Source organism: Oryctolagus cuniculus, chromosome 7 (genome assembly GCF_964237555.1).
Source record: "Oryctolagus cuniculus chromosome 7, mOryCun1.1, whole genome shotgun sequence".
NCBI classification, from domain to species: Eukaryota; Metazoa; Chordata; class Mammalia; order Lagomorpha; family Leporidae; genus Oryctolagus; species Oryctolagus cuniculus.
This window is the reverse complement of record NC_091438.1, coordinates 134,364,118-134,436,206: the sequence shown is the minus strand read 5'-3', so window position 1 is coordinate 134,436,206 and position 72,089 is coordinate 134,364,118. Positions and strand designations below refer to the sequence as shown.

General features: G+C 48.1%; 1 non-coding gene and 1 pseudogene across 1 annotated transcript; one reads left to right on the top strand and one right to left on the bottom strand.

Annotated features, from left to right (window-relative positions):
• The first annotated feature begins 10,507 nt into the window (after positions 1 to 10,507).
• LOC127487245 (U6 spliceosomal RNA) lies at positions 10,508 to 10,614 on the top strand. The gene has a single exon (XR_007913883.1). It is a non-coding gene; the product is annotated as a U6 spliceosomal RNA (small nuclear RNA).
• Positions 10,615 to 33,157: 22,543 nt separating this feature from the next.
• Positions 33,158 to 33,749, bottom strand: LOC127487235 (mannose-P-dolichol utilization defect 1 protein pseudogene; annotated as a pseudogene).
• Between the last annotated feature and the right edge of the window lie 38,340 nt (positions 33,750 to 72,089).

Here is a 72,089-nt window from a genome sequence, read left to right as displayed (position 1 = left end):
CTCTTGGGCTGTGCTTCAGCAGAGAGGGGCAGAGGGAGGGCGAACCGGAAATGCCTACATTAAGATGGCTTCTTTCACCTTCACAGAGAGGGGACATCTGACTAAGGCATTAAAGTCCCTGACGAAGGGTGCACACATCCCAGAAAAATTCATCTCATTTAGAGAATGAGGCCAGAGGAAGACCTAAGAGGCATTGCCTACCCCTCCTTCAACTCCCAGTGTTGCCTTTAGACCAACTCACAGGGCTTGGAGGGTTGCCCACCATCTCCCGGAGCAGAGAATGGAGTCTTAATGAAAGGAGCCCCAAAGCTGACACTTCACCAGTGCCAAGCCCTCTTGGCTTCTGTCCATTGCTGCATGGGAAGCCCCCATAATTCCTGGGGTGTATGAAATAGGTGGAGCCAGACTGAGATTCTTAATAGGGGATTGATTACTCAGGATCCTGATGCTGGAGAAAGAATTCAGATGCAGGACAGAGAAGAGTGGTCAAGGAGGAACTGGAAGTTTAATGAGGAGAGATAATGCAGAGAGCACACTTGATAGACCAGGCAGGTGTCTCAGCAAAGAGCTGAGGGCTCTGAGTGTGTGCAGACCAGTTTTCATGGATGTTGGGTGTGGGTCTCTGTCTCCTCCCCTACACCCTTCTGGAATAGTGCTGGGTGGAAGGCTTTCTGGGCGTGGAATCCCTCCCAGAACTTCAAAACAGCCCCTTGGTGGAGGGCAGATGAGATTCCCCTAAGCTGCTCCCCTGGAGAGGGCTGGGGGCTGGGACCAACCCAACCAGGTTATTGAACAACAGCAAGACCTTTGATCTGTGAGCGCTGGTTTGCTTCCAAGGCTTGTGTCCTTGTTCCGTCACACAGAAATTCCCATTTCTCCTCTGCCCCTTGCACATACAAGGGCTTATGTCTACCTGACTACCTGAACGCGACAATGACTATTCCTGTTTTCTGGGTTTGGAAACTGGGGCTCAGCTTCCTGGGATGATCTGGTTAGCGATTGTCAGGGTCAGGACCAGAACCGAGTGCCTGCTTCCTTGCACCCAGGCTGCCTGCCCGGGATCTGTTAATGTTCTCAGATTTTTCTTGATGCACGATCGCTGGCCTGACCTCATCTTAAACAATGAGCTCCTACTGGAAGGAAGCCTTCCCCAGAGGCCAAGCAGCACATGGGGTCATTCAGATTGAAACTCCGCTGAAAGTGATCAAGTGCTACCCCATGTCCACGTGCAAGGCGTTTCACAGACGCTCAGTACTCGGGATCACTCTGTGACGTGGGCACTGACAGCACCACTGGACAAATGGGGCTTGGAGAGGCTCGGAGACCTCATGCAAAGCTATCTGAAAGTGCCAACTCCTGGATTTGGAGCCACTGTACATTTCCTCTCACATCACCCAGGACACCTCCCCCGTGGAAGCCAGACATTAGCCTAAGACAGATGCATTTGCCTAGTAAAAGGGCTCAGAGGTTTTGCACATGCAGTACAATTGAAAGCCTTGCCAGGGCCCACTCAGTTTCTGCCAGACCTGGGTCCCATCTACCTTTCCCATGCATCTGATAGCCTGTGTCCTCATTTAAGATACTCCAGGGCCACCAAGTTTCTTCCTCAAAGCAGGTGGCACTTGCCAGGCCTTACCCTGGGATACTTTTCCCCTGAAATATCCCAACGATAACACCTTCTTGTCAACTTGCTGTCAACTCCCATGTTACCTGTTGAAAGGGACATTGGGAGGGCCGGCACCACAGCTCACTAGGCTAATCCTCCGCCTGTGGCGCCGGCACCCCGGGTTCTAGTCCCAGCTGGGGCTCCAGACTCTGTCCCGGTTGCTCCTCTTCCAGTCCAATTCTCTGCTGTGGCCCAGGAAGGCAGTGGAAGATGGCCCAAGTGCTTGGGCCCTGCACCCACATGGGAGACCAGGAGGAAGCACCTGGCTCCTGGCTTCAGATCAGCGCAGCATACCAGCTGTGGCAACCATTTGGGGGGTGAACCAATGGATGGAAGACCTTTCTCTCTGTCTCTCTCTCTCTCTCACTGTCTAACTTTGCCTGTCCAAAAAAAAAAAAAAAAAAAAAAAAGACACTGGGGGCCAGCATACAGGTTCGAGTCCCTGCTGCTCCACTTCCGATCCAGCTCTCTGCTATGTCCTGGGAAAGCAGTGGAAGATGTCACAAGTCCTTGGGCCCCTGCACCTGCATGAGAGATCCAGAAGCTCCTGGCTCCTGGCTTTGGATTGGTGCAGCTCTGGTGGTGCAACTTTGGTGGTACAGCCATTTGGGGAGTGAACCAGTGGATGGAAGACCTCTCTCTCTCTCTCTCTCTCTCTGCCTCTCTCTAACTTTGCCTTTCAAATAAATAAATACATCTTTAAAAAGGGACATTGACCACTCCAGCTGTGTTGATGCTCCCATCCCAAATCATCACCTATCCCATTATCCAATCTCAGTTTTCCATACCTTCTGTGTGCCATCATCTGAAGTTATCTTCCTACGTTTTCTCTTGTTCACTGTGTGTCATTCTTACTACCAAACTGCAGATCACTTGCCTACCTTGGTACCTGCTTTATCGCAGTGTCTACAACAGCAGCCGCCCTGCAGTAGGTGCGCTGGAAGGAAACCTGCGGGACTACAGCTGGGAGGATGAAGTCTGTCTCAGAGCAAGGGGATTCTGCTCTCCACCCTGCCCGTGGCTGTTCTTAGCCATGAAAGATGTTTGTCTTTCTTTTTCTTAACAAATCTCATTAAAATCAGTCTTGCTTCTAAAGCAGGTGTCGCTTTAAGCAGGTGGCTTAATCCAAGCGGTGATGTGTGAAGGTGGATTACCCATCCTGTCTTCTCACGCTGGCCTGGACGCGGACGGAGTGTGCACATAGGCGTGGGGCTTTCTGCAGTAAGGTACAAAGAAAACTTTCAGATCCCACCATTTGCAAATGAAGACCTTTAAAATAATGGGACAGCGGTTCTGGCGCGGGATGATTAGGCTAATGCGTTGTGTAAGTGGGCGCTCTTCCTCTCCAGGACCTGCTGAATTCTGCTGAGCTCACTCCACAAGGGACCTCAGAGAGATCAGTTATGACTTTTATTAAAGTCAAACCAATACCTGTATTCGCAGCCGCCTGGAGGAAATTTCTTTCTGTAACTCTGATTGAAGTTTAATGGGAAGTACACAAAGAAAATTTACTTAACCTCCTCACCCCTCTCTTGCGCGGTGGAAGTCTGCTCATCACGTGCCGGGCTCCCAGGAGACCCTGCCCAAGATAGCGCTGCTCAATTTCATCCTATTTTGCAGAGTAAAAGAGGGGCGACCGCTGCAGACCCCGACTGCTGCGGGAGAGCACGCAGCCGACGTCCAGCTCCCCTTCCGGGAACAACGCCGGCGACGTCTTTCTCCAGCGCGTGCACGTGAGTGTTCTGCAGATTACAAAGTGAAAAGCCTGTGAACTACGAAGCAATTATCTGCCGTGCGTGTGTGAAAGCGCCTGGACGCATGGCCCTCACCGAGACACCTCGGACTCGTTCTTATTGCTGGTCAACCTGAGCTCCCGGCAGCCAGGGCCACACAGAGCCCTGCTCTGACCCCGAGGACCAGGCCCACGGAGGCGCGTTTCAGTTCAGAAAGACGCGGCTGTCGTGGTAACAGCTGTTGTGCGTAGCACTTTATGCACAGAATTACCAAAATGCAATCTCACGTTTTCCTCATGAAATGCACACAAATACAAAAGCTATATTTACAAACCTGAGTGTACAATTTTTGGAAAACGTTGAATTGTGACTACCCATGCGGCCATCGCCTGCGGGCTAGGACGTCACCAGCACCAGAGCCGCTTCCACGAGCCTGTTCCCGAGCTCCCTTGATTCTCGCCTTCACTTGGATCGCACTTGCTTGTTTGCTTTTTAGACCATTTTACTACTTACACATGCATTCCTGGACAATCTACCTTCGTTTTTACCAAGTCAAGTGTCATATAGAATGGATCTGGCCACTTTGGCTCAATGTTTTGCTTCTGCTTAATTCATTAATCTTTTTTTTTTTTTAAAGATTTTATTTAATTATTTGAGAGGTAGAGTTACAGACAATGAGAGGGAGAGACAGAGAGAAAGGTCTTCCATCAGCTGGTTCACTCCCCAGATGGCCTCAATGGCTGGAGCTGCGCCAATCCGAAGACAGGAGCCAGGAGCTTCTTCCTGTTCTCCCATGTGGGTGCAGGGGCCCAAGCACTTGGGCCATCTTCTACCGCTTTCCCAGGCCAGAGCAGAGAGCCGGATTGGAAGAGGAGCAGCCGGAACTAGAACCAGCACCCATATGGGATGCTGGCGCCATAGGTGGAAGATTAACCTAGTGTGCCATGGCACCGGCCCTAATTCATTAATCTTAAAAGAATGCTGTCGTAGATACTAGGGTGATCATTTGACTTGCCGTTTGACCGTCCCTGGATTTGTGTACTGTGGTTTGGGGTCTGGATTGCTTCCAGGTTTGCAGTCACATGAGGAGTCTTCAAGTGAAAATGTGCATTATAAAATAACTGTATAGATTAAAAATGTTTGCACCAATGTAAAATTATCTGCCAATTCCATTTTTCATGAACTTTTTGCAGGCCTCCAGTGTACTTGTACCTGTATTTTGGCACACATTTGCATGAGGGTCTCGAGCCCAAGTTGGCTAAGACTGGCCCACCGCTTGTATTTGTAACTAAGTTTGGGGACAGGAGGACTGGCAATATGGCACAGCAGGTTAAACTGCCACTTGCCATGCCAGCATCTCTTGTCAGAACACTGGTTCAAGTCTCTGATACACTATTTCCAATCCAGCTCCCTGCTAACACACTTGGGAAAGCAGTGGAGAATGGCCCAAGTGCTTGGGCCCCTGTACCCATGCAGGAGACCCAGATGGGCCTCCTGGCTCCCATCTTTGGCCTGGCCTAGCCCCTGCTATTGCAGTCATATGGGGGCATGAACTAACAGATGGAAGGCCTTTCTGTCCGTTTCTCCCTCTCTGTATGTCTCTCCCCCTCTGTTTCTCCTTCTCACTTCATCTCTCTCCCTCTGTCTGTCAATCTGCCTTTCAAATAAATAAATAATAAAAATTTGGGGGCCGGCACTGTGGCACAGAGTGTCAACATTCTGGCCTGAAGCGCCAGCATCCCATATGGGCACTGGTTCTAGTCCCGGCTGCTCCACTTCTGAGCCAGCTCTCTGCTATGGCCTGGGAAAGCAGTAGAAGATGGCCCAAGTGCTTGGGCCCCTCACCCATGTGGGAGACCAGGAAGAAGCTCCTGGTTCCTGGCTTTCGATGGGCGCAGCTCTGGCCATTGCAGCCTATTGGGGAGTGAACCAGTGGATGGAAGGCCTCTCTCTCTCTCTCTGCCTCTCCTTCTGTCTCTGTGTAACTCTTTCAAATAAATAATTAAATCTTTAAAAAATAATAAAAATTTTTAAAATACAAAAGTGAATAAATTTTGCTGGAGTATGGCCATGCTCCTTTGTTTGCATATTGTCCACAGGTGCTTTTGTGGATGAATATAGAACTGAGGCGATGAGAGATTCGTGACCAGCAAAACCAACAATCTCAAAAGAACATGTCTCTTTGCAGAACAATTCTGCCCACCTTTTCTGTAGGATGTATATTTACAGGGGAATTGTGGGGTTACAGGGCTTGCACTTCTTCAACCCTACAAGACATCACCACTCTTTTTCCAGAAAATTTGTTACTTTTAAAATTTTTAAGAGTTGTATTGCAGATTGTTTCAAAGTTCAGCATTGCATATCCAAGCTCTGGTATTACTGCATAACCCAGGAGTCCATTAAGAAGGATGAAAAACTACACTTATTTTAAATACCCTTCATGTCTCATCTCAGTTAAAACAGAAAATTCAAAAGCTGGGCACACAACATGGGAAGCTGGATACAAAGCAGACTCATAGAATGGCAAATGCCCTAAACAGCACTCTGGCCTAAGAATCAGCCCTTAAGGCATTCAGATCTGGCTAAAAAGCCCATGAGAATTTCTCATGACTGGAAAGCCAAGACACTGTGGCAAAAAATGACCTAAATGAAAGATCTCTGTGAGTGAGATCCCAGTGGAAAAAAGGGGCCATCAAAGAAGGAGGTACCTATCTCTGAAGGGAGGAGAGAACTTCCACTTTGATTATGGCCCTGTCGAAATAAGGTCAGAGTTTGTGAACTCAAGAGGCTTCCATAGCCTTGGCAGCTCATGACAAGAGCTTCGGGTGATTACTGACATCATAAATAAGAGTGTCAATTGTTAAATCAACAATAGGAGTCACTGTGCACTTACTCCCCATGTAGGACCACTGTCCTTAATGTATTGTACTATGAGAATTAATGGTAAAACTAGTCTTCAAGCAGTACTTTATACTTTGTGTGTCTGTGTGGTTGCAATCTGTTGAAATCTTTACTTAATATATACTAAGTTGATATTCTGTATATAAACATAATTAAAAATGAATCTTAATGAAAAATGGGATGGGAGAAAGAGTAGGAGATGGGATGGTTTGCAGGTGGGAGGGAGGTTATTGGGTAAAATCCTCTATAATCCAAAAGTTGCACTTTGGAAATTTCTATTTATTAAATAAAAGTTTTCTAAAAAAAAGTACAAAGTATACTGAGAGCATCATAATAAAATGTTGAACAAAATCAAGTCCATAAAAAAAATAAGCTGGGCATAGAAGCTGACTGGACAAAAATGCAGGGCGAGTTGGAGAACTGGAAGAGAGGACCCGAGAGGCTGAATGTAGCAGAAATGGCAGACAGAGGATATCAGACAAAGAGCTAGAATATAGGAACAAACATTTAGAGGCAATGAACATATTCCTGGAAAACAGTACTTCTCAAGATGCCGTCAGAAGCCTGAATACTCCTATAATCATTAAAGAAGGTCTTTCCACCAAAAAAAATCAGGTCTAGAAGGTTCCATCATGGGTCCTACCAAAGGTTCAAGGGAGCAAACGCTCGTGAGCTGACAGAAGCTTTATGAAGTTAACATAACCATGAGACAAAACCTGACCAAGGCAGTGTGAGAAAGGGGAATCCCGGGCTCGTCTCACCCATGAACCACAGGCAAAAACCCTGAAGCATCATCAAGTGGCATTCTGCGATGGACAGAAATGATAGTGTATAGTCACCAGCATGGGTTAATTCCAGGAATTCAAGGTTGGTTTACAGTAAGGAAAAATATTTCCACATCATTCACAGCACTGTCATAAAAAGGGCCTTGCTGGTTCAGAAAACTCCATTTGTCCTGCTGGTTTCTCTCCAGCTGTCTTATGCACATACGATTGTACCTCCGCCACTGTCTTACACCACAGGAGACCTTGGAGGAGAGTCAGGCTCTGAGGCTGGCAAAGCAGAAAAACAGGAGCCTGAGTCCCTTAGGGCACCAAGGAGCAGCTCGGAATCCTGACCCCTGGCTTCAGTGTGAAAGAGAAAATAAAGGGTTGTCTTGTTTAGGGTAGCCATGCTTTTACAAAGGTAAATTAACAGAACCAACTCCTAATTGATTCTGACACCTGCGGCAGATTGGTAGAACTGAGAAGTACCAGGAAAAGCTTTATGGAGCACAAGATAATTTGAATTTTAAGACTTGGAAGAACGAGTTTAAAAGAAAATTCTATCAAATAGAGAAAGACCAGACAGGCGGAAGGCATCTTAGAAACAACAGGAGCGGTGTGGAAAGGTGGAAGGCATAAAAAAATCACCCTGTGTAGAAAATAATACGAGGAGTGTTACATGTGTATTTCGTGACTATTCTGTCTGGGAATGGGCTAGCTGAACTGGAGCAGAAGAGGGTCACTTTGTAGTCTATTAAATGCAAAGCAGCAGCTCTGGAGGCAGGCCGTGGCCTCTGCAGGGGCTGTGAGAGTAAACAGGTATTAGCCAGGCAGGACACAACTCAATGAGGGTAGTGAGTCCTTGATGTGCAAGGTGATCCGAGCTCAAGTCTTTGTGTTCATAGCTGAGAATGTGCCCCAGACGAACAAGTGCCCACCCCTGTGCTTGTCCCTGCTGGCTCGGCGCAGATGAACCTGTGGAAGACCCTGCACCCATGGGTCAAGTCCTTGGGCAGTAAAGTTCCTAAGAAAGGAAGATTCTAGAGAGAAATGGAGAAAAGAGTTGTTCCTCTGTGTATCTGATGATTTGGTTGTCTAAACAGTTTTTAAAGATTTATTCATGGGGCTGGCACCTTGGCGCACTAGGTTAATCATCTGCCTGTGGCGCTGGCATCCCATATGGGCACCAGTTCTAGTCTCGGCTGCTCCTCTTCCAATCCAGCTCTCTGCTATGGCCTGGGATAGCAGTAGAGGAAGGCCCAAGTGCTTGGGCCCCCACACCCACATGGGAGACTAGGAAGAAGCAAATGGCTCCTGGCTTTGGATCAGTGCAGCTCCAGCCATTGCGGCCATTTGGAGCCAGGAAGTCCATCTGGGTCTTCCATGTGGGTGGCAGGGGCCCAAATACTTGGGCCATCTTCTGTTGCTTTCCCAGGCTCACTAGCAGGGAGCTGGAACAGAAGTAGAGCAGCTGGGATTCAAATTGGTGCTCTGATATGGGATGTTGGCTTCACAGGTGTCTGCTTAACCCTCTGTGCCACAACCCCAGCCCTTTGCCTGAACTTTCTCCTGCAAAAATCAGGAAACTTTGTAGCAAGGCTGACCCTAGGTAACCCATGGCACAATGCCACGTGCATTCCAGCTTTCCCGAGACAGTCGTAGCTTAACTGTTAACAGGTTTCTCCTTTCATTCTCAGAAGTACACTGTTTTGTATGAGAGATTTTGTGATCACCCAACTCACTGCATAGGGAGCATATAAAGGAATTGGTACATCTTTGCTGCTGCTTTCCTTTGTAGCATAAACGAATCACTACCAGTTCCCTCACTCCCAAAGAAACATGGAGATGAAAGACAAACCTTTGGGGATGCATTGTTTGATCCCAGTATTTCAGACAACGACACTCCTAAGGAACAAAAATGTTTCCATAGAATAATAAAGACCAGGGTGTTTTGCAAAGAATTGGGTCAAAATTGTAATAACAGAAAGAATATGGATTTCGCAGATGAGGCTGTGTAAACTTGGGAAGAAGAGTGAAACTTGCAACAGGGATATGTGACTGCTCTCAGTAATCCAGAAGAAAACCAGCCACTGGCTTGCTGTTGAGAGAGACTGAATTACATTTATAATAGCGCTTTCAGGGCCAGCGTTGTGACACAGCAGGTTAACCACTGCTTGAGATGTGGGCATCCCATATCAGGGTGCTTGTTCAAGTTCCGGCTGCTTTCCTCCCAGTCCATTTCCCGGTTAATCCACCTGGGAAAACAGCAGATGATGACTCACATACTTGGGCCCCTGCGACCCATGTGGGAGACCTGGACAGAGCTCCTGACACCTGGCTTTGTGGCCCAGAACTGGCTGATGTGGCCATTTGGGGAGTGGACCAGTGGAAGGATGAGTCTCTGTCTTTCTCCATCTTCCTGCCTTTCAAATCAATCAATCCATCTTTGTATCGAGCCCTTTCTCCATCATTTGCCCCTCTACCAGGACAACCTGAAGAAGGGAACCTGTGTTCATCCATGTTCTGTTGCTATAAAATATCTCAGGTTAGTGCTTTATGAAGAAAGGAGATTCATTGAGTTCCTGGTTTTTGAGACAGAAAGTCTGAACAGCCTGCCACCAGCTCTGACAGGGCCCTTAGCTAAGTCACATCAGAGTTGCTGGCATTAGTGGCAGCAGGTGCAGTGAGAAGCACACGATGAGACAAGAAGCCAGGGGCCAGGAGAGGGTCAGGTGTGCTCTTTTGTGCCCACCCTCTCATGAGAACTAGTCAGTTCCATTCAAAGTCAGTGCCCTCAGTGTCCTGCTTCCCAGAAGCACCCCCCCCCCAAAAGATTCCACCCCATCTCCCAATCCTGACACAAGGAGGACCAAGCTCCCAACACATGAGCCTTTGGAGGACATCCAACCTCCAGCAGAGCTGCGGTGCCTCCATCAGGACCAGCAGGAGCCTTGGAGGTGGGGACCACACCTCATCCTCCCCCACCACCATCAGCTTAAGTTTCATAGATCTGAGTTATCAAGACACAGCCCGGACAGGAATCATAATGCCAAAAAAGAAATTTGAAGAAATATTGGTAAGATGCTTTTCACATTTGACCAAAAGAAAAGAAACTCACATGTCCAGAAAGTCTGGCACACTGCCAGCAAGAAATAGATGCCATGTAGGCACATTAATAAATGAATCCCATGTAGGCACATTAATGTTACACTGCTGGGAAGCACAAACAGAAAACATGGGGAGCAGGGACACACGACATCTCTCCAGAAGCAACAAGACCAGAAGACAACGTCATTCAAATGCTGAAAGAAAAAAAGAGAGACCTGCGACTCTACAACTCTGCATCAAGTGAAATTATTTTGCAAAAATGAAGATAAAGATATCCTGACACAAATGGAAGACTCTAAGGTAATATGTCCTTAGGTCACCCAACCACAAGATATGCTCATGCTCACTTTGGTATATGCTAACATTGGAATGCTACAGAGATGGTTAGCATGGCCCCTACACAATGATGATGTGAGATTCATGAAGGAGGTGATACATTCAAAGTACTTAAAGAACAACAACTCTCAACCAAGATACAATACCCAGCAAGACGCTCCTTCAGAAATGAAGAAGGGATACCGACCATGCCACACAAACAAGCTAAGGAAGTTCATTACCACTGCTAGTTTATTCAAGTTCATTGCCTTATAAGAAATGCTAAAAGGGGTTCTTCAAGCTGAAAGAAAAGGAGATAATTAATGAAAATCTATGTGAAAACCATATGAAAGTATAAAACTCACCAATACAACTAAGTAGTTGGTCAAATTCAAAGTACTCTACTACTGTAGCGGTGGTGTGTGAATCACGTGCACCTGCCACGGCCCTCCTCAGAAGCCAGACCAGGGGGACTACCGGATGTTGGACTGTGAAGCGCCAAAACTGTGAGCCGAAGTAAGCCTTCCTTTCTTCCGTGTAGCCTCATCGGGTGCTTAGTGGCAGTGACAAAAACTGACAGATATTGTAGGAGACTTCACTGCTCCACGTTCAGCAATGCACCGACAGTCCAGACACACAATCAACAAAGAAACACTGGACTTAACTACGCTCTAGACCAAATGAACTTATCAGATACATTCAGAACATGTGAACTCTGCATTCTGCCCCACAACACGTGGGATAATCTCCAGGATAGCTTTGTAATTTGCCAGAAACTAGTAAACAAATTTAAGATGATTAAAATAATGTCAAATATCTTTTTAAACCTCAATAGACTGAAACTACAAGTCAAGGAAAGAAGATATTTGAGGAAATTCACAAATATAAGGAAATTAAACAACAATGCTCCTGAATAACCAGTGTGAAGAAATTAAATAGCAAATTAAAGACTAATGGGGCCAGAGTTGTGGGGCAGCAGCTTAGGCAGCCACTTACCCCATATTGCAGTGCCAGCCTGGATCCCCCCAATGCTGCTTCTGCTCCAGCTTCCTGAGAGTGAGGCTGGGAAATCAGTGGAGGACAGCACAAGCAGTTGGGCCCCTGCCACCCATGTGGGAGACCAGGGATGCGTACTTGGCTCCTGGTTTCAGCCTGGCCCGGACCTGGTTGTTAAGGCCATTCAGGGAGTAAATTGGCAGATGGAAGATCTCTTTCTCTCTCTCTCTCTCTCTCTCTCTCTCTCTGTCTCCCCTTACATACTTGTTTCTCTGCCTTTCAAATAAATAAGCAAATAAAATTTAAAACCATAAAATTAAATTGTAAAAGATCTTGAGACAAATGAAAATGAAAATCAATAAGCTAAAACTTATGGGATTTAAAAAATATTTATTTGTTTCTTTGAAAGAGTTGCAGAGAGAGAGAGAAAGACAGAGAGAGAGAGAGATCCTGGTTCACTCCCCAAATGGCCACAATGGCCAGGGCTGGGTCAGGTCAAAGCCAGGAGGCAGGAGCTTCTTCCAGGTCTCTCACATGGGTGCAGGGCCCAAGCTCTTGGGCCGTCTTCCACTGTTCTTCCCATGCTATTAGCAGAGAACTGGATTGAAAGTGGAGCAGCTGGGACATGAGACAGTGCCCATATGGGATCCCAGTGTTGCAGGTGGTGGCTTTACCTGCTACAGCACAGCACTGGCTCCAGCCAGGATGCATTATTATGTTTCAACTAAAAATTTAAAATATATAAGAAACTCCCCCCTCACCCTGACTGTTGATGAACAGCTTAATATGTTATCCCTCTTAGTATTTTTTTTACTTGTTCTACTTAATACTTTTGGTTGAATACTGTAATCAATACACAATTCTTCTTAAGTGCTGAAACTTAACTGAAAAGTGATCACTGTTAAATATAAGAGTGGGAATAAGAGAGGGAAGAGATGTGCAATTCGGGACATGCTCAAGCTGACTTACCTCAAACGGTAGAGTTAGAAACATACCAGGGGATTCCAATTCAATCCCATCAAGGTGGCATGTACCAATGCCATCTCACTAGTCCCAGTGATCAATTTCTGTTCACAATTGATCATAATGATAGGACTAAAAACCAAAGGGATCACATAAACAAGAATAGTGTCTGCAAATACTAGCTGATAGAATAAAAAAGGGAGAGAACGATCCAACATGGGAAGTGAGATACACAGCAGATCCATAGAATGGCAGATGTCCTAAACAGCACTCTGGCCTCAGAATCAGCCCTTAAAGCACGCGGATCCGGCTGAAATGCCCATGAGACTATTTCAGGCATGGAAAGACAAGACACTCTGAGGGAAAAAAAAAAAAAAAACCTAAATGAAAGATCTCTGCGAGTGAGATCCCAGTGGAAAGAACGGGTCATCAAAGAAGGAGGTACCTTTCTCTGAAGAGAGGAGAGAACTTCCACTTTGACTATGACCTTGTCTAAATATGATCAGAGTCGGTGAACTCAGGGGGCTTCCATAGCCTTGGCAGCTCATGGCAAGAGCCTAGGGTGATTACTGATGCCATAAACAGGAGTGTCAATTTGTTAAGTCAACAACAGGAGTCACTCCTCATGTAGGATCTTTGTCCTTAGTGTGCTGTACATTGAGATTTAATGCTATAACTAGTACTCAAACAGTATTTTTCACTTTATGTTTCTGTGTGGGAGCAAACTGTTGAAATCTTTACTTAACGTATGCTAAACTGATCTTCTGTATATAAAGAGAATCGAAAATGAATCATGATGTGAATGGAAGGGGAGAGGGAGTGGGAAAGGGGAGGGTTGCGGGTGGGAGGGACATTATGGGGGGAATCCATTGTAATCCTTAAGCTGTACTTTGGAAGTTTATATTCATTAAATTAAAGTAAAAAAATCTAAAAAAAATAAAGTACTTCAAAATATTTTCAAAAAAATATATATAAGAAACTCAAAACATCATGTGGTACATGATAAATAAGTAAATAAATATATATATATATAATTTTGTGTCAGTTAAAAATAAAATAATTTTTAAAAATAGAAAGCAATGCCCAATTATATGTGTGTGTGTGTATAATACATTGTAGATTAAAATAAAAGGAAAATAAAAGAAAACCATGCTCATGATATTACTAATAACAGAAAACTGAAGTGGCTTTATTAGTACCAAATTTAGCACACAACACTTGATCTTAGCCAAAAGGCTGGAAGCAATAGCACACAAAAACAGAAGGGAGGCCGGCGCTGCAGCTCATTAGGCTAATCCTTTGCCTGTGGCGCTGGTACCCTGGGTTCTAGTCCCAGTTGGGGTGCTGGATTCTGTCCCAGTTGCCCCTCTTCCAGGCCAGCTCTTTGCTGTGGCCAGGGAGTGCAGTGGAGGATGGCCCAAGTGCTTGGGCCCTGCACCCCATGGGAGACCAGGAGAAGCACCTGGCTCCTGGCTTCAGATCCACACAGTGCACCGGCTATAGCAGCCATTTGGGGGGCAAACCAATGGAAGGAAGACCTTTCTCTCTGTCTCTCTCTCTCAGTGTCTAACTCTGCCTGTCAAAAAAAAAAAAAAAAAAAAAAAAAACACAGAAGGATAAATGCAGTTACTTCATTATGCCAAGGAGTCAGTTCATGAGGAGGAGATGCACTATGAAATGTTCGTGCACCTTCTAACACATCTCCCAAACAGGTGAAGTCAAAACTAATAGAACTACAAGAGTAACAGACAAATTCACAATTAGAGTTGATTATTTCAATTCTTCTCTCTTGCTGATTGTTAGGACAAGCAACAGAAAATTAATAAAGATAAAAGAGGACTTCAATAACTATCAACTAATCTGACCTATCTGACATTTCTAGAATGTACTATCCAACAAAAGCAAAATTTACATTTTGAAAAATGGACACAAACACATTAACTAAGATAAAATATAAAATATGCCTAGACCATAAAACATGTCTCAATAAATTCTAAATGATTCAATTAATACAAAATATATTCTGTGGCCATGATGGAATTACATTAAAATCAATAACAGAAAGCTATTTATAAAATTCCCAAACATTTAAAAACTGGGTAACAAACTTCTAAAGAATGCTTGGGCCATAAAGAAAATCAGAAGGTGAATTAGAAAGTATTGGCTTGAGGGGCCGGTGCCGCGGCTCACTAGGCTAATCCTCTGCCTTGCGGCACTGGTACACCGGGTTCTAGTCCTGGTCAGGGCACCGGATTCTGTCCCTGTTTCCCCTCTTCCAGGCCAGCTCTCTGCTGTAGCCCGGGAGTGCAGTGGAGGATGGCCCAAGTGTTTGGGCCCTGCACCCCATGGGAGACCAGGAGAAGCACCTGGCTCCTGCCATTGGATCAGCGCGGTGTGCCGGCCGCAGTGCGCCAGCTGTGGTGGCCATTGGAGGGTGAACCAACGGCAAAGGAAGACCTTTCTCTCTGTCTCTTTTTCACTGTCCACTCGCCTGTCAAAAAAATAATAATAAAAAAAGAACGTATTGGCTTGAAGGAAAATGAAGGCACACTATTTTGAAATATGTGGATGTAGCTAAAGCAGTACGTAGAGAGAAATTCATACCCTTATATTAGAAAAAGATTTCTCCTTTTCTAACCAAATCAGTGGCTTCCAATCAATAATTTCATCTTTCACTCTAAGAAACTGAAGAAAAAAAAACCAGAGCAAATAAAAGCCAGAGTAACCAGGAAAAAAGGAGATAATGAAATGAGGGCATAAGAAAACAGAAAAACAGAGAAAATCAGCGTATCCAGGAGCAAATGCTTAGTGATCGCTGGAGCTGTTAAACTCTGTGGTCTCTCCACAGGCTGATCAGGAGGGAGCAGGGAGAGAGAGTCCGGAGTCAGAGTTGACACATGCGGTCTAAATGGGTATTCAGGGACTGTCACGTGCAAGCTCACGCCAGTAAGTTCTAAAACTTAAAGGAAATGGAAAAATATCTTTACAAGCTACCAAACCTCACTCAAGAAGAAACTCATAGTGGGCCAGCTCTGTGCTGTAGTAGGTTAAGCCTCCGCCTTTGGCACCAGCATCCCATACAGGCACCAGATTGTGTCCTGTCTACTCTATTTCCGATCCATCTCTCTGCTATGGTTTAGAAAAGCAGTAGAAGATGGCCCAAGTCCTTGGGCCCTTGCATGAGAGACCTGGAAGAAATTCCTGGCTCCTGGCTTCGGCTCGGCCCAGCTCTGACAGATGTGGCCATCTGGGGGAGTGAACCAGTGGATGAAAGACCTCTCTCTCTCTCTTTCTCTCTCTAATTCTGCCTCTCAAATTAATAAATCTTTTTTAAAAGAAGAAACTAATAATGCAGATAGTCTCATAATGATAAAAGAAATTGAGTTTGTAGCTGAAAATCTCATTGCAAAGAAAACTCCAGGCCCAGATGGCTTCAACATTTCAGGAAGAAAGAGCATCAACTTTGCATACACTCTTCCAGAAAGGTAAAATGAGGGGATTACTTCCTAGCTCATTCTATGAGGTCCATTTTATTCCAATATCAAAACCAGGCAGACATTAAGAAAAGAATATTAAAGATCCATTTCGGTTATGAGTACAGATGCAAAAATTCTTAACAAGATTTTAGCAAATCAAATGGAACTATATATACCGGATAATATGTCATAAATAATCCTTGGAATATAAAGTTTGGTTTGACATTATCAAATTAGATACAATTACCATCATAAGACTAACAATAAAAAATTTTCAATATATGCAGAAAGAGCATTTGATAACGTTCGACATCCATTTCTGATAAAAACTCTCACAAACTTAGAACAAGAGAGAATTTTCTCCACCTGATAAAAGGCATGTAAGAATATCCTATGGTTGACATCACAATTCATGATTGAAGACCAAGTATTTGTCCCTGGGATCCTGACATAAAGTCAGGGGGAGTCAGGGCCAGGCTTGTTCTTTTCCCCTGGAGCTGAGGTTCTGTGAGAGCTCCACCCATCTCCAAGGGTGCCACCTCCGGTGACCTAATCACCTTCCACTAGGCCTGGTCTTTTAAAGGTTCCCCCACCTCAACACCGCCACAAAGGGGACCAAACTCCCGGATGTGAGCCTTGGGGGCCACTCAGACCATGTCCAGATCACAGCAGAAAGAAAGTAAAACTGTCTTTGTTCCCAGATGACTTGACAGCTTATGCACAAAGTCCCATGGGATATAAAAAGAAAACAAAATCAAAACCCCACTTACAACCAGTGTTTGTGGATTGAAACCCTCGGTATTTTTGTCATTGATTTCCCCCAAATGTATATATAGATTTAATGCTAATTAAATCCAAATCAAAGCAGGCATTTTTGTAGAAATTGACAAGCTGATTCTAAAATGTATTTGGAAATTTAAAGGGCCTAAAATTGCTATAACCATCTCAAAAAGAACAAAATTGGAAAATTTATTCTACCTAATTTGAGTTCATTAAGCACACAGAAAGATGCTTAGTCCCGTAGGTTGTCAGGAAAATGCAAACCAAAACCACAATGAGCTGACCCACAAGGACCGACGATGCTAAGTGCTGGGGATGATACAAAACAATTCCAACTGCCATCCACTGCTGGTGACAACACGACTGTGACCACACTTCGGCACAGACAGTATTTCTGATAAGGTTGAGCATCATTTTCTATGATCCAGAGATTCTACTCCCAAGCCTCTAAACATATGTTTATAAAAATATTTGTGTGAGGATATTCATAGTAGCTTTATTCGCAAGAGCCCCAAACTGGAAGCAACCCAATTGTCCATTAATTGGTGAATGAGTAAACAGATTGTAATATGATAATAAAAACTACTACTCAGTAGTAGATAGAAGAAACTACCAACATGTGTGACAGCATGGAGACATCTAATAAATGCTGCTCTGGGAGAAAGTAGCTTGATAAAAATGTAGAAAAATCTAGACTGTGCTTTGATGGTGAGATTGTGTATGTAACACCTAAAGTATGTTCCGTGCAATCAAAAACAGAAGGTCAGCTTTCAGGAAAACTAAAAGCTTCTCTGTGAAATACTCTGTTAGAGAATGCAAATGACTGCAAGAAAATATTTGAAAACCACATATCTGATAAAGGGTCAGTAGCCCAAATGAGAGGACGGGACATCTCTGTCTCTCAAATCAACAGAAGAATTTTTCAAAACTCTGTTGAGTCCATACTGACATAAATAAGTGATTTAGCAAATTAACACACGGGGGAGAAGTGCAAACCTCCCATGTAGGAGAATTCCAAACAACGTGTATAGATGCACACGGTCTTCAGGGTGTAACTCTCCATTCCCCACAAAGAGCCCTGGGGAGCCGGCTTTGGCAATGAATACCCACGAATGGGAGGCTCACCTCTAACTTGTTAGCTGTGTGACCCCAGGAAAGCTACCCTTTCCAAACCTTGGGCTTCTCATCTGCCAGGGAGGGATAGTATAGCCGTTAACCCTGGCGTGACTGCTGAGACAAACGTCTGAGATGTTCTCAGAACAGTGCTTAGGACGAGGTATTCCGTATACTGGAGCGTCAGTCACAAAGTACCACACACTGGATAGCTCACACAGTCACCTGTTTTCTCACAGTTCTGGAGGCTGACAGGTCCAAGAGCAAGGTCCAGCAGGGTTCAGGCTCTGGTGAGGGCTCCTCCCACCCCCGGCTGGCGGACGGCCGCCTTGTCCTCATGAGGTCTTTCCTCAATGCCTTGTGCAGAGGGATGCTGTCTGGTCTCTCGCTCCACCTAAGGCCAGCCATCCTATCACGTTAGAGCCCACCCTTCTGAGTACATTCCACCCTAATCACTTCCTAAAGCCCTGTCTCCAAATACGTCCCCTTGTGGCTTTGGGGGCCCAACCTAGGAGTTCCGGAAGAATACAGTTCCGTCCATAGCAGGTAGCAGGAGATACAGAATCAGACACCTTGAATTCTCATTCTAGCTTCCCCACTTACTAGCTAAGCTGGGGAAATCTCTCAAGTTCCTAAACATTTTTTTTTCATTTAAAAAATTAAAGTATTATTTTTATCCAATAACATTCACACATTTTAAAATACTGTTAAGTGGGATTTTTTTAAAAAAAATAATCTTTTTATTTTAGAACAGCTTTAGATTTACAGAAAAATTGCAAAAATAGTACAGAGAGTTCCCATGTACCCGGTACCCAGTTTCCCTTACTGGTAGCATCTGAAATTAGTGCAGTACATTTGAGTAATTATTACTGACACATCAGCATTAACTAAAGCCTACACTTTGTGTGGACGTCCTTGGTTTTTACGTAACGCATCTTCTGTACCAGAATCTGATGGAGAACACCAGGTGACATTTAGCACTCACATCTCTGACTTTCCTTGCATTGGGTGACCTTGACAGTTTTAAGGAATATGGGACAAGTGTTCCATAGAATGTTCCTCATTGGGATCCCTGTGGGTTTTCTCCTGATGAGCCTGTGGTTTGGGGTGTGGGGAAGAAGGCTTCAGAGGTGAAGTGCCATTGCTGTCACATTGTAGCAAGGGTGCATACACCCCACATGGCTAATCACCCCTGCTGTTGACCTTGATCACCGGGTGAGTCAAGGCTTGTCAGGCTCCTCCCTCCCAGCCTTTTGCACGCTGTGCTCTTGGCAGTGGAGTCATTAGGCACGGTCTATGCTTCAGGAGTGGGAAGCTGCGCTCCGCCTCCTTGAGGGAAAAAGCTGCACATAACTGATTTGCAATTATCCATGTGAAAATTGATCTCTTCTCTATTTATTCAATATTTATTTATAGCTGTATAGATTAACAGAGATTTATTCTATTTTGGGGGTGATAATCCAATATTATTGTAACTGGCTTCCTCCCTTTTGACAATTTCCCATTCCCAACCTCTCTCCCCCCTCCCCTCTTTCCTTCTTCACTTTCTGTTTCTACAAGCTATCACAGGCTCATTTTGTCTTTTCTTGCCCTAGAATCAGTCATTTTTCCAGGGAGTCCTACCTAGGTCTTTTTATTGGAATGACAATGGTATTTGAAGCCAAGCTCTGGGGGCGGGCATTTGGCCTGCCAGTTAAGATGCAGGTAGAGGCGCCTGCATCCCACATCAGGGTGCCAGGGCTTGTGCCCTGGCTCGATTCCGGCTTCCTGCTAATGCGCACCTTGGAAGGCAGTAGTGAGGAGTCAGTAGTTGGGTTCCTGCTACCCACATGGGCAACATGGACTGAGTCTCAGCTCACAGCTCCGACCCTCAGCCATCTGGGGAATAAACCAGTGCACGGGAGCGCTCTCTCTCTCTCTCTCTCTCTTTCTCTCTCTCTCTTTCTCTTTCTCTCTCTGCCTCTCAAATTAACAAAAGAGAAAAAATCTGAGCACTAGATGTGCTTTTTACTACTGAAACATCACTGTCTAGCCCCCTCAGGGAATAGCTATGAAATATATTTGTGTACAGTAACCCATCGACACTCACGCATGTACATTCCTTCACCTAAATACACATGACTTCATGCTGAACTTAATCCAACACCAAAGGGTTCACTCTACCTTCCTGCCTTGTTGACTTGTGATTTCTTTATCTAACAATGAGCAGCCTGGTTCTCTTTAGCAACTCTTCTTTTATTGCTCTCATAAATTTTCCTTTTGCGTAAGATTTCATTTGAAAACCAAAACAACTTACACAGCTAACCAACATTGGACCAGACTAGGCATAACCATGTGCCCCTTGTCTCCATGGTCTCTGAGGCAGCAAGGATGGGGGGATGTAGAGCAGAGTTTCTCCACCTTGTTATCTTTGATCAATGGAGTGGAATTGGTTGGACTGGTTTGTAATTTACCCAACATTCAATAAATATGATTGAGCCCCCTCTTAAATTCCAGAAACTGGGGCCAGCGCTGTGGCATAGTAGGTAAAGCTGTTGCTTGCAGCACCAGCATCCCATATGGGCACCGATTTGAGTCCCAGCTGCTCCACTTCCAATCCAGCTCCCTGCTATGGCCTGAGAAAACAGCCAAAGATGGCCCAAATCCTTAGGCCCTGGCACCCAAGTGGGAGACCTGGAAGAAGCTCCTGGCTCCTGGCTTTAGCAGCTGTTGAGGCCATTTGGGGAGTGAACCAGCAGATGGAAGACATCTCTATTTCTGTCTCTACCTCTCTCTGTAACTCTGTCTTTCAGATAAATAAAATAAATCTTTTTTAAAAATTCCAGAAATTTTTCCAAATGCTGAGGGTGCAGTGATGAGCACCCTTCCAGTTGGGGAGTGATGGGTCACAAACATGTCAACAAGTACAGATGGAGATGAGCAGTAAAAATAAAATATAATAATAGAAGAAGACTTGCCCTGAAATATATAAAATTACTATGTGTGAGTCGTACTTTTTTTTTTTTTTCAGAAAAAAAGTAGAGTGTGATGTGGGGGAAGATAAGATAAGATATGATGGTAAGGAAAAGTGGTAAACTTTGTGTTGAGGCTTGGAGGGTGAGATGGAGCAGCTGTTTGATACCCGGGGGTGTTCCAGGGAGAGGAATTGTTAGTAGAGGGGTAGAGATCAGGGCCACTCGTGGCTCATTTGATGGGCAAAGGGAAAGCCAGAGACCTGGAGTGGTGTGAAACATGAGGCGGTTCTTGGGGAGGTCAGGGAGAGGCTGGAACAATTAGGGACCTATAGATCAAAGAGGCACCTGGATTTTAGTCGCAGAGAAATGGGAAGTTGTAGGAGGGCTTTAAATGGGTCAGGTTGATATCAGTAAAATGATAGCACTTAGCAGGATATAGACTGACCTCCCTCCAAAGAATCCAGGTGGGAAATGGAGGTGATCTTGGGGCTCTGCCTGCCTCAGCTGATACCAGCAGACAGACGGATCCACGGGGTCCAGGTTTCAGGGTGGGTCATGGCATGCATTAGTTCAAGTCCATTTTCCATTACAAAAAAAGAACTCCAGAAAGTGGGTAGCTCATAAAGAAAAGTTTATTTTGGTTCATGGTTCTGGAGGCTAGAAAGCCCAAGATTGGTTGGCCCTATCTGGTGAGCTTCTGGTGAGGGCCTCTATGGCAGAGGGGCAAGCAGATGCATGTGGAAGAGAAAAAAAGGTGGCTTTTCCTGTGAGAAAAGCATTATCCATTCAAGAGAGCACTACCCTGTGACCCAAACACTTCCCACTGGGTACCACCTCCCAACACTGCTGCAGTGAGGAAACCTCAATGTTGGTTCTGATGCAGACGAATTCAAACCATAGCCACTAGCTTACAAATGAAGACAATTCTCTGCTCCAAAAGCTCTGATTAAAACAAACCCAAATCTCTGCTTCACATGTGGGAACCAGAGAGTCCTTATGTATTCGGCGTCACTCAATCTGCCGCTGTCCAAATGCTGAATGATGTTCCTTGGTGTGGTTCCGCAGCCCATCAATGTTGTGCAGCCTAATCTACCAGCCATTCTCCAATAAAACACAAGTGTTGTGGCCCAGAATGTCCTTCCCCATGCACACACTTTTCCCGATTCCTTCCTCTCAACCCATGCACATCCATGGGTCTGTTGCATCTTGCAAGACCTGACTTCAGACTCATCTCCAATAGGACTTTCCTGCTTGACCAAGCTTGCTGAATGGTCCAAGTCCAGGGAGGATGATCTCTGCCCCACAGGTGGGAACTTGAGGCTTCCATTCTACATCAGTATTAAAGATAGGCATGCTTCAGGTGTGTTAACAGCATCCTCCCCACCTTTACCCCTTGTGAACACCATAGTCAGGAACATTATGCAGGAAATCAAGACTGATATTGGTTGATTTGGTTGATATTAAAGTTGATGTAGGATGATATAGATTAGACCCAACTGACTAGTATGAGGAGTCAAAGCTATTGTCCAAGAAAAAATATGCTATTTTTTACAATATAGTAGAATATTTGAAATAGAGGTTCCATTTCTCCCTGCTTTTTGCACCCATTACTGTTTCCTTCACTGTTAATACAGCTGCCTGCAGAGGGGGATTGCTCAGAACAACAAATCTGCTTCTTAGCTTGTCAGTAAATTTTTGTAAAACTGCAATGAAAGAAAGTGTTGAAAACTGAAAATTTCAATTGAAAAGCTGAGCTTTAAAGAAAGGTTTGTTTGTTTTGTTTTTGATCTGAAGATTTGGTTTTGAACATTAAAAGACAGATTTTAAACCCCAAACCATAGAGGAGGGAAGCATTCATGATAATGTAAGTATGTTTTCCTTCCCCCAGATAGATGGTTCAGAGGGGAAGAGAAGAGGGGTCTGAAGCTTAGATGCTGGTCCCTGAGAAAGAACAGACCCCTTCCTTCTAAGGAGCTGAGCCCTTGGCAGGAGCAGGTGTACAGCTGGGATGACAGGGTCCTGGCAATAATGACAGGTTCACGGGGGAGAGAAAATGGGTTGGGGTCCCAGAGAAGAGGAGGATGAAGATGATAACCTAGCTTCTAAAGGGAAAAGAGAACTCCTTCACAATGGGGGCCAACAAAACAGAGTTCAGATACTCTTGGACTCTGCTCTTATCACCTCCCCCCCAGCCAAGATCAACAGGCAAAGGGAAAGCATCTTAAATAGACTGTTGAAATCTGGAAGTACAGGGTTTACCTTACACTGGAGTGATGAGGCTTTCTACCACTCAGAGAAAAGGGGGATTATAAGCTAAGTAACAAGTTGTAATAACAACAACAATAGTAAACGCAAATAGGATGCACACTACACACCATGCACTGTCCTAGACACACGGCGAGTTTTAGCTCATTTGATCTTAATAATATATTATGAGATGGGTATGTGTGAGCATGCTTGAGTTTCATGACTATCATTTGCAGTGCTTAAATGTCTACCAAGCACTTTACATGCACTGTTGCATATATTCTGCCTCTTTTGACACTTGATGAAGTAAAGTTTTGCTCAACCACTGGCTGTAGGCCATACATTTGGTAGGTCAATTACCTAGGCTTGAACCCAGGGCTTCCACCACTTGTCTGAGTTCTTTCCACTGTGTCATAGGTGTTCAATAAATACATATTATTTTAATAATTCAGTTTATCATTCTGTTTTAGAGGACAGGCCATAAGACTGAAATTGGGGTGATTAAATATTTACAAATTGATTGCAGAAGGCCAAGAGCAGAGGAGTTGGTGAGGGCTTGTTGAAATCAGAGAGAAAACTGGTGAGTGTGATGTCACCATCTTCCAGAGAAGAAAGTGTTCTTAGGATGAGCACAACCAGCACCCAGATCATGGTTTCTAAATGTTAGTCCCCACTAGCAGGACATAGGCTCCTTAGAGAAAAGACTAATGCCAGACTGGGGCAGGGAGAGTCCCACATGAGCTGCTTGTGCCAAAGAGTAAAGAAGTGCTCAAAATCACCATTATAGGAGCACCATTGAAATAAACAAGGTTCTTTATTTATTCTGGGCTCAGTAGGACAAGGGTTCAGCTACCGCCACCTGTGTTTGGGCAGAGACTCAAAGAAGCGCAGGGGAATGGAGAAGCCTCACCACAGAGGAAAGGGGGAGTGTCAGGAAGGCTCCACTGGAGGCTGTTGGCAGGGGGAGCTGCAGGAGCTGCCGGATTGGTTAGAGGAATACACTCGGCTTTCTCTGGTTGACCATTAATTAGAAGCAAGGACAAATATTAGGGGAATTGTCAGTTATTGATTGAGTTCTGGTCATTTTGGGCAGATTATTAAACAGATCATTATTGGCTTCTCATATTAATTGCCGGAGATAGTGATCTGATTTCACATGAGTCTGACTCACAGGTACTGGCTTCCTGGGATGGGTACTGGAGCCAATGGGTTCACTTCCAGGGCTGGTTGCTTCTAACTGTGGATGAGAGTTTCTCTCTCTCTCTCTCAATCTCTCTCTCTCTCTATATATATATATGTATGTATACATATATAAAATTTATAATAATTATATAATCATTATCCACTGATATATTCAATCCCAAAAGGGACTTGGGAGTTAACTTTAAAGAGCTCCCATTGGACAAGCTGGGACTGATTTAAACATTAAAATGAGTAGTAACAGTAACAGATTGTGACTCACTGAGTTAAAAAATAATCCGCGAGTCCATTCTGATCCAAAATAAACAAATGATGAAAACAGAAGAGAAGGGAATAAAAGTCTTCCTTACAGTAGAATGCCAAATAAAAATATATCAAAGTCATCACAGAGTGAGAAATTCAATGTTTTGCTATAACTGACTTAGATAAAAGTCATTAATGGATGCGAAACTTTCAGGGTAAAAATGTCATTAGCGATCTACATCAATGTCTTCCACCAATCACTTACAAACACAAGGGGAGAAATTCCTTTATAGTAAGACACCTTAATCAAGTGGTCAAAGCAAACACAATCAGCAATGGATAAAGAAACATCAGGGCCTCCCGAAGTGGTGTACTGGGAAGAACACAGTATTCCTGCCAAAAATGAGTAATCTGAATCTCATCATGAAAAACCATCAGACATTCTACAAAACTGTTCTGTCCTCTTCAGAATGTCAATATTGTGAAAGACTGAAGGACAGCTCCAGATGAGAGGAAATAGAATTAACATGACAACTAAACATAATGTATAATAGCGCATAGGATTGTGGATTGGAAATTTTGTTGTTGTTGACTTGGTCCATTATTGAGACAACAGGTGAAATTAGAACATGATCTATCTTTTAGATAATGGTATTGTATCAATGATGTATTTTCTTATTCTTAGGAGACACATGTATAAGTATTTAGGGGTGAAAGTCCATGATGTTTGCAAATTATCCTTGGAGGGTCAGCAAAACTACAATAATACTAGGTCTATTTGGAGAGAGAGCTACCTAACTCAAAAATGGCAAATTATTAGATGGTAAGTCAGTGCAGATGTAGGAAATGCAGGTGTTCATTGTTTTTAAAATAAAGGTTTAAGAGTCAACATTGTGGTGTAACTGATAAAGCCACCATCTTCCATGCTGGAATCCCATATGGGCACCAGTTCATGTCCCGGCTGTCCCACTTCCCATCCAGCTCCCTGCTAGTGGCCCTGGGAAAAACAGTGTTTGGGCCCCTGCACCCATGTAGGAGACCTGGATGAAGCTCCTGGCTCCTGGCTTTGGCTGGGTTCAGCCTTGGCTGTTGCAGCCATCCGGGGAATGAACCAGCAGGTAGAAGATCTCTCCTCCTCTCCCCACCCCCACCCAAACTCTGACTTTCAAATAAATAAATGAATCTTTAAAAATAAAATAAGTCAGAGGTATAATTTTTTCAAAATAAAAAATATGCAAAAACTGAGATGGTGGTTGTTTGGCAGGTTAAACAAGATGACTGAAGCAGTGGCACTGGAGGTAGCAGCGTGGCAATCACTGGTGATCTTAACAAGCAGTCTTGGGGAGATGGGACAGAGATCCCTTATTTGGGAGGGATGGAGAGGAGAATGTAAATTGAGAGAGTGGAGAGAACAATTTGAAACAAGTCTTTCAAAAGAATTGTTAGCACATTTAGAGTAGGATTGAGAGAACTTCCATTCTGTTCTTTTGTAGCTAATTATTAACCAGTATCTGTGACTATTTAAGCCAGCTTGGCTTGGATTTATTCCCAGAACTGAGTAAAATATTTTCATTGATCCTAAATCCTTAACTCACTCCCTGAACTCTGGATTCAAAGTCAGTTTTGTATCAGAAGCCTTTGCAGTCCACTCTGCTGCCAGCTGAGCACCCCTTTTGGGGAATCCTCTGATGTTCTCTGGCTGCCGCCTGCTGCCCAGTGTTTGCTCTCTTGCTCTCTCCGTTCACAAGTGGGACGCTGCAAAGAGCAGAGTAGCAGAGCTCTCCTCCTACCGCTTTCCCTGTGGTTGATCACTTCATCTTTTTCGAAGTAGTTTTTCTTATGTACTTAAAAGGTGGTGGGAGAGAGAGAAGGGGACAGAGAGACAGTTCACCTGCTGGTTCACTGCCCAATACCTGCAACAGCCAGGGCTGGGCCACATTGCAGCTAGGAGCCAGGAACTCCATCCTGGTCTCCCGTGTGGGTGGCCAGAATGCAGGCATTTGGGTCATAACCTGCTGCTTCCCAGGCACAGAGCAAGAAGCTGTTCAGAAGTGGGGTAACTGGGACTTGAGTTGATATGGGATGTAGGTATCCCCAGCAGTGGCCTCTCCCACTGCACCACAGTGCCCACCTCTCTTCACGTTTTCCATTTTATCCTTATGGATTAATTGCCATTTTTTGTTTACCTATTCATTGTTTTATTTTGCCTTCTCTGATGTATCATTGGATACTACTTCTTTTTGATGCAGAGAACTTAAGCTATTGTCTCTAAGGAACACAGAAGTTCTTCCAAATTAATCGTTTAACGTACACCTGCCAACCACAATGCTACCAATCCCAGTGTCTTACAGCTGCTTCCTCATACGTAGCTTCCCTTCAAGCCATTCCGGAAGATGGAAGGCAGTTCTCCTGATGGGACTGGTTGCCAAGAACCAGGGACTTCCTAAACCCATCATCCTCACACTTCATGATTTTATGAAATGTGATCAGAAAATCCAAGAAATACCCTAGAGACACTTGTTCCTCAACTCTCAACCAGAACAGCCTCCAAGGTCTTGAGTTACAAATGCTGGCCCCTGTATCCCTCACCACAGACCTGCCAGATGGTCTTATTGTTCCCATTTAATGAATGAGAAAACAGAGGCTTAGAGAGGCTAAACCTTCCTAGACCCACTTGATGAACCAGTCCCCGAAATCGGCTTTTTCTGCTATCTGCCTTAAAAGAAGGACTCTGCTCCCCCACAGTTGCCCAAAGGAACAAGAATCCAGTTAGACTTTTAAACAATTTTTTATTAAAGATTCAGATAGAGGCTCACTATGCATAAGAAGGGTGTTACTGGGAGGTTGCATGTGAAGCTAATCTTTGTAAATTGAATTGCATTGTACATGCACTAGCTCTTTAAATAATTCCTGAAGCAAATCATTTTGTATTTGGGAGTCTAGATTTTCCTCTTTGCATCCTGTTTGCCTGCTGCAGAAATTACCTGTGCTCAGCTCTCCCCAAATGGATGCAGAGCCCATTGGCCAAGAAGCAGGGAAGAGAATGTGATCTCAAGGCAGGGTCAGCCACCCGCAGAAGGCACACAGGACAACAGATAAATGAAGCCCAACGCACAGCACACTTTGCTTGAACACGGTGGTGTAGATGATAGATTCTTGCTGCACCTGTCATAGGCAGGGGACGAGGTGCAAGAAATGGTGGTGGAGGCAGGAAGGGCAGGAGGAAAGGAGAGCAACACAGGAAGAGAAAGAAGGACTAGGAAGGGTAGAGAATAGGATGGGCCAGAAGGCAGAGACGAGAGATGGTTAGGGATGGCGCCACCCATCAAAAATGCTGCTTAGGGAGGAAAGAGTGTGCATCCAGAGCTGACAGAGGCTGGGAGAATTAATTAGCGCCAGGTGAACACAGCGATTCTTGTTCTTGGCGGTTAGCTGCAAGAACCCTCTGCTTCGGAGCCCTCACCGCCAGCACCTCATGCTCCTCCCAACCTCCCAGCCTTCCCTGGCCTGCCCTGAGGCTTCCACGCCAGGACTCGGCAGCTGCTGTCTGCACCCAGGAGACCAGCCCCACAGCCTGCCCCCGGTCTCAGCTCCTGCAGACTGCCTCCTGCATAACCACACCGGACCTGGAGAGTCCATCTGTGGCTAGCCCATGGCAACCTTGTGGCCCACTCTGTGCAGCTCCCAAGGCCACATGATGATGAGTGACCAGGGGCCACACAGAGAAGCTGGCGTAAAAGATCGTTCTAACCTCTCTGCTGCAGGGTGAACTCTGCTGTCTCAGGAAGGGGGTGAGCTCCCCGTCGCAGGATGTATGCAATCGTGCAAGCAGAGGCTGGAAACCAGGCCTGTCTCTGCCTGAGCTGAATGATTCCAGATCTCTTCCCTGCCTCTGACTTCGCCAAAAGCCTTGGAAAATAGCTTTTTTTTTAAGATTTATTTATTTATTTGAAAGTCAGAGTTACACAGAGAGAGGAGAGGCAGAGAGAGAGAGAGAGAGAGAGAGAGAGAGGTCTTCCATCCACTGGTTCACTCCCCAATTGGCTGCAATGGCTGGAGCTGCGAAGCCGGGAGCCAGAAGCTTCTTCCGGATCTCCCCCGTGGGTGCAGGGACCCAAGGACTTGGGCCATCTTCTACTGCCCTCCCAGCCATAGGCAGAGAGCAGGATTGGAAGTGGAGCAGCCGGGTCTCAAACCAACGCCCATATGGGATGCCAGCGCTTCAGGCCAGGATGTTATCCTTCTGCGCCACAGTGCCGGCCCAAAAAATAGCTTTTAATTCCACTGTTACTCATGAAATCTTACTGTGCTTGTGTGATTGGAAAAATCCTTCGTGCAGACATGGTTCAAGGAGAATGCCAACATCCCTATCCAAATGCGCACAGACTCAGCAGCAGTGGGGTTTTGAATGCGTAGGAACTCCCAAGGGAATTCAAATGCTCCACCCAGGAGCCCCAAAGGGCAAGGTTTGCACCTTCCCTGGGAACCTAAGAAGAAAAGGAGATGGCAGGCAGGTGGCCTCCCAGGCATCCCAGTAGGCTGCTGCTTCTGGGAATCCCAGCATTCCAGCCCCAAACAGTTGGTAGAGGTGGAATTTCAGGGAAGAAGCGAAGGCAGAGCTGGCAGCCAGCCAAGCATCTGGTGCTGGGTGGCTGGTTTCTCCAGGGCTCGTGCCAAGTCCAGGGTCCTGATCCTCCCTGGAGGCCTGTGTCAAATATCACCCTTCCAGGGCCTGCTCTGCCCGCTCCTCCTCTCCCTGCGACAGCACCCTGGGCTTCTCGCTCATTCAGCATTTGACCCTGGCTGGTGATTGGCTCCCCACTCCACTGGGACAGAAGCTGAGCAAGGGGGTGCTTAACATCTGGGGTGGAAACACTGCATGTAGTTACAGGGTTGAAAGGCAGAGAGAGACAGGGAGGGGGGAGGGAGGGAGAGAGAAAGAGAGAGAGAGATCCTCTGTCTTTTCATTCATTCCCCAAAGGCCAGCAATGGCCAGGACAAGCCAGAGCAGAGCCAGGTTGAAGCTGGGAGTCTGGAATTCCATCCAGGTCTCCCACATAGATGGCAGGGGTCCAGCACTTGAGCCATCACCTGCAGCCTCCCAGGGTGCACATCAACAGTGGAGCCAGGACTTGAACCTGGGACCCCAAGATGGAATGCCAGTGTCCCGGGTGATGTCTTAACAGGTATACTAGACACCTGCACTCGCAGGGGCCTCTTGCTCCTGGGATGCTCTGGGTGCTTTGTGATCCGACCAGTGAGGGGTTGCTTTTGGGTCTTTGCTGTCTCCTCACTTCTCCCCACACAACAGCCTCATGGAACCCATTTCTGCTCGCCGGCCTCTTCCTCGAGAGCTGCTGCGTGTCCCACCCCCGCCTGCTGGCTTGGAGAACATTTCCCTCAAGTTCCAGCCTCCTTGGGATTTTCCCAGCCCCTGATCTGCTTTAAAGGGGTGCTCTCTGCCTGTCCCTGATTCCCAGCCCAGCCGCGTGCCCTGTGTCCTCTGGCTGTCCTGACCCCCTACAGTGTGTCTCTCCATGGAGACAGAGACTTGGCTCATCCTTCTCTGCATCTCCAACCCCTACAACAGTTGCCTTCCCTGAGGGGAAACTCAGTTTCAAACCAGTCAAATTAAAATTGAACTTAAAAACCCGGAAAAGTCTGTGCTTTCTTCCATAATGGAGGAGGGTGTCAGATACTTAAAGATGTATGGGTCCCACCTTCTCTCTCCCTCTCCTAAGCAATCCTGCATGAGATCTTATCATTCCTTCTTTTTATTTTTATTTTATTTTATTTTTTTGACAAGCAGAGTAAACAGTGAGAGAGAGAGAGACAGAGAGAAAGGTCTTCCTTTTTGCCGTTGATTCACCCTCCAATGGCCGCCATGGCCAGCGAGCCGCGGCCGGTGCACCGTGCTGATCGATGGCAGGAGCCAGGTACTTATCCTGGTCTCCCATGGGGTGCAGGGCCCAAGGACTTGGGCCATCCTCCACTGCACTCCCGGGCCACAGCAGAGAGCTGGCCTGGAAGAGGGGCAACCGGGACAGAATCCGGTGCCCTGACCGGGACTAGAACCCGGTGTGCCGGCGCCGCAAGGTGGAGGATTAGCCTAGTGAGCCGCGGCGCCGGCTTACCATTCCTTCTTAAAGGGGCCCTAGGAAGTGGCCCAGCAGCGGCCAACGCCCTGGGCTAGCTCAGTGCATGGGCTGCTACGCAGGGCAGTCTCCCCATCCTCATGTGTCTGCCTCTGTCTCCTTCTCTGGGATTGTCCAGAATTTTCCCTCTTGGCTGTGAGCATCATTGCGTGGCCACCATCCTGCCTGGCGGGCCTCTCACTGTGTCTGGTCTTAGGGAAAGGAGCCCGATGCTCTGTTATTTGTCCCGCAAACATGATTTCGCCGGAAATCCGATTTCCATTTGCTGAGTGCCCCCACGAACAGGCCAGAGATTGCTATGTGGCTGCACGTCACACTGCATTTGGCCAACCTCAGAAAGTGGCCACAGAAGAGGCTCCTTGTTAAATCACCAGGTCTTTTGTCATTATAAGCCATCCAATCAGCACCTCCGGGCTTGTTCTATTCCCTAGTCCTCTCGCTTCCCCATATGGAGCAAAATCCATACAGTCCCTGTGGAAGTGGTCTTGGGTGCAGTTTTAATAGCCTTTCATCACTGACATCCAGGCCCTCTTCTCAATGCACAGGTCTAAGTTAGGACAGAATAAGATATTGCAGCTGAGTCCAGCTCAAGGCACATTTGTTGAGAGCCTACCATGAGCCGGGTTCCATGGAGAGAGCAGGGAGGCCGAGGGTGACTGTTCTTCCCGTGTCGTGCAGAGTCTGGAGCTGTATTCAAGCCGTGTGGAGTGAAGAGCAGCCCCGAGTGCTCTCTGTGCAGGACTCGGAATTAGGGCCATCGCTCTAGCATGTCCACTCAATAAAAACACTTATATTAGGGCTTGTGCTAGGTGCTAGCAAATGAGGGTGAATAAGACAATTCTGGGGCCCAAGGAGCTTACAGTTGGGGGATGGGGAAGGTGAATGGGTTAAGAGAGAGTTATAGCACCGTGTGATGTGTGTGAGAGAGGAAAATGTGGGGTTCTGGGGACCCCTCCTTGCACAGTCTATGAAGCGTGACAAGCACATGAGAGGCTTCTTAGTGTCTGCAATACCTGCAGCTTGAGAAACGGAGAAGAGAGTGCCAAGGGGTACAGGAGTCACACACAGGCTGCACAAGCAGTCACAGAGCTGTGCGGAGGCCTGGCTGGTGCAGGAGCACTGATTACTTGAATGTCTAGGAGGAGGAGAAAGACTATGTTTGGAGAAGAACCAGGGTGAAACTACAAGGAGTTCTTTTTTTTTTTTTAAGATTTATTTACTTACTTGAAAGTCAGAGTTACACACAGAGAGAAGGAGAGACAGAGAGATACAGAGAGAGAGAGAGAGAGAGAGAGAGAGAGGTCTTCCATCCAATGGTTCACTCCCCAAATGGCTGCAATGGCCAGAGCTATGCAGACCCGAAGCCAGGAGCCAGGAGCTTCTTCTGGGTCTCCCACGTGGGGTGCAAGGACTTGGGCCATCTTCTACTGCTTTCTCAGGCCATAGCAGAGAGAAGATCGGAAGTGGAGCAGCCGCAGCTTGAACCAGCACCCATAAGGGATGCGCACACTGCAGGCGGTGGCTTTACCTGCTACACCACAGTGCCGACCCCTATAAGGAATTCTTTAGATTAGCTAAGGGATCCAACCACCATCCTCCAAAGCTGGAATCCAGGAAATCAGGAAGATTTTATAATAATCCTGAAGATAAGTGATAGAGGTGCAAAGAAAGGGAGAAGCCGAGAGAGTAGAGAAGAGGGGGTCCCGAGACATCTTTGGAGATCTGAGCTGTAGGGCTTGAAAGTGCATGGGAGAAGGGAGGGGAAACAGACAAGGGTGAACATCAAAGCTTAAGCCCTGTTTCTGGCTGGAGTGAAGAGTAACTTACAAAGACTTGTAGAACAGAACAGTTAAGGTAATAACAGCAGTAACAATCATATTTTAAAAGAATCGGTAATGCAGAGTTTAAAAATTCCGGAGTAAAGTTAACAATCAAGGATACAGCAATGAGGAAAAAAGATATTGGTGGAGGGAGGAAGAATAGGAAATCCTGGCCGGCGCCGCGACTCACTAGGCTAATCCTCCACCTTGCGGCGCCGGCACACCGGGTTCTAGTCCCGGTCGGGGCACCGGATTCTGTCCCGGTTGCCCCTCTTCCAGGCCAGCTCTCTGCTGTGGCCCGGGAGTGCAGTGGAGGATGGCCCAAGTCCTTGGGCCCTGCACCCCATGGGAGACCAGGATAAGTACCTGGCTCCTGCCATCGGATCAGCGCGGTGCGCCGGCCGCAGCGCGCCAGCCATGGCGGCCATTGGAGGGTGAATCAACGGCAAAAAGGAAGACCTTTCTCTCTGTCTCTCTCTCTCTCACTGTCCACTCTGCCTGTCAAAAAACAAAAACAAAAACAAGTCAACTTGAAAGACTGTTCTGTCCTCCTCAGAATCCCCAACATCCAGGGCCACGAACACCCGGGCTCAAGAGTCTGCGATTGCAGAGGAGTGGAGAGGAATTAAGGGATTAGAGGTCACCCCAGCACCCCGGCTGGGGCGGGGCGCACCTGGAGGCGGGGCGGATGAATGGAAGCAGGCTGTGCCTCCGACAGCTGGCTCAGCCCTGCCGCTCCTCTTCCTGCTCGTGGGACGCCTTTGCAGTTCAGTAGACAAGGACCCGTGCAGCCATGAGGCCATTGCCGAGGGAGGAGACCACAAACACTCCGGTCATGAGGTCATCTCCAGTTTCCTGAACGGAAGTGAAGATTCGGGGGAGAGGGTCCCCAGACAAACAGGAAGACTGTGACCACTGAGAGCTGGCCCATGGTGGCTTCTCACCATGACAGCAGGCACGCTGGAGGCCCAGGGCACGGCGCTTAGCAGGAGGAGGCCATAGCAGGTGAGGAAAGCCACGCCTTTCACAGTCTGTCCTCTCTCTGTGGCACAGGACCAGGAAGCAGAGGGCGACAACGGGAAGCGTCAGGACCAGGGCCCCGCCCTCAGAGCCGAATGGGAAGTGGTTGGTGCTGCTGCGGACATGGGCCCAGCCAGTGCCAGGAGGTCCAGCACCACTGACCGGACACACAGCCCTTTGCTTTAAACCCCAGGGGCGGCTCTGCGAGAAGTGACCCAGCCATAGTGCCCAGCCCCAGACCTGAGCTGAGGAGAGCTGTGAACAAGTCCCACTGATGGGAAGTTGGCTGTAGCATTTCTCAGGTCAAACAGTCAGCTCCAGCAAGGGCGACCCCTGTACCTTGGGCGCCATATTGCCAGAGACACAATTTAAAACAAAAGAGCTGACGTCAAAGCTGAATATATAGACAGAAAGACTCCTCGAGTTATAAAAAAATAGAAATTTATCAGAGGAGGATTACTGAAATACCTCACCGTGTTGTATTTCTGATTATTTATTCTTATATCTCTAATAGATTTTGCTGTATATATTTGGATCCAAAATTCTAGAAATTATATTTTCATCGTAAGGTAAATTAGCTGATAGGGCTGTGTAGGTCTTTCATTTGCTCTCTTATCTCCTAACTACTTGCTCTGGGTGCTGAAAGAAGAAATTTGGAATCTCCAAATGCATTTGTGGGTTTGGTTCTGTTTCCTTTCCGTTTTGTCATTTTGTTTTGGTTCATACTTTGAAGCTGTATTGTTAGGTACATTTAGGATTGCTATGTCTTCTTGAGTAATTGATCCTTTCACCTTCATGAATATCACTAGTAATATTCTCGGAAATCGACTTCATCTGATATTAATATGGCCATGCTTTCTTTTGTTAAGTGTTTGCCTGACATATCTTTTTGCATTCTTTCAGTTTATTGCCTATGCTAATATTTAAAGTTTTTTTTTGCTTATGTTTAAAGTGGATTTCCTGTGGACATCATGTAGTTGAGTTTTACTTTTTTAACTGCATGACAATCTTTGCCTTTAAATTAGGATATTTAAATTATTCATACTTTAATGTAATTATTCATATGATTCCATTTAAGTCTACAATTTTGCCACTTGTCTTTTTTTTCTTGTTTTAAAGTTCTATTTTTTTAAAGATTTATTTTATTTATTTGAAAAGCAGAGTTACAGAGAGAGAAACAGACAGACAGAGAGCTCTTCAATTCATTGGTTCACTCCCCAGTTGGCCGCACAGGCCAGGGCTGGCCTGGACCAGGCTGAAGCCAGGAGCTAGGAGCTTCCTCCCAGTCTCTCACTTGGGTACAGGGGCCCACACCCTTGGACCATCTTCTTCTGCTTTCCCAGACACATTAACAGGGAGCTGTACTGGAAGTGGAACAGCTGGGACATGAACCATCACTCATATGGGATGTTAGCATTGTAGTTGGTGGCTTGACCTGTTACAGTACAATGCTGTGCCCTTGTCATGTATTTTCTATTTGTCCTGCCTATACTTTGTTCTTTCTTTTTTCCTTACCTTCCTTTGGACTACTATTTTTATTAATTTATTTTAAGAATATTTATTTACTATTTTATTTTATTTTATTTTACTTGAATGACAGAGAGATGGAGGAGGGAGATGGAGTCAGAGATATTATATCTACTGGTTCACCCTCCCAAATGTCTGTAATGCCCATGGCTGGCCCAGACTGAAGCTAGGAGCTGAAAACTCAATCCAGGTCTCCTACAGGGGTGGTAGGAACCCAACTATTTGAGCCATCAGCTGCTACCTTCCTAGGTGCAGGCAGCTAAGATCAGAAGTGGAGCTGAGATTCAAACTCCGGCACTCTCACATGGAATGCTGGCGTCCCAAGTGGCATTTTAACCCCTATACCAAATACCCACCTCAAAACTGGTATTTCTGAATGTTCCGATGGTACTGTTGACTTTCTAGTTGTCACTGTTTTGTAATGGTTTCTCTAACACTTGTAGGACGCAACAGGGGGAGCAGTTAAGGCACCACTTAGGACACCTGCTTGCTTTTCTCTCTCTTTAGATTTATTTATTAATTTATTTGAAATGCAAAGTTCAGAGAGGCAGAGGCAGAGAGAGAGAAAGAGAGGTCTTCTAGCTGTCTGCTGTGGCCCGGGAGTGCAGTGGGGGATGGCCCAAGTGCTTGGGCTCCTGCACCCACATGGGAGACCGGGAGGAAGCACCTGGCTCCTGGCTTCGGATCAGTGCAGCTCCAGCTGTAGCAGCTATTTGAGGGGTGAACCAATGGAAGGAAGACCTTTCTCTTTGTTTCTTTCTCTCTCACTGCTATAACTCTACCTGTCAAATAAATAATAGAGAGAGAGAGAGAGAGAGAGAGAGAGAGGTCTTCCATCCACTGATTCACTCCCAAATGTCTGTAACAGCCAGAGCTGGGCTGATCTGAAGCCGGGAGCCAGGAGCTTCCTCCAGTTCTCCCATGTGGGTGCAGGGGCCCAAGGACTTGGTCCATCTTCTGCTGCTTTCCCAGGCCACAGCAGAGAGCTGGATGGGAAGTGGAGCAGCCAAGACTTGAACCAGTGCCCATATGGGATGCCAGCACTACTCGCTATTCCACAGATTTGGCCCCAGCTTCACTCTCAATTTCAACTTTTTGCTAATACACATCCTAAGAGGTAACCGCTGATGGCTCAAGTAGTTGAGTCCCTGTCACCCATGTAGGAGACCTGGACTGAGTTCCCAGCTCTTGGTTTTAGCCTGGCCTAGTCCCAGCTGTCACAGGCATTTGGGAAGTGAAACAGCAGATAGAAGATCTATTTCTGTTTCTCTGCTTTTCAAATAATAAATAAATAAAATATGCAACAGTCTGACTCCCTATAATACTATATCACTTTATGTGTGATAGAGATTTTTTATAGCAGTATGTTTTTATTTTCTCTCACTTTTTGCTGTCATTGCAATACATGAAATTTCCATGTATGTTATAACTCCTATAACACATTGTGTTATTTTTCCTTTAAGAAAATAATTATCTTTTAAAGAAATTTAACAGAGATAGAAAAAGTACTTTATCTTTTTAAAAAAGATTTATTGATTTGAGAGGCAGAGTGATGGGGTAGAGGAACAGAGAAAGAGAGATAAAGAGAGATAGAGAGAGAGAGAGAGATCTTCCATCCACTGGTTTACAGTCCTGGGCCCAGCTGAAGCCAGAAGCCAAGAACTCCATCCAGGTCTCTCACATGGGTGGCAGGGGCCCAAGTACATGGGCCATCTTCCATTGCCTTCTCAAGTGCATCAGTACATTCCCATTCATTTACATTTGGTCTCATTTTACTTTAACCTAACGAACTTTCTTTAATATTTATGCTGTTAGCAAATTGTTTTTGCTTGTCCAAGAAAACTCAGTTTCACTTATATTTTTGAAAGCTGTATTCACTGGATATAAGATTCTAAGCTGAGAACATTGATTGGCAGGTTGGTTGGTTGATCATTTAGAGTTGTCACTCCTTTGTCATATAGAAATTTGTGGATATTCTTTTTAAAATTGTTTTTAAAGATTTATTTATTATTTATTTGAAAGGTGAGCTTCAGAGGGAGACAGGAAGAGGCAGAGAGAGGAGAGAAAGTCTTTCATTTGCTGGTTCACTCCCCAAATGGTCGCAATAGCCAGGGCTGAGTTAGGCCAAAACCAGGAGCCAGGAGCTTCTTCCAGGTCTCCACTGTGGGTGCAGGGGCCCAAACACTCAGGCCATCTTCCGCTGCTTTCCCAGGTTCATTAGAAAAGAGCTGGATCAGAAGAGGAGCAACTGGGACACGATCTGGGGCCCATCTGGGATGCCGATGCTGCAGGCCAGGGCTTAATCCGCTATGCCACAGTGCCGGCCCCTGTGGATACTCTTATGGAAGTTCATTAGTATGAAATGTGCTTTTATAATCTGACTGCTTTTAAGATTTTCTTTTTTTACTGGCCATTAACAATTTGGTTGTGTCTTGGTTTTTTTATTATTATTATTATTTATTTAAGACCTACTGAATTTCTTAGATCTATGACATCATCATATTTGGAAAGTTTTTGACAATTTTTTTTCTGCAAATATTTTCCTGTGTGCCTTCCATCATCTCTGAGTTTCCTGTTACATGAATATTAAATTTTGTGGTGTCTCACCTACCTCTAATCCTCTGTTTAATTTTTTAGCTTTTATTTTTCTATGATTCAGTTCCATTTCTATTGCTATGGCTTCAAGTTCATCAGTGCTTTTCTTTGTAGTGTTTAACATTAACCTCATTCAATGCAGATTTCTTTTTATTTATTTATTTATTATTTATTTGAAAGACAGAGTTACAGAGAGAGATAGAGACAAAGAGAGAGGTCTTCCATCCATTGGTTCACTCCCCAGAAGGCTGCAACAGCTGGAGCTATGCCAATCCGAAGCCAGGAGCCAGGAGCCAGGAACTTCTTCCAGGTCTCCTACATGGGTGCAGGGGCCCAAGGACTTGGACCATCTTCCACTGCTATCCCAGGCCATAACAGAGAGCTGGACTGGAAGAGGAGTAGCCAGGACTAGAACAGGTGTCCATATGGGATGCTGGTGCAGCAGGTTTCATTTCAGGTGTATTTTTAATATCTAAGATTTTTTTGGTTCTTTAAAAGAATCTTCCATGTATATTTGCATTTTATTCATGTTTTCCTTTAAATCATTGAGCATAACAATAATAGGTGTTTTGAAGGTTTTGTCTGCCAACTGTGTCATCTCTGTCATTTCTACTTTTGTTTTTATTATGGGTTTTCTCCTGGCTATGGACACATTATTCTGCTGTTTTGATTATCTAGTAATTTTTTATTACATGCTGGACATTGTTTTAGATTATTCTCTCGTAAGGAGAATACAGTTGAGTTTAATTTTAATTCAGTCGAAGTCTTTTTAAGAGAGAAATGTAATAGTTATACACATTGTTGTAACTAGTTGTTTTTGTCTTTTCCTTATCATCTTGGTATTATATGTCTTGTTTCTTTTTTTAGCTTATATTATTGGTAGATGGACTCTAGTTTCTTTGAGTTCATATTTCTACTGGAAGATAAAATGTTGATTCTAATTTCACTATCCCAGTGACACTGACATTTTTGAAAAATAGTTCTTAGTTTATTATATTCTCCCAATTTTCAGAATCAAGAGTAGCCTGGAATCTTTCTAGACTTTTTTATTTGAGAAGTTACTTCTTTCTTCCAATTTCACTCACCGTCATTTCTTAAAAGCATAGAATCTTAGAAAAAGATTGTTATAGTATATTCTTGTTTTACAGTATGTAAAATTTTCCCAAGATAAATGTTAGAAATTTAGAGAAAACCCAAACTTTAAGTTTTTATTAATAAATTTACTTTAATTTTATTTAAATGCTAGATAGTCAGATAGATAGATGATAGATAGATTTATGGAGAAGATCTTCTATCCACTAATTCTTTCTCCAGATTTCCACAACAACCAGTGCTAGGCCAGGCTGAAGCCAGGAGCCCAGAGCTCCAACCGGGTCTTCCACAGGGCTGATAGGGACCCAAGTGCTTGAAGCATCACCTGGTGCCTCCCAGGATGTGCATCTACAGGAAGCTGGACTGGAAGCTGAGGAGCTGGGACTTGGACCAGACACTCCAATATGGGATGCAGGCATTGCAAGCAGCAGCTTAACACTGTACATTTGGTACATACCTGAAGTTTTAACAATTATTTAGAATTACCCTCATGGTTCTGATTGCATTAGTCTCCTCTGGACATTTTCTTTTTCTTTTTATTTTTTTGACAGGCAGAGTGGACAGTGAGAGAGAGAGACAGAGAGAAAGGTCTTCCTTTTGCCGTTGGTTCACCCTCCAATGGCCGCTGCAGCAGGCGCGCTGCAGCCAGTGCACTGCGCTGATCCGATGGCAGGAGCCAGGTGCTTCTCCTGGTCTCCCATGGGGTGCAGGGCCCAAGCACTTGGGCCATCCTCCACTGCACTCCCTGGTCACAGCAGAGAGCTGGCCTGGAAGAGGGGCAACCGGGACAGAATCTGACTCCCCGACTGGGACTAGAACCTGGTGTGCCGGCACCGTAAGGTGGAGGATTAGCCTAGTGAGCCGCGGCGCCGGCTCCTCTGGACATTTTCTACCATGACTCCTCCACCCTTGAAACTTTCGTCTCCTTCATGTCTGCCCCTTCTGTGGGACACAGTCAGGTGCCTTAGCTTAGCAAGTGTGGCAGAGATCGTGAGCTGTCTGCTCATCCTCTGCTTCTTCCTTACCAGTAGAGCCCTGACTTTGTTGGGAGAGGATAAACACTGCCATGAAAAAAAAAAATCAAAACCAAAACCAAGTCAAGCACATTTTCTGTTTTCCTTTGCAGATGGGGTGAGAAGTGAAATAGAAGCACACATTCCAGGCGAGGTTACTAACAGCCTCTTCAAGGAGGCTGACTGCCCGGGAAAGCTCCTTCTTTTTGCTGCATCCCTTCCTCTTTCTTCTTTCCTAGATGGGTACACAGGGGCTGTGGCTGTGGCTGTTGTCCCGTGACCAAGGTGTGATGTTGGGACTAGAAGCCATGAATAGAAGGAAGGAGACTGGGTGCTGGATGACACTGCTGTGCTACTGTCAGTCCCCAACCACTTATTGCTAAATGTCCTGCACAAGAAAGAAGAACAAACCTCCATCTCACTTAGACAACTCCTACTTTGACCCTCTGTTATTAGCATGAAAAGACAATTCTGAGTTTTCCAGCAAGGAAGGAGAAGGAGGAGTGCCTCTCTGGGTTGAGAGAGTGTCAAGGTCAACATCAGGAAGGTGCAACAGCAGGTCAAGGTCAAGGCAAAGCACACTGTTGTGTCTGGGACCCACAATAGCTACAAGACAGAGGTGCAGAGGGTGTGAAAAAAAAATAGTGGTAGGAAGGCAGGTCCTAAAAATATTCCCTTCTAAGAAAGTTCAATAAAATCCAAATCAACATTTCTGACATTCAAAGCCCTTTCCCACCTGGTCCTCACTTTTCCAGACCAATTGGCTACTTCTTGTGGCCTTGGAATCCCGGACACCTGGCATCGCTTACCACGGCCAGGATTCAAGCAGTTTTGTCACCTTTGTGCCTTTGTACCTGCTTCCCTTTCCCCACGTCTCTGTCGGACTGATGGGTGCTCAGCCCTGTAGGGGGAGCCCAGACTGGCCCCTGCCCCTGCCCTGCTCTTTCCTGCCCCGCCTCGGACCACCCCCAGCTGCCAGCAGAGCCCTTGGACTCTCCTCGGGGATTTCCTTGTCTCCGCCTGCTCTCAGAGCACAAGCCTCCAAAGGGCAAGGACTCGCCTGTATTTAATTGCTCTGCTCTGTAGCGAGGATAATGCCTCCCGCTTTCCGTGTTCATCCGATGACGGTTGGCTGCACAGCTGTGAATGCCAGGTTCGGGATTTCAGACCTTACCCTGCAAGCCGTGAGAGGCAATAGAAGGAAAAGGCGGTAGCGGAAGGCACGTGGAGTTGCATGTGTGACTTTGGAATCCTGCTCCCATGGCCGGTGGGAAAGAAGGACCGGAAACCGAGGAGAGCCCAGAAGTGGGGCGACTTGTCAGGACCCCACGCTCCAGCAGCCCCCAGCGCGGGTCCCTGCCCTGTCCTGAAACGGTTAAGGTGGCCAAGGCACATGCCTTTGCAGAGGAGAAATTTCCCTGTCCTTGCCTAAGTGAATGGCTGGGATTAAAGTGACAGCCCACCTTAGTGATGGCGGCATAATTGGTTGTTCAGCTCTGTCCTTGTCAGAGCACTGACAGTTCTGCAGATGCCCTGCTCAGCTCTCCAAAGGTTAGCCTCAGCTGGTGCGGCTGCTCATTAATCATTCCTCCCTGACAGGCCGCGGTGCAGCCCACAGCTGCCACGCCAGCCCCCCCAGTCCCCGCCCCAGCCAGCCAGACTGGAGGCAGCCTGAGCTCCCCAGGGGCACTGGTCCCCACACGGGGAGACAAGCGGTCTGGGTCCCCCTCCGTCCGCCTCCTGCCGCAGCTGAGCGAGAAGCCCTGATAAAGGAACTTCCCCGGGTTCCTCCTTCCTGGAACCAGGGTCTGAGTCACCTTTGATGCTCTCCTGGCATCCGGGCCTCTGTCGGCGTCTCTCCTCCACTCTCGCAGAGGCTTCACACTGACGCGAGGGCCCAGGGATCTGGGCTTCTCACATGGAGAAGATACAGCACCTGGCTCCAGGCCAGTCTCCTGGGCAGAGTCGGTGTGCCACCTCCACAAGGTGTGCGTGTGCTTGGGCACACGCTAGTTCCACGCCTGGGATATCAGGGAGAGGACTGCCCTCTGGTCCTCAAGGCAGGATAAAGCAGGAGCAGGCTGGGGAGCTGGATCCCTAGGATTCAGGACTAACCCTTCCCTCTGGCCTCTCCTCTCTTTTCCCTCCCCTCCCAAGTCGACATGGTGGACAAACTCTAATAAGACCCCCGAGGCAGAAGGAGGAGTTGAGAGGTCCTGATGAGGGGGGAAGAGAGGGCAGAGGAAGAGCCTGGGTTGGGATAGAGGGTGATGGCCCTCCGGGTGGTCAAAGCGGAGTGAGGTTAGATTCGGGACAATGTGGGCGAGTGGGTGGCGAAACTCCTTTGCCCCTCCAAGGTTGAGTACGTGGGCTCTCGTTGACGTGGGCTCTCATGCTCCAGAATTCCTCAGGCCCTCCTTTCATTTTCCTGTTTTCCCTTTTTAGCTCCCCCGCCCCTTGCTTTGGGCACCATGCCCCTGTCCAACTTCCCTTAGCTGCTTTGTTTCATGACCCCCAGCCCTTGCTCCCCAGCCAGCCAGATTAAGGTTCGGGATTCCACCACAGTTCCCTGCCCACTTTCCTTCAATAGTAAAGCATGTCCCCAAGTCCTGGGTCTCAGCTACGGGGCTACAGTTAGTATGGGCACAATGCAGGAGTCATCATTTCCCCCCATTGATTAGCTGTCCACCTGCAAAGTTTCCAGAGGACCAAAGAAGGGCACTGGGAGATTAGCATGCAGCCAGCCTTCCGGGCTCCAAACTGCAAACAGCTGCGTGTTCACAGGCGTAGATCCCACGCACAGTCAGTCTGGAGACCAAGAGAGCATAAGATGTGCTTCTGCAAACTCACCCCCCAAAGATAAGAGGCCTTTTCCAAAGGCTTCCCAATGGCAACTGGCTTCAGTCACGTCTACCTGGCCCTCTACTCCATGCACTCTCCTGCTCGAGCTTGCCTAGAACTTCTTAAGGAAAAGGTCATCCCCATTTCACATGTGAGGACACGGAGGCTTGGGGACAATAAGTGACTTGCCTGAGAGCCCACACATCTGATGTACAGGCTCTTTAATACTCACAGCCCAGTCTCTTGGGTTTGCAAACCCCAGATCCATCCTTTCCCTGGTGCCATCTCTAATGGGTTGCTGTGACTTTAAGCCCAGGTCACTTAGCAGTGGTCCCATGGGCGTTTGGGGCCTGGGCATTGCAGGAAGTTAGCACAGCCCTGACCTCTACCCATTGGATGCCAGGAGTGTCTCCTTCTCAGTGGCAACAGCAAGAGAGAAGTCTCCAGACACTGCCCGTCTCCCTGGGAAAGGAAGGATGTGCGCTAATGACGTCTAGCTTCGAGTGTCACTGAGCTGAGGCAAGGGGCTGTTTTCCACGCATGGGGCAGAGACACCACACCAGACCAGCAGTCAAGGAATCTGGCAGGGTCAGAAGCCTTGGAAAGCCTGTGCTTGGCAATGATGGTGAAGAACGAGAAGGGCATTTCTGAGCGGAAATCCGGGAGACGTTTACTGGGGGACGGGTTGTACCGGGAAGCTGATGCAACCCTCCATCTTTCCACGTGTCTGTCAGTCTCTCCTCCCTCCTCCAGTTCATCACTGCACCTGCTGGATGTCCACTTCCCTGGCAGAAGGCCCGGGTAGGGCACCGTATGGGGAGAAGTCACAGATGGATCCTCCCCGTGGTGCTGCTGGAGGGCCTGGGAGCCGCGGTTCTGCCACAGTAGCCGGTGTCACCTGAGCAAGTCTCTGATCTCCGTTTCCTGAAACTCCGGGTAATGACACGCTCCTGGCAGGATCATAGTGGGGACACTGATGCATGGGAGAAGTGCTCTCTACGCTACACAAATGTTAGCTGTGACTATGGAGAACGTTGGACAAGCACAAAAATCACTGAATTATTGGACATTAAGAGTTAGAGGATACAATAAAAAAGGAGCAAAGGATCTGAACATGGAAGTCACAGAAGAAAGCAGTGCAAGCAGCCAGTAGCCATAAACGATGCTCAAAGGCACCAGTATTTAAGAAAATGGAAATTAAAATAAAATGCCCATGTTACCTGGCAGATAGTACAAGATGCAAAATAATCACCTTTAACCTCTGAAAGCTGGTGAGGGAGTGAGGATAGAGGCACACCCACACTTCATGGGAGAGCTATGTCACCGCATAGATATGCAGTAGTCACCCCAAGAATTAGGCATATCCCAACTCACGGCCCCAGGTTCATGGCTATGACTCTTTCCTACAGAGATAAATGTATGTGTGTCCAAAATCACAGAGCAGAAAACCACAAAAAAAAACGGTTGGATAGATACATGGAAGCATATGCAACCACGAACAGGAATTAGATCATATGGCAGGCAGGAGTGCCCAGAATGTATCATTAGGTTAAAAGAGGTAATTGTAGATGTATACCATAATCCTATCTAAATACTAGAACATCCCTTTATGTGTGTGGCTATATGAAAGAATACATTAGTGTGAGCATAGAGAGGCATTGGAAAATGGAAACAAAACACAAAATTGGTTCTCCAAGGGGGTACAGGGCCGAGGGAGAGTGGGGGAGAGTGCGCCTGCCTCCTTGTCACAGCATCATGTGTGAAGGTCATGGTGAAGGTCATGGGGAAGGAACAGGGGTGCAGGGGTTCAGAGAAGGAGACCTTTTCCTCCAAGAGGAGACGGCTGGGCTGGACTTCAAGAAATCAGCAGATTTAGGATTCACACCCTCGGGGGTGACGGTTCAGGCCTGAACCTTGAAACTAGAACTTCAAACTTGAGGCCCTGACTGAGCTCACACCAGAGCAAGGAACCTGCTGGGGGATGTCAGACCCAGCTGGCCTGGCCTGAATCCCAGGCCAAACACTAAAAAAGAATGGTTGCCCAAGGACCAGCCCTGGGAGCTGCAGAGGCAAGGCTGAGGCAAAGCCGTGGTCAGCCCCAGACCGATGGAGGCCTTGCTGCAGGTGGGTCTAAGTGCAGAAGCCCCAGCCAGCCACCTTCCCCATGGAGAGCCTTTCCGGAGGAGTCTACCCACAGCCCCACTGATGCCAGAGGAGAGAGAAGAAACCACAAGGCCGGTTGGAAAACCTTCCTACTTTGTCTTTAGTATTAGAGAAATGCAAAGGTGATGAATTAGGCAAATTGGCTGATGTCAAGTTGTATCCATCAGAATGATTCAGGGCCTGGAATGAGTAATAGTAATGGAGAATAGCTATTACTGAGAGCAACCGAGCTAGCACCATCGGAAAGGACAAAGGACAAGCAGGCAGCCAGCAGGCACGCCGTCCCCGAGCCTGCACGGAGCCCGCCCTGCGCTGGGAGCTTTAAACAAGGTCCACGAATGTTCTCGTCCATTTTTCTGACTTGATCGGATTTCACTCAGGTCAGTGGCACAGACCCCATGTCACAACCGGGGACACGGAAGCTCGGGGACAATAAGTGACTTGCCTGAGATACTCGGCGAGTATCTGCCTGGAGACACGGTCCCGGAGCTGCAAGTAACAGATGCGGCTCTCCCTGCGGGACCTGCGCGTCTTCAACCGGGAGTCACGTTTCTGCACTTGTCGCCAAACCTCCACTAAAAAGAAATTATTTACTTTTCTCTCCGGCAGTAAACAAACAGGAAGTAGGCTGTGCGTGTGGAAGGGGAGGGACGGAAGGGAATCACAGCCCCGGAGACCCTCCCCAGCTGCCAACACTTAGGACACTTGACCCCTTCTGGCCTTCTTAGCCCATGGCGTCCCACGGCAACTGATTGGCCCAGGGCAGCCACAAATGATGACCCTGGTCAGATCCGCACAGTAGCAGGAACTTGAACGGAAAACGGGCAGAGAATACCATTTGCTAGCACGGCCAGGGTGTGTGGTTCTGTGTGTTTACTTCCAGAGCTGCCATGGTGAACAACCACACACCAGCGACTTTCAAACCACACCAGCCCCTTGCTCACAGATCTGGAGTTTCCAGGTCCACCGTGTGAGCCTCAGCAGGCTGTGCCCCCGCGGCAGGCTCCCGCGAGACTCTGCCTGGCCTCTCTCTCCTGGGCGTGCTGGCTACCCCCGAGGATCCTTGGCTTCTGACCACACCACTCCAATTTCTGCCTGCATCTTCCACGTGTGTCTCTGTGTCTTTCCTTACAAGGGCAGCAGTGACTGGATTTAGGGCCCACCCAAATCCGGGGTGACCTCCTTCTAAGCTGAGCATTTCTGCAAAGATCCTATTTCCAGATAAGGTCACCTTCACAGGTACAGAGAGTTAGGACTTCAGCCTAACTTTTGAGGGGACACGCTTCACCCCACACTCCTGGCCCACACCGTGCGATAGAGAAAGCCCCAGAGCAGCGGCCTCCAAGGCCCCCAGAGCTCCCTTCTGTTTGAAATTCCCCTCTGTTCCAGCCCCAAGGAGGGGCCTGGGGACAGCCTGTGGGTCTCTGTCCAGCACCTCTCTAATCAGCTGAGCGTGGCCTGGAGAGGTCATTCATTGCAAGCAAAAGAGCCACAAATAAAGCTGAATTTAATGCTAATTTTTTTTTGCTCCCATAAATCTACTTCATCTTATCATTGAAACTCTCAAAAACTTGGGGTGCTTCCGAGGCTCTTTTTTGTTGGAAAGTAGAGCATGGCTCCCATGCGCTGGCCAGCCCCGTCACTGTGATCATTGTTTTTGCTGAAACAGCCACCTCCTGTCACTGGGATAAACCAAGAATGCCCAAGACACCCCGAGGAAGCCGGAATTACAGTCACTGGAGCGTGTCAAAGAGGACTCCGCTTAGACCCCGAAGAAATGACACCAGCAACACAACATTCTTCAGCAAGTCACCCCAAAGCCGCCTGCCGCGGGCTGGCCTGCCTGAGTCACCGCAGTGTGGGAAGGACAGGAGCCAGCTGTCCCTGGCCGGGCCTGCAGCTTCTTTCTCTGCGAAGTCACACGCCACGCAAGTCAAACGGCCTCGAGTGAGTGGCTGGGGTCGGAGGACAGCTCTGCCCTCGCCTCCCCCCGCCCTCCATGCAGATCCGCACAGTCCTTCCTGACCCGCTCATCCAGGGCAGAGGCAAGTACCTGAGAGGGTGCCAGGAGGAGTGGGGACGGGAGGTCCTGGCTCTCTGAGATGCTCAGCTCCACAGGTGTAATCACACACACTCCATGTTCAAATGTGTATGCGATCGTATGGTCAGTGTGCACCTGTTAATACTGGTGGTATACATGTAAGAGAGAGAGAGAGAATCTTCCATCTGCTGGTTCACTCCCCAGATGGCCCCATCAGCCAGTGCTGGGAGAGAGGTGAGGGGGGGGGAGAGAGGGAGGGAGGGAGAGAGAAAGGGCGGGCGCTTTCATGGCTTAGCACCTCATAGGCCTCTCTGTCCAGCCCTTCTGGACTTCATGAGGCCCTTGCGGCCACTGAGCTCCCCAGAGTACTCCCAACACCTTGGAAACAATTTCAGACCCAACGCTTGCCCCAGCTGCTGCTCATTCCGCTTGTGTGAGCTCTGTGCATCCGTGGACAGATCACAGTGCTCCCTGCTTTACGAGGGGGGATGAGCAAATGATAGAGTGGCCAGGTCTGAGAGGCAGGTGAGAGGCTCCTACCCTGTCCCTGGACCAGGACTTTCTCAGGGCCCTGTTGACCCTCGCTTGAACCCTCTGTGCCCCCCTCCCCCATTAGGAGGTCTAGTCCCAGGCTCAGGCAATAGCAGCTTTAGAAATCCTAGCCAGCACTTGAGACACAACACCGTCATCATTGTGCTAGACAGACTGTGACCTTGGTTGCCAGTTTTCAGCTGACTTGAGCCTTGTTTCCTGTGCTTTTGGCTTCTAAGTTTTCCATGCAGCCCTGACTACTACCACAAGACCTTGTAGACTGGAAACCAGCCCCCCCTTTTTTTTAATTTTTGTTTCTTTATTTGAGAGGCAGAGTGACAGAGAGGGAGGGAGAGACAGAGAAAGGTCTTCCATCCACTGATTCCCTCCCTAAATGGCCTCAACAGCTGCCAAAGCCAGCAACCAGGAGCCAGGAGCTTCTTCCAGGTCTCCCACATGAGTGCAGGGTCCCAAGGACTTGGGCCATCTTCTACTGCTTTCTCAGGCCATATCAGAGAGCTAGATGGGAAGTAGAGTAGCCGGGACTAGAACCAGTGCCCATATGGAATGCCAACATTGCAGGTAGAGGATTTACCTACTGTGCCACAGCGCCAGCCCCCAGCCTCTTTACACCATTGCTCTTTCTGCCATGAACTGTGCCCCCAGTGAAATTCAGATCACAGGTTGAGACCCCACCTGGCACCCAGCAATCCCACCCGGCACCCAGCCCTGGCCAAGCTGCCAATCCTGCTACAGTGACACCATGGATACCCTACTGTACCCCGAGACCACACAGATCCACAACAGGTAGTTGGCATGGAGGTGAGTGCTGCCTCCTGCCACTTCAGCCCTTGTCCTCCAGGGGCCCCAGCACTGAGCCTCTGACAGCTGCTCGTCACGGGGTTCCCCAGGGTGGGGTTCAAGGAAGAGGTCAAGCTGCCAGTCCAACCGGTCTGCACCCAGAAAGGCCTTTAAAACCATTCGCTCAGTGCAACATTTTAAAGCCGAGGCTCCCCAAGACTAGCGTGGGCAGAGACATATGATCAGGCACAGAGACAAATCCCTCAGCTGCAAAGCGGACTGTTCTGGTCTAGGCGTGACAGAGGCGGCCTCTTCTCTTAGAAGCATGGTGTCCAGACGTGGCTGCGCCAGGTGCGCAGATGCGTCCCAGTGGAGCAGTCCCGGGCTGGTGGGTGGCGGCACGCGGTGTGCCGAGGAGCGAGAGCAGAGGCCTCTGGGGCGCTGGAGGAGGGTGGCTGGAGGCCACGGAACGTGGCCTGTGCCTTTGAGACACTGTTTGCACAGGTCCAGGTGTGAACCCTATGCATTTCACCGTGCTGTTTCCCGTTCCAACCCAAGCTACGTGAAGTGACAGCTTGAACAGAGACTCGGTTGGGAAGACTGCCCGTGGACCAGCGGGAGATGGATGGCCCAGCGAACACAGGTGGCACATTCTGCAGCCATGGCTTTCCCACGCGCTTCGTCTGACTCCCTCTCCCTGTCCCCGGTCGATAGCCCAGGCGGGACTCACTTTCCTCTCACTTGCAGTCATGGACATTCTGTTTGGTAGTCAAGACTGTTTTAGGTATCAAAATGTCCCAAGCTAACAAAATCAAAACTGCCCAAATGAAAACTTCCAGCTTGCCAATGATTCAAAGCCACTTCCCTTGGCCCAGCTCATGGGTCTGGAAAGGGGGCATGGCTGACTGGACGTGGCCACAGGACGGTGCTCTGGTCTTTCACGCCTATTTCTCCCTACTCATCCTTATCTCCCAGCGGTTTTTGGCTGCTGTATCATGGGGGCAGGAGGAGTCAGGATCAGAAGGAAAGTGTGGAAGTCCTGTTTTCAACTTGACTTGCTCTGTGGTCTTTCTTGGCCAGCGCTGGTTGGTCCTGAAGCCTTTGAAATGACAGCCCTTCGAATGCCGGCTTTCTCGCTGGGGGGTTTCTTGTGGAACCTCCACACCATCGGCCTCCTGACCCAACTGTGTGCCCTCTGGCTGACCTCTTGTAATCCTCTTCTTGCCCCAGGACTTCCACCAGGGAGTCTCCTCCCCACCGGGGACTCCGAGTGTCCTCACCACCCATGGCTGCGTAAGCCCAGCCAAGCTCTAAGCAGCCTGTCCCCGCCGAGGTCCTCATGCATCCCTGCTGGTGCCTCCGTGATGCTCCCGTGATGCTTGTCCATCCAGCGCCCTGCCTTCGGCTTCACAGTCACAAAAGACTGCAGCCGGCACTCGCCTGGAGCATTCTCCCAGGCACCAGTCTCCGTGTGCAGGCGCACTCCCCAGGATGACTGCCAAGCTCTCCCTCTGCGCTCCACGCCCAGGACACCTACAGTGGGCTCAGCTGCCATCCAGCTGGAGAGTGGGAAGCTTGCTTGCCTGGGCTCTGAGTGACTCCCCTGGAAGCACTGGAACTTGGCTTCGGTGGGAAGGACTCCCTGCCCCTGCTCTTCGCCACGGGACAAGAGGACAGAGGCCCAGCTCTCCTCACTAAGCCCACAGCCCGCTCTCCCTCCAGACTACCCCTTCACTCTGTTTTCTGGGTCTCCTGTCTGTACAGGTGGAGGAGGGAGGACGGGGAAAGGACCGAGCTCCGCCCCTGCCCCCTCCTGGAAGTCCCGGGCAGGCATCTGGCAGCAAGTGTTTCCGTCTTTGGTGCTTTAGCCAACATTTCAAGACAGCAGGAAGTCAGGTCAGCATCCTAGCCACTTACGTCATTGTTCCTGCAGATGAGAGAGCTACGAGATGGCCTATTCAAGTCCCCTCTGTGGCAGAGGCAAGCCCGAGGGTCAGCGAGAGCAAGAACTTGGCTGAGAGCGGCTCAGGGCAGATCTGGCACACAGCCCCTAGAGGCCCTGACCTGGGGCCGGTGCTGCACCCATCTCCGGCTCTTCCGCGAATCCTCCCCTCCGGCCAGTGAATCATCTCCGCAGAGAGAAACCCTGGGCTTACTGAAAGGGCTTTGGGAACGGCCCTGGGCTGTGCTGCTGATGGGGGTGCTGGGGGCAGGGAGTGGCTCGCTGGCTCCAGGAAAGGGAGCAAGACGCTAATGCCAGGCAGGTCAAGAGCCCTGGAGGAGAAATGTGACAGTAATTAAGGAGGAAGCTGGCCCGCTCGTCCTAGGTCACGACCGCTCCCTAGAGTCTCTGTCGAGGTCACTCGAAGCCGGAGATTGTATCCAGCCAGACACTGGAGGCTGCAGCCCAGCAAAGCGTTCGGGACAGTTTTATTTAATTCCCTGTCCATACGGAGATGCCCTCCCCTGAACGGTTGGGGAGCCACAATTGCATTAGCCGTCTGGAGCGCCCATAAGCTCAATCAAGCCATAATCAAGGATCTTCTGTGATTGTCCATTATCTGCCTCTCAGCCAGAGAGGCACGTTCTTGAGGGAAAGTGATCAGAGAGCAGCGTTCCTGGCACTAATTACAGGCTGGCCTGCATCTGTGTCCCGCCCGCGGCTGTCAGGAGCTGTGGCGGACGGCCCCGGGACATCTCACCCGCTTCTGTGCACGGGCCTCGGGAGAGAGTCCACACAGCTTGGGTGGCGCGTGGCTTCCCAGGCATACGAGGTCTCACCCGTGTGAATGCGGTTGTGTGTTCTTCAGTGAAAGCGCCCTGGGGTGCTCCGGCAGGGGCTGCTGCTAGGTCAGCAGATACTGCACAGCGGGAGCCCAGGAACAGCTGGGGATGCGGCACAAACCGCCAGCTGGGCACCTTGTGAGATCCTCGGGGCTGGAGGCACGAGCTGGCCCTGCTGGACAGAAGGCCATGGGCGGGGAGGGGAGCAGAAACTCGCCCGTGCCTGGCTTCAGCCACAAATAGCAGAGTTCTCCCTCACTCCCCGTAGCTCCAATCAAACCGTGCCAGGCTCCTCGGACCCAACACTTTCCCATTCTGCCAGCTCCCACAGCCTGGGGGCTGTCCAGCCTTCAGTGCTCCAGGTCCACATTTTGGGACCCACCCTGGGTGCTCCGACAGTGTAGCTGCTAGCGTCCACCCACGTGAGACACGGCCTCTCGCTTGGCTGAACCCCCGTGGCACTCTCTCAGCCTCTCTCCCGGCGTTTCTCAGCCTGGACCTGAGAATTCCTTGGGAACTGGAGCTGTCTCCAGTTTTGCTGTGTTCTTTAAGCAATGTGCAAAATCACACAAAAGGACAGGAAATAATACGACCGTCACTGTGTCTCTCCTGTCTGAAACAATGGTTACTAAATCTTCACCATATTTACTCACTAAAAAAACAAAATAGAAAACATTATAAGGTTGATGTCACTGTAGCAGAGCCATTGGGAGAACACAAAGCTTCGGGTTCGAGTCCCAGGTCTGTCGCTTACCAGAGAGTCAATGCTGGACAAATCACTGAACACTTCCGTGTGTCTGTTTCTGCTGATGTATAACTGTAGGATGCTGTCAGGAAGGCTGGGTGAATTAATGCTTGTGGAGCTCCCAGAACAGTGCCTACCTGGCACAGAGTAGGTGCTCAATAATCGCCGCTTGTACGTTGCTTCCAGCCCTGCACCTGTTTCTCAAAGCTCCTCCCCTCAGCCCCCAAACAAGGCTTCCTTTCATGAAACGGGCCCATCTGCTTTCCGTACACATGTGTACACCCGGGAAAGTATGCAGTAGTTTTTTGTTTTTTGTTTTTTTTTTTTTGCATATGCTCTTTAATTTACATGCCTAATGCATTGGTTACTATCCTTAAGTTGCAAGCACAGAAAGTCTAATCTAATGGGCATGAAGTTTGAGGAGGGCTATGAGCTGGCTCCCATAACTGCAAAGTTTAGCAGTAGAGACGACTTTAACATTGATCTGATTTATCAGCTCAACAACATCATCAAGGACCCTCTGTCTTTTGGCTCCTGGCTCTTCTTTCCACGGGGCCATCTTCATCCTGGGATCGGTTCTTCCTCATGGTTGCAGAACAGCTGCCAACAGCTCTAGGATCACTTGCCTTGCAGTCCACATCCAGGGAGAGAGGGGGTCGTTTAGGAAGTGCTCTGGAAGAGAGAAGAAGCGTCCTCCCCAGAGACCCCGGCAGTCCTCCCCTCACTTCTCATGGCCTGACATGGTTCATGTCACCATCCCCAAACAAGACATCTCAGCCAGGGGTCGTATTGGTAGGCACTGGCCTGGGACACGGCCCCACTGTGAGAGGGGTGTAGGCAGCCCCTCCCTGCACAGATTGCTATAGAGGCCTTTCTGAAATTCTATCAAGAGAAGGAGGAATGGGACCAGGGAGGTAATGAGATCCTCTACAAAAGGAATCATACGATACACAATGACGCCGGTGTCGTGGCACCGCAAGTTAAACCACTGCTGACAATGCCAGCACCTCGCATCAGGGCGCCCAGGTGAGCCCTGGCTGCTCTGCTTCAGATCCAGCTTCCTGGTAACATGCCTGGGAAAAGAGCAGAAGAGTGACCCAGTACTTCGGCCCCTGCCACCCGTGTGGGAGACCTGGATGGGCTTCTGGGATGCTGACTTCTTCCTGGACCAGCCCTGGCCATTGTAGCTATTTGGGGCGTGAGCCAGCATATTGAAGATATCTATTCTCTCTCTCTCTCTCTGCCTATCAAATATAATATGTGTGTGTGTATATATTTGAAAAAGACATACATCATTCTGCATCTTGCTTTTCTCATTCAGCATTCCAACATTCTGTTTTGTTTTTGAGATCTGATCATTGATTGGTACATAGAGATTTAGTTTGTTCTTTTTAATTGATGAATGATAATCTGTGGTATGAATAAAGCCACATCCCACATTCATTTGGCCTTTTCCCCATTGTATGAACCCGTTTTGTGTTGCTGTAATAAAACGCATAAGGTCGGGGAGCTCTCAGACTACAGAAGTTGATTTGGCTAATGTTGCCGGAAGCTGGAAGGCCCCACAGTCTGGCACTGGCATCCTGGCCAGGGCTCTGTTGGCTGCCTCACAAAAGGAGAAAGAGAACCAGCCTCAGGAAGAAGGGGCTGAGTGCTTGGGATGGCCTCCCGTTGCAATAACCCACGCTCATGGGAACCAGCTCCCTGCACAAGATCTCCACTCATCCCTTCTGAGTGCAAGGCTGCCTGACCTAACCTCTCCCATGAGACCCTGTCTCTTCAAGGTTCCACCACCTCAACACCACCATCCGACTGGGGACCATGCGTCTAGCACAGGAACCTCTTGGGGGAGACACTCAAACCATAGCCAAACCAGAGCACCTAGTGGTAGATGGTTAATTGTTTCCAATTTGGTTTTTCTCTCAATATTGCAGACGTGGCTGTCATGCCTAACTCTGCAGTTCCGGTCATCCCCACATCTGTCCCCAGCTCCTCCAGTGGCCAAGCCCGCGGGTGGGCTCCAGCAGCACTTGGACGAATGAGTGAGTGAGTGAGTGAGTGAGTCGTCTCTTCCTTTTCAGCTATGAGCTTTTGAAGCCCTCCTTGCAGATACTAGCCATGGAACCCACAGTGCTAACGCTCGGTGTGGCTTTTAACTTCACAGAGCCGAATTGAGGGCTCAGGGAGGGAATTAAGGCACGGGGTGAGTGAGTGTGTGGCACAGCTGGGGTGGGAACGCAGCTCCACCGACTGCAGCCGGCTCTCCGCGCCCCTCCGTCGTATGCCTGCTCACGTCAGGCACTCGTCCGAATGCTTTCGCTCCTGTGTGCCACCTGCAACCGTGTAAGTGCTTCTCTTCCTAACCCGTGTGGGGGCTCCCAATGAGTCGCCTCAACCGTGACACTTCTCTATAGCCAAGGGCAACGCAGAGTCAAATATGTCCCAGGCTCTCCTCACTGAGGTCTTTCCTGAAGCTTGGCAGCTCGGAGTTACAAAAGCTCTGGGGGTGGGACCAGCATTGTGGTGAATCTGCTAAAGCTACCACCTACGATGCTGGCATTCTATATGGGCGCCGGTTCATGTCTTGGCTGCTCCACTTCCAGTCCGGCTCCCTGCTAATGGGCCTGGGAGAGCAGCAGAAGATGGCCCAAATGCTTGGGCCCCTGTACTCATGTGGGGGACCTGGAAGAAGCTCTTGGCTCCTGGCTTCAGCCTGGCCCAGCCCCGATTGTTGTGGTCATTTGAGGAATGAGCCAACAGATGGAAGACTTTTCTTTCTCTGTCTCTCCTTCTCTCTCTTTGTAACTCTGCCTTTCAAATAAATAAAATAAATATTTTTATTAAAAAAAAAAAGCTCTGGAGGAAGGAGCCACTAAGATCTCCTGGCCCCATTCTCCTGCCCGTGTCACCATCACGTGTCTCCTGTCGTGTCCTTGGCCTCTCTGGCGAAAAGGCTTTATTTAACGACCTGCCTTACTGGCCACTGGAACTTTGGACAGCTCCCTTCAAAGGTCCCACCTGCCTCTAACACCTACCCGATGCCTCCTGGAGACCCTGAGAATGCAGCCAAATCTGTGCTTTATTGATCAGTCTTTTGAATACCTGACAGAGCTTGAGTCTGGTCTGGGGAAAAAAAATAATGTCCGGTTCCTAAAGGCAGCCTGCAGAGAATAGTTTCTGCACACATGCACAGGCACATGCGCACACACACTCACACTCATGCACACACCCTCACACACACACCCTCACACAGACACAACCACACTCATGCACACACACTCACACACACTCACACTCATGCACACACCCTCACACACACACCCTCACACAGACACAACCACACTCATGCACACACACTCACACACACTCACACTCATGCACACACCCTCACACACACACACTCACACTCATGCTCACACCCTCACACACAACCACACTCATGCACACACCCTCACACACACTCACACAGACACAACCACACTCATGCACACACCCCCCCACACACAGACACAACCACACTCATGCACACACCCTCACACACATGCAGGCTGCCCTGCCCTTCCCACCGTGGCTTGATCATATTCTTGATAAAATACAGGTGCAGAGCCGGACCGCCTCCACAGCCTCCTTGGCTTGTGTTCCCTTGGGTGTTAGTTTGAGCATCGCTACCTTGAGGGAGTCTTCCTCCCACTCGCATCTAGGGTTCAGTGATCTGACTCCCCAGCACTAGCTCCCAGAGGCACAGTCTGTATCCTTGTGTGTACCCAACAAGCTCCTCAAGGGTGGCTTAATGTCTGTTAAAACCACTGCTTTATTCCCGGATCCCAGGTTACTGCCTGGCCCCTTGAAGGCACTCAAGGCACATTTATTAAAGAAATGACTCAGTGGAAGAATTTTAAAATGGAAAAGAAAGTGAAAGAATGAACAAAAATAATAAATCAATTTTAAAGGCAAATAGGGAAAAAGAATTGTAAAATGTGGTTTTGTTCGGGAAAATAAAAGAGATCATTTCTCCCCTTGATCCAAGCTACCCATGAAGGCTAAAATGCCCTCAGCTTCAAGACCTCCCAGGCGCTCACCACGCCAGCTGCTCCTGAACCTGAATTCGCAGGCAGCCCTACCCCGAGGTCTTCACTGGAATAGCTGGTCTCTTCACTGCTGCCAGGAGAGCTGAGGGCAGAGCAGGACGAAGAGCTGAAGGTGGAGGATGTGGTGGCATGACAGGTACACAGGAAGCCACGAGATTAAATGGAACATTGACTTGGAACATTGATTTTACTTGAAGATTTGGCTGGGAAGTCGGGGGAACGATATAAAGCCTCTTTTAATATTAAAGTGAAATTGAGTGTATTATGGAGTAGCATGCTGAATTCTTCTAAAGATGAAGCATAAGATTTCGAGGAAATCTCATTGTTGGACAGGAGGGAGCCACAATTCTCTCATCCCTTCACTCTACCTCTCAACAGACTTCTTCCAGGCCAGGCGCTGTTCCAGCCCCTGAAGCCAAGAGTGGAAAAACCATTTCCCCCATGTTCGCATTTTAGTGAAGGGAGCTAGATCTCAAACAAAATATCTAAATGAAATATGTATGTTAGATGCTAATAAACGGGATGCAGAAAACCAAACCAAGAAAGAAGGACTTTGACAGAAATGTGTGAACGGATGTGCACAGAAAGAGGGCTGTGAAATTTTTAAAGATTTATTATATTTACTTGAAAGGCAGAGTTCCAGAAAGACAGAGAGGGAGAGGTGAGAGAGAGAGGTCTTCCATCCTCTGGTTCACTCCCTAAATGGCCACAACAGCTGGGACTGGGCCAGGCAGAAGCCAGGAGCCAGGAGCTTCTTCTTGGTCTTCCACTTGGGTGTGGGCCCAAGCACTTGGACCATCTTCTGCTGCTTTCCCAGGCCCATTAGCAAGGAGCTGGATTGGAAGTGGAGCAGCCAGCCAGGACTCAAACTGATACCCATAAGGGATATTGATGCTGCAGGTAGTGGCTTAACCCTCTAAGCCACAGCATCAGCCCTGGAGGGTTGTGATTTTAAATAGTCGTCTGCATGGGCCTCTGAGATGACATTTGGGAAAGATGCAAAGAAGGCACAGAAGAAGTGGGAGTGTGCTCTCAGGGAAGGAGCAGTTCAGGATGCAAGTGAAGAGGAGGCTAGCTTACAGCTGCTAAGTAGGAGGGGCCTGGGAAAACCCAGGGGACTTGGTTGAATTTGAAACAGAACTGCATAGCTGTCAGCAGGGTGAGTATTTAAAGGAACCCAGGGCAGGGCATGCACACTGGCCAGCCAGGGACTGGGTCTGGCCCCCGGGTACGTTCTGATTGGTTGAGTGGCTGGGATGTAGGCGTGAAGAGCTTAGGATCTGGAGCCGGACTACCTGGATTCCAGATCCCACTCGGGATTCACCAAATATGTCATTTGGCCATTGCTTCATCCCTCAGTGCCTCTGTAAGAACCATTCATAGCACAGAGCTGTTGGAAGCACTCGATTAGTAAACTCATGTGAAGTCTTTAGAAAAGCACCTGCCCGTTTTTGTCTCCTTCAAAACCTCCTGTTGAATCTTAATCCCCAGTGCAGCTGTGTTGGGAGGTGGGTGGGGCCTTCTGGGCTGTGCTTAGGTCACCAGGGCTCGTCCTTCATTCTTGTTGTTATAAACAGGTGTGCTCCTCCCCTTCTGTCTTCTGGCATGTGAGGACTCAGAGCTCCTCCCCTCTCGTGGAGGCAAAATCACCCCTCCTCAAATGCCAGCGCCTCGATCTTGGACTTGCCAGCCTGTAGTACCACGAGTAATACATTTTTGCTCTGGTCTTGGATGCTGTATAGTAGGAGCACAAAACAGACTTAAGACACTAGCTCTGCAAACGTTAGCTGTTGCTATCACGATTATAATTTTGATTATGACGATCAGAAGTTTACCTTGGAGCAAACGCTTTCCAGGCTGTGCAGTCCCTGTGGGATCTTTTTGTTTATTTAAATGGCTCTCCTGGTCCTTGTCAGCATCTGAATTCATGACCACTGATGTGGAAAAAGAGAAAGGACAGAAATTGGGGCTGGCTGTAAGTTATGGAGGCAAAGATAAAAGCCTCATTTGACATTTAGACCCTTAATCCATGTATTGCCATATGGTGTGAGGCAGGGATCAATGTAATGTTTTTCCCAGATGTTAAACCAGTTATTCTAGCATTACATATATGGATCACCTGTGTTTTTCATTGGTTTTTTTTTTCATTTTAAGATTTATTTATTTATTTGAAAGGCAGAGCAGCAGAGATGAGGAGACAGAGTGAGAGATCTTCCATCTGCTATCTTACTCCCCAGATGGCTGCAACAGCCACATTTGGGTCAAACCAAACCTGGGGATCTAGATGTCCATCCTGGTCTCCCACATGGGTGGCAGGGGCCCAAGCACTTGGGCCATCTTCTGCTCCCTTCCCTGACTCATTAACAGGAAAATGGATGGGAATGGAGCAGCTGGGACTCGAACCAGCAGCCTGATATGGGATTCCAGCATTGCAAGTAGCAGCTTAACCTGCTGCACTACACCAGCCTCTCCACTATTCTTTAATGTCCCTCTTGTAATGGCCTCACTTTTTCACAGAGTTGAGTCCACAGCTAGTTTTATGGATCTGTTCATGGGCTCCAGGAGCTCTGTGAAGAAAAGTTTGCTAATTTTTGTCATCATTGTATTTACGATGTTAGAGCGTGCTTAGACACATGGTACCCATATACTAGATCCCATTGAAATAGCGAATAAATAAGCAAACACATTACTATTCTTTTGGAAAAAAAAAAAAAGCTGGCCAGGAAATCCTTCCTCTTTCTTGCTTGACTTTTACAAAACTCCTGGGCTAGACTTACTCCTTTATTCTCCGAAGGAACTCAAATTTTAGGGCTGGGGAAGAGTTGTGGAGACACAGTAGAATATGAGGCTGGAGAGAGGACAGAGAAGAAGCCATGAAGGGTCTTTGCTTCCAAGCCCATGAAGTTGGATTTCATTCCCTAAGCCATGGGGGAGGTTGAGGGGCTGGAGGCAGGAGAGAGATGGTCATGAGCTGGGGCATTTTGGTAGCTCTCTCTGTGGGCCTGGGGCATGTGCATCTGGGCAGACAGGGTGAGATGTTCCAGCTCGGGGCTGGGACGCAGTGGCTGAGAGGGACATGGACTCCAGAGCTATGCAGCAGACGGAAGCACAGCACAGCCTATTTGATCTGGGTGGCAGGGGCGAGAGAGGGAGACAGCAGTGGCCTCCAGTCACCTGGCTGGAATGACAGGGGGCCGGAGCTGGTTAGGGAGGGGAGGAGGAGGAGAAGGTCTCAGGGAAGCATGAAGTTCTGTGTGGCCAAGTGTCCTGTGGGTGCCACTCAGGATGCAGCCGGTTCCGGAGCACAGGCCAGATACCTAGAGACAGAGGCTACAGGTGGCTGGAGGCTGAAGGTGACGTCACAGGGATGGACAAGGGGGTCAGGATGGCATGCCGGCCCAAGAGAAATAAATGGTGCAAAGGGCAGTTTTCTCACAGTGCATATTAAATGCCCACTTTGAGCAGGACATTGAGCTAAGTGCTTATAGTCATCACTCCGCTGAATCCTCCCGGCAATGTCACGATCCTTATTTTAGTGATGAAGAAAGTGAACCTGTGTTTAAACAACGTTTCCAAAGTCTCACGGCTGATAAGGGGCAGATGTGTTTCCTGCTCGTAACCACCAGGGTCAGTCCTGTTCTGGATTCACTGTGCAGGCTCAGAAATGAGCGCTCAGCCCAGGGCATCTGCTCTGCACACACACACACACACACACCCTCCCCACTTTATTTATTTATTTATTTTGGAACAACCAGACCCGTAGTCCCCAAATAGCCCAGAAAACCACTTGCATGATCCAAGCAAGTCAGGGGGCTCCGGGCAGGAAGGGACTTCCTTATCAGCTCTTGGCCTCATCACCTTCAGCAGGCACTAGCAAGAAGGGGGTGGACACAGCTGAGAGTCACCCTTATCTCCCAGGGACCCCCAGCCGCCCCCCTCACAAGTGTTGCAACATCACCCAGGAGCATGCAACCTGCTCTCTCTTGCATCATATTTAATAGATGCAAATGCATGATTAATATTTTCCCCCACTGATTCTGATTTCATTCTCTTAGTGATTAGACTGATGGCAACAGTGGAGAGGATTAAAAATCCCGTTTAATTCACATGCATTTTTTTTTAACTTTGCTGATAAATTTTAAATGTCAAGTGCTTTGGCGTCTTCCACACGATGCGGAGACCAAATGAGGCCAACAGTGGTAGCGAGGAGTTCAGAAACAGCGCAAAGAAAGTAGGAGCTGAACCCAATGACCCGTATTCTGGGCAGCTAATGAAAACAGGGCACGGAGGCTGGCCCAGGCATAGGCATCTGACTCCTGGGGTGGGTGGCTCTGGAAGTGCCAACATCAACTGTCTCATTTCCACTTAATGATACCCAGTAATGAAGGCTCTGGGGAGACATTGCAATTTACGGAAATTCCTTAGGGAACATTTGTGTAAGGCAAATACTTGTCCCCTTGGATGGTTTTGTGTTTAGTGATTTTTTAAAAAGATTTATTTATTTGAAAGGTAGAGTTACAGAGAGAGAGGGAGAGACAGAGACAGAGGGAGAGGCATCTTCCATCTGCTGGCTCGCTTGCCAGGTAGCCATAAGGGCCAGGGCTTGGCCAGGCTGAAGTCAGGAGCTTCTTCCAGGTCTCCCATGTGGGTGCTTGCACATTTTTCATATTTAAATTGCAAAATAAAAGAAATGTAATTTTACTAATTTCAAGCACTTGAGCCATCATCCACCACTTTTCTAGCCCATTAGCAGGAAGCTGGATAGGAAGTGGAGTAGCCGGGACAGGAATCGGTCCCCATATGGGATGCCAGCGTCACAGGCAGTGACTTTATCGCTATCCCACAGTGCTGGCCCCAGTTTAGTGCTTTTAAAAACTGAAGCAGCAGTGCAGATGCACAGAGCCCATCATTTTCTCACTTCCACACCCCTTCATTCCCACCTCCAGGGCCATGTCTGCCCTCGGCACACAATGAGAATTCGACCTCTCTGCACTCCCAAATCCTCCCACTCCAGGGGCTGAACTCCTGAGCCCCAAATGACTAGTACCTAAGACAGGAGGCACATTTGGGTCTTGTTTTTTAGCTAGCCCACAAATCCAGAGCACTGATTTATTTTATTGCACTGCTGACCCACCGCATAGAGGAACGGTGACTTAGACAAGAGCACCTGGCTCAGGAATTCAGACCCGGAGGAGCTGGGTTGGAGGTGGGGGAAGAGGGTCTCAATGAGGTGAATCCCCTGCTTCCCACCATTGCCCTCCTCTTGTGGCTGCCGGGACAGCCTGGCCAGTTTCCTAAGACCCTCTCTTCCCATGCTTTGTGCGTCAAGGAGGCGGGGCGGGACACAGCTTGTCACTCCTGACATGGCCAGGGAATGGGCTGATGTGGCACCATGAGTTCTCACTGAACAAGCTCCTGGGCTGAAACCCTTGCACTCAGGCCTTTCCCCCTCCCCACCAGCCAGAATCCCTCCCTCCTCTGCCCAGCTGCCCAGCGGGAGCCTTTTGTCTGGAACTCTCCCTACACCTGCTCCAGCACTGATTGCTTTAAATCTGGTATCACAGTTAATTGTGTTCAGTGGTCTTCCCTAGTGCGTGAAGAGTTCCTAGGGCAAAAGAGCATGCTTGCTTCTCCCTCCCCCACTTTGTACACAGCGCTCTACCCCATCACTAGCTTTTATTGGTAGGGACTTTGTTCAGTGCACAACATGATCACATGTATAGATTTAGATTTGACAAAGAAACAAGGCAATCAGCTTTCAGCCCCTACCACTAAGCAAGAATGTTCCCAGGAGAAACTGGGCACCATTCTTGCAGACGGGTGATCCCCAAGTAATTCTGATGTCACCTGTAGGTTAAGAACCTCTGCCTGAGTGGTTGTTGCGCTCAGAAAGGGGAGGAAAGAGGGAAATATACAGAGAAAAAGAAGTAGAGCATAAAATAACTAGATTGGAATAGCTCCCCATCTCTCTGCACTATTTAATTCACGCGCCTGTCCTCGGCCAGGTATAGGTTCCGCTTCCTCTCTTTCCCCTGTTCTCTGCAAGGCTCTGAGAGCGGCTTTTTAAGGCACAAGTGGGGGAACAACATCGCCCTGCCTCCACCCACCCACTGGTCCCCTTTGCCATCCGAATGCAGTGTTTCTGACCGCACATGGCTGGCCCCCGTCTGTGTCCTCACCCTCACTGCACACCATGGCCACCTTTTCTTATTACACACCAGCCACCTGCCTTGCTGCTTCTGGAATCCCCTGTAGTGTTCCCTGTTATTCCTCACACTGCCAGAGATCCTACAGTGCTTGCCTTAGAGTGCTCCACCTTGGTTATTCACATTGGGCTCCTTCTTATACTTCCGGGATCAGTTCTCTGTCACCTTCTCAGATAGAACCCCCTTGACCTCTTAATCTAAAGTAGCAGACTCCCCACTCACACTGCCCTGTGACCCGGTGACACCTGCAGCCCCGCTCACCGCCTGAAGGGACCTCACTCATTCAGCTAGGTGGTGCACGTCTCTTACTGCTCGTCTCCCACTCACCAGATCAGAGATCACCTGCATTGTTCTATTCCATTGAGTGTCTTGTACGACACCTGCTAGTAACACAGCAAGATAGTTCTTGAATGAATGGTTTATGTTGTTCTTATTGGTAAATATGGGTTGCTTTACAATAATTTGATACTTCCAGGAACTTCTATCAAAAGGTGGACATTTTTCATATTTAAATTGCAAAGTAAAAGAAACGTAATTTTACTTATTTAAATTAAGCATATATTTCATTAACCAAAATTTCTAAGGAGAAGTTCTTACAATGTTGCTTTAATTAGTAGGCAAACATCTATAATTAGTACATCAATTGTCTGCAAATAAATCTGCCAATATCCTTGAATATGTTTAGTCCTCTTAAACAGTTACAACATTTCCACCCTCACCATGTAGCTTTACTCGTAGGACTATTTTGTTTAGCAGATTTTTTTTGACAGGCAGAGTGGACAGTGAGAGAGAGACAGACAGAGAGAAAGGTCTTCCTTTGCCGTTGGTTCACCCTCCAATGGCTGCCGCGGCCGGCGCACTGCGCTGATCCAATGGCAGGAGCCAGGTGCTTCTCCTGGTCTCCCATGGGGTGCAGGGGCCCAAGCACTTGGGCCATCCTCCACTGCCTTCCCGGGCCACAGCAGAGAGCTGGCCTGGAAGAGGGGCAACGGGACAGAATCCGGTGCCCCGACCAGGACTAGAACCCGGTGTGCCGGCGCTGCAAGGCAGAGGATTAGCCTACTGAGCCACGGCACCGGCCGTTGTTTAGCAGATTTTAATCTCACAAACGGTAGAAAAATAATTATCTGTCTGCCATCAGCTGAACTATCAACACATCCCAGATCACTGGAAACTCAGCTGTCAAGCAGTATAATCAGGGCCGGTGCTGTGGCACAATGGGCTAAGCCTCAGCCTGCGGCACCAGCATCCCACATGGGCACCTGTTCGAGTCTTGGCTGCTCCACTTCTGATACAGCTCTCTGCTATGGCCTAGGATAGCAGAAGATGGCCCAAGTCCTTGGGCCCCTGCACCCATGTGAGAGACCTGGAAGGAGCTCCTGGCTTCAGATTGGCTCAGCTCCTGCTGTTGCCACTATTTGGGGAGTGAACCAGCTGATGGAAGACCTTTCTCTCTGTCTCTCTCTGTGTCTGTAACTCTGTCTCTCAAATAACTAAATAAAATCTTAAAAAAAAAAAGCACTGGAATCATCTCCGAATGCAGGAGAAGTATAGGAAAGACTTGCCACAAAGCAGAATTGCACTTGGGAACAAAGCTGTTTTGAGGTCATACTTTCACTCTTGGAAACTTCCAGAACCTTCTTCAGACATCAGTGATATGATTGAGATGACTTCTGAAGTCACAGTCACCGTAAACGGCAATCACCAAGGAAGAAACCGGCTTCTGACATTGTGGCTAAAGGTGGACTCTTCCCCAACCAGAACACGCCTCCCAGCCTGGAGGGGTAAGGATTGGAAAGACAGCACCCGGAGCTTGTAGGCTTCTACACAAAGAGGAGTGAACAGTAGGTGAATGGGGGAATGTGATTTCCTCTGAGGGTTTAAGTCAAGGAGGTATCAAAACAAAACTACATTGAAGAGGCACAACTTTATGTACCACTGGGTCCTGCGTTGTGGCGCAGTGGGGTCAGCTGCCATTTGCATAGCTGGCATCCCATATCAGAGTGACACTTTGGAGTCCTGATACTATTGAACTTCACACTTAAAAATAGTAAAGAGAGACACATTTGTGATATGTGTTTCTCTAATTGTAATTAATATTTTTAAATATTTATTTTATTTATTTGAAAGGCAGAGTTACAGAGAGAGGTAGAGAGAGAGAGAGAGAGAGGTCTTCCATCTGCCAGCTTACTCCCCAAATAGCCGCAAAGGCAGGAGCTGCACTGATCTGAAGCCAGGAGCCAGGAGTTTCTTCCGGGTCTCCCACGCAGGTGCAGGGGCCCAAGGACTTGGACATCGTCTACTGTTTTCCCAGGCCATAGCAGAGAGCTGGATTGGAAGTGGAACAGCCGGGACTCGAACTGGTGCCTATATGGGACACTGGCACTGTAGGCTGGGGCTTTAACCCATTGTGCCACAGCACTGGCCCCTATAATTAATATTTTAAAATGTTAAAAACAATTCTATATAGGGGATAATTTTAAATATAAAGAAAATGAACTGTAATCCTCACTCACAGGATACGACTATCTAGACCTTACAACTCTCAGAGGAATTATTTGCACAGTGGATTCCTAATTATGATCACTTCTGTCAGCCTAAAGGGCTGGTCATGTAATTGACAGTGATTGTGCCCGCTGAAGATCCCAATTGTTACTGGTGAAGTCTAGTAGTACTGTGTTTATACCTGTCTGTAAGAAAATTCTTGATTTTAAAAAGCCCAATATTTGAAAAAATAAAATAAAATGTAATAACATTACAGCCTAGCGGGGGGGACCTTAGCCACCATTTCTCTCTCTTCCTGCCTAACAACTATTTCCCATTTTTCTAGTCTCACTTCCAGTCCTCATCCAAATGCAGGGATATTTTTATGGCATCACGGTATACATACTGTTCTGAACCTATTTCTCTTTCATTTGCTGTTACTTTGTAGACAGCTTACATTTCCATCAAAATTACCACGTTCCATTGAATGGACGACCATAATGAGTTTAGGCATCACCCTACTGTTGAACGGTCACGTGTGTTTTGCTAACATAGATAAAATAGTTTAGTGGATATTCAGACCACTTTGGATATACTCATTATTTATAATGATTACTGACAGAGACACAGACTATGAGACCCACAGAGAGCTGGAAGGCCATGAGGTCACCCAACCCTGTTGCTCAGGTGAGGGACACCCCAGACCTACACAGTGACCACCACTTTCCTGAACCCAGGTAACGACTAGCATGGACAACTGTGCCTAAACCTTTCTGTGGCATTCCTCCAAATGGCAGCAATGGCAGCAGGTGTCCGCTTGAGTAACCCCCATAACAGCAATGGAGTGCTTCGATCCTGAGGGGATCGCTCCACTTTCCTCGATTCTGGATAGCGTGTGGAGCCATAGGATCCATCTGCAGGCAATGCTTCCTTGGCGATTTACTCGTGTTGATTTTCAGAGATTTTGTTACGAGGCTTCAGCACATGCTGTTCCTCCCTGCTTAGAAGGCTCCCTCCAAGTCTACTCCTATTGCTCAGAATTTCACTCCCTTAGGAAAGTGGCGACCACCACGCTTATTTAAATCAACTCCCCCATTTTGTGTCCCCTGGGTTTCCTGGATGTCCCTTTCATTGCATTTTTCTGCTCATAATTATATACACTCACACAAGTATCTGAGATCTGTCTCTCCCTCTAGATACAAGCCACACGAGGCCACTACAGCCCAATGTCTAGCAGATAATAGATAGTCAATCATATTTGCAGGGCTGGCACTGTGGTGTAGCAGGTAAAGCCATCACCCACAGTGCCAGCATCCCAGATGGGCACCAGTTCAAAACCTGGCTGCTGCACTTCTGATCCATCCCTCTGCTATGGCCTGAGAAAGCAGCAGAAGATGGCCCAAGTCCTTGGGCCCCTGCACCCATGTGGGAGACCTGAAAGAAGCCCCTGGCTCCTGGCTTTGCATCACAGCTCTGGCTATTGCAGCCATCTGGGTAGTAACCATAGGATGGAAGACCTCTCTCTCTATTTCTATTTCTCTCTGTAACTCTGTTTTTCAAATAAATAAAATAAATCTTAAAAAAAGATATTGGTGCACAATTATCTTGAAGTCCATAAACATTTTTTCATAGTACATGTTTTCCATGAGCCTTCTGAAGACCACACACACACACACACACACACACACACACACACACACTAAATGTTACTTTATCCTAACATTCATATGGAATGTCAAGGAAAACCCAAATAACTAAAATAATCTTAGAAAAGAAGAAAAAACTTGGAGATCTCACACTTCTTGACTTCAAACTCAGTACAAAGTTACAGTAATCAAAGCAGGGTGATATCGGCATAAACACCAGTACCTAAACCAATGGGACAAAATAGATTCTCCAGGAACAAATCCCAACATATGTGATCAAATGACTTTTGATGAGCATGCCAAGACCATTCAATAGGGAAAGGGCAGTCTTTTCAACAAACAGTGCTGGGCATTTTGCATTAGATACCCACACACAAGAGTGAAATGTGATCCTTAGCTCACACCATGTACAAAAATGAACTCAAAGTGGATCGAAGAACCAAATATAAGAAATAAAATTATAAAACATTTAGAAGAAAAGACAGGATAAAAGGTTCACGACATTAGATTGGGCAATGGCTTCTTGAGTTTGATGTTAAAAGTATAGGCAACAAAAGAAGAAAGAAAATTAAAATAAACTGGATTTCATCAAAACTTCTGTACATCTATACAACTACTAGAGTGAAAAAGCAACCCGTGGAATGGGAAAGAGACATCTGCAAATTATGCATCCATGAGAGGTTAGTATCTAGACCATTTAACAAAAACGCTTCTAACTCAGTTACAAAAAGGCCACATGATTCGAAAGTGAGTGAAGGACTTGAATGGATATTTTTGCAAAGAAGATATGCAAATGACCAGTAAACACATGAAGAATGTTGGCAGTGAGGAAACATTAGGGAAATGTTTATCAAAACCTGCAGAGAGATACCATCTTACACCTTCTAGTAGGCTAGCTACTAGGAAAAAAACAAAACAGAAGATAAGTGTTGGTGAAGAAATGGAGAAGTTGTGCGCTACTGATGGGAATATCAAACAACGTAGGCATTATGGAAAACAACGTAACAGTTCCTCAAAAAACCAAGCGCAGAATTACCATAGGAGCAGCAGTCCCACCTCTGGCTGTATTCCCAAAAGGATTGAAAGCAAGGTCAATATTTGTGCACTCATGTTCATAGCAGCTTTACTGCCAATAGCCAAAAGGTGGAGGCGACCCAAGTAGCCATTCACAGAAGCGTGGACAAATAGAACATGTATAAATACACGGTGGAACTTTATTCAGCCTTGAAGCAGAAGGTAATTCTGGCACAAGCTACAATATAGGTGAATCTGGAGGTCATTATGCTAAGTGAAATAAGGCAGTCAGAAAAGGACAAACATTATATGATTCCACTTATGGAATGCAATTAGGGTAGGAAACTGTATAGAGACAATAATGGTGGTTTCCCAGGACTGGGGGAAGTTGACAAGGAGAGTTGCTTAGTGGATACAGACATTCAGCTTTTCAGGAGGGAAGGAGCTGGGTGGATGATGGTAACAGGTACTCCACAACGTGAACATACTGACTGTCATTGACCTGTATACTTAAATTGATTGAAATGATGCATTTTGTTATGTGTGTTTTATCCCAATTTTGAGAACAATCGCTCCTTTCCCTGTTATTCATATCAAGTATGAGCCTCCTGGGAGCCTAGAATGGTACCTTATAGAGAGCAGGTATCAACAGATGTGTAACTGAAGGAGTGAGCAGGGTTGGGAGCCAACCTAAAGGCCCACGGGCCAGCTCTCCTCCTTTTCTGGTCACCTCCCGGCTCTAGGACACTCAGCCCTCTCATAGCTCGCCATTCCATTGTAGGACAGAAAATTTTCCTTAAGCTAACCTGAAATATGGCTTTTCCATACTATCTGCCCATCCCCAGGGATCTTAGCTCTACCTTCTGGGCTGGGAGAGAATAAGCCAAATGTCTAGCTCGCCTGACCACCCTTCCGCAGTGACAGACAGAGTTCCATGCGCGAGGAAGGTTGAAGCCTCCCCCGAAATGCATCTTTGCTGGGGGAGACGGGAGACATGCCTTTTGTAGTCAGACCAGAAGGAATGCCTTGCTCTGGTTCTTTCCAGAGACGTCACCAAATGGCAGAAAGGAGGCAACAAATGGACTCAACGGCATCTACTCAGAGGAGGGAACTCGGATCACTAAGGAAGGGGAAGCACCCACATTTAGCCCGGGGTAGGGAAACCTCATGTGATCACCACCTGTCTCGAGAACTATTCTATGGAAGAGGAAGCCTTTTCTGGGTGCAAGTCTGCAGGGGTGTAAGTTTCATAAAGGTAGATTTCAGCTCAATTGTAAGAAAAGACTGGAACAGCAAGTGACTTATAGCAGGTGTCGGTAAATTGTAGCAATCATTATTATAAGGCCTCAGCTTGAACTTCATCATCCCTTTGAATTCAGAAAATAAACATACATACATGCACCATATGCCACGCTAGGCTTTCTGGCACCACCTACTCTTGACATGGAACATTCTGGAGTATTTCTGTTTCAGTGTGGATGCACATAGCACAGGTGGTTTAAAAAAATCAAGCAACATGAGCACTTTCCCTATTGATGGGAAACTGTCACGGAGCACGGTTTCAGACCCCTTCTCCCCTGGGAGTTCCTGGAAGCCCGTTGCTTCCCATTGAGCTGCAGGCACGGTTCTAACCCGGTTTCTCCCACCTCTGGTATCCTCTGACCTTTCAAGTCCCAGCAATGACTTCTATGCATTTTGGCAGTGACTGTGTGCATTTCTGATTCAACCCTGATCTCAGCCTTTCGGGCTTTCTCTCCCCTTTAACTCCTTCAGTTGATGGCCAAGGCTCCGTGCCGTCCCTACCCTTCCTGGATCCAGCTTTTGAAAAACGACCGAGCCAAAGGGGCGCTCCACTTCCAGCCTGGAGCAGGTCTTGTCAATCTGATTTTCTAAATGACGAGGGAGGTTTGAGGACCATGCTCCTGGTGGCATCACTGCTCCGGGGGATGATGGGAAGATGAAGCGAGAAGGAGGAGAGGCTGCCCTGCCCGGGGTGGGGGTGGGGGGGCGCTTTCTCCCACTCCGAGGACAGAGGCATTTAGAGCGAACTGGAACAAACCTGCAACATCAGGTGCGTTCTGCCTTCAAAAATAGCTGCCAGTTAGAAAGGGTTATTTACATATTGATTTCATGCTAACTTTGTAATGGAATGTGCTGCCTGCTTGCCTGCCGAGACCTGACAACTGTCATAATTTTTTCTAAAAATACAGGCAGAGAAAAACACTCAGGGAACCCTCCACTGGAGAGTGGCTGCAAAGACCCTCGATCCCAAGCCAGCATCCGGCACCAGCGCCAAGGGCAGGAATATTCAACAACCACCGCTCAGGAACGTGTCACAGCTCCAGCTGGCCTTCTCTGCTTCCAACCAGCCAGCACGCTCATGCCCCCACCCCCGCCCCCCCGGTTCTAGAAAACCTCTCTTGTTCTAAGGTAAGGGAGGGTGCATGCCTCCCGCCAGCAGAGCAGCCTTGGTGGAAACTCCAGCTGCCCCCTTCTCAGAAATAATGGATGAGCAAGGGGCCTGGGTGGCCCACCAGCTCCCAGGCTCCGTCCTGTCTGTCGCTGTGGATCCTACAGAGCGGGTCCTTGGCAGTTCTGTCACCGCTCTCCAGTACAATATTAGCAATTTAAATGCCTCTTTGCCAGGCCTGATGGAGCTGCTGCAGCTGATGTGATCCTGGGCATACGGATGGCATCTCTGCTGCCGGCTAGGTGATGCCGGCCGGCCGGCCGGGAAGGGGCTCCGTGGCTTGCCCGAGCCAGCCAGAACTGCTGTCCACTTTGTTCGCCTCAGGGGCCCCTGCTGCTGGGGACAAATCTCTCATTCATGAACAGGAGCTTGTTAGGGCCAGCTCGGGACTCCAAAGCCACTTAATTAAAGTGTGGGAAGTTGCTGGGCTGCGGTGGGAAATTTGCACACAAAGGCGCCGGGTCCAGCGCCGCCAGCACCCGGGAGCCGCACAACAAAACCGCGTCCTCCCGCGCTCCGCGGCGCAGGGCTCTCGCCCCGGGCTCTGGGCGCCCCCTCATTAGAGGGCGTTTGTTAGGGGATGTTTTCCCAGCGCTTCTCCCGCGGCCCTTTCATTCCTCCCTCGGCAATCAAGGGCTGCAAGTGCAGGCTGAGAGCCCTCCACGGCCTGATTGCTGAAAGAATTTCCAAAAGGAACGAGTGTAAACAGGTACATTGAAAAAGCCTCTTTTGAACAATTATGTAAACATTCCAAACACTATTTGAAAACTTTCATAGTGGAACTGTCAGATCGCCGCATTCTTGTCTAATTGCGCGGGCACAATGGCTGCTCCTGGGGCCACCCCAGCTTCCAGCAGCCCCGGGCCGGAGGCGAGGAAGCCACAGGGATTGTGGGGGGCCCGGCCGCCTGGCCTGTGGTTGTTGCAGTCCGCTGTGGCCGCCAGGCCCAGGCTCGCGGCCTCTCTCCTCTCTGCGGTGCCTGCGCTCCCTCCCGCCCCTTGCAAGGCAGGTGTCATCGTCTTTCTCGGCGGGTATCTGTGGGATTCAGTCCCAGGCTCTGCACACGAAGTCGGTTGGGAATCCTGGGTGGGATTCGCCGGGCAAAGGTCTGGGTCTTTGCAGGCTGTCTTCTGAAACACCGCTGGGCACCACGCACCTGCAGCTCACCCCGGCCCCACGGTGGGAACCCCTGCTCTCTGGGTCTGACTCTGCCATTCGGGGCTTCTTCCTCTTCACCCTTGCAGCTCAGAGTCTCATGATCCGCCAACATAACCACCAGTGACCCTGAACACGTTCTAGGAGCTTGAGGAGTTTAAGCCACACAAGCAAACTGCTGTGTTTCATGGAGACGTGGAGCTTACAGGTAGCTTCCTCCTTTGGCTTGGCATGGCCAGGCTCTGGGCGTTTGGGTCCACTCCAGCCTGGAACCAGCAGGTTTTGCAGGGTGTGTCTGAATAGGAACTGTACTTCTGGTAAATAGGGCTTGGTTCGCTTTTATTTTTGTATTTGCAAATCTCTTCCTTAAAAACCAGTGTGGGTGGGGAGATTCTAAATTTTGATAAGGAATTGGCATATTAGCACAATGATGTGTTGCACATGTGTAATATGGGGGCTCCACCGAGAGAAGAAAAATATGGGGGCCCGCGTTGTGGTGCAGCAGGTTAAGCTGCTGTCTACAGTGCCAACATCCCATATGGGTCCCGGCTGCTCCACTTCCAATCCAGCTACCTCCTAATGGCCTGGGAAAGTAGCAGAGAATGGCCCAGGTGTTTGGGCCCCTGCACCCAGGTGGGAGACCTGGAAGAAGCTCCTGGCTCCTGGCTTCTGCCTGGCCCAGCCTTGGCCATTGTGGCCATCTGGGGGAGTGAACCAGCAATGGAAGATTTTTCCCTGCCTCTGTTTCTCTGTAACTCTGCCTTTCAAATAAAGAAATCTTTAAAAAGAAAAATATTTATGACAACAAATAAAAAAAATCAAGCCACGGAATCATATTTGTACCACACCGACCAATAGAGGGTGACACTTCTGCACGTGGCCAAGGACCAGCAGAGGCCACATCAGAATGAAAATGCTTGTTCAGGAAATGGCAATAGCAGCAGCTTTTACTTCCCAAGTCTCTCTTCAAAGTTGCCGTACCGTGTTGCCAAGGCAAGTTCTGGGAATGTGGGAAAACATCCGTGCATGTACAAAGTTGGACATGAAAGGCCACCCCGTAACCTGCAGAGAGCGGTACACACCCGCCTGCAGCACTGAGCATCCTCACCAAGGAAGTGGATCAGAGCCTCAGAGCAAATTCCTCAGCTCGACAGCAGAGCTAAGGCTTGCCTGCTTGCTGGGTCCCCAGGCGGCAGACGCAGAATCACAACTACAAGATAAATCAGAAATGTGGTTGGGAGAAACGGTTCTGCCTGGCAGGCAGAGCGGCAGTGGCAGAGTAGAGACCAGAAAGGAAAGCCACTTGTCTCCATCCCCCGGGGCCCCCTGAACACAGCAGGGACCCTCAGAGGGCCTGACTATACCCATCTGATAGATTTCTTTCAATTTGACTAAAGCAAACACTTCTTATGCATCTGTTTTGTTCCTGGGACGATGCT